This window comes from Pygocentrus nattereri, chromosome 26 (assembly GCF_015220715.1).
Source record: "Pygocentrus nattereri isolate fPygNat1 chromosome 26, fPygNat1.pri, whole genome shotgun sequence".
NCBI lineage: Eukaryota > Metazoa > Chordata > Actinopteri > Characiformes > Serrasalmidae > Pygocentrus > Pygocentrus nattereri.
In genome coordinates, this window is record NC_051236.1 from 14106975 (window position 1) to 14176578 (window position 69604).

The 69604-nt window shown below is 38.1% G+C and overlaps 7 protein-coding genes across 10 annotated transcripts in view; 4 read left to right on the forward strand and 3 right to left on the reverse strand.

Moving 5' to 3' along the window:
- The first annotated feature begins 2005 nt into the window (after positions 1-2005).
- On the forward strand, positions 2006-15252 carry LOC108427596 (monocarboxylate transporter 1-like). 2 transcript variants are annotated; one of them, XM_017697855.2, is made up of 5 exons: positions 2006-2164; positions 4365-4613; positions 12534-12677; positions 12795-13580; positions 13961-15252. In XM_017697855.2, exons 2-5 carry the CDS (start codon positions 4397-4399, stop codon positions 14227-14229), a joined length of 1416 nt encoding a protein of 471 aa, XP_017553344.1. In that variant the 5' UTR covers positions 2006-2164; positions 4365-4396; the 3' UTR covers positions 14230-15252. The 2 variants fall into 2 exon arrangements, with proteins under 2 accessions (XP_017553344.1, XP_017553345.1); XM_017697856.2 differs by having other exon boundaries at positions 2010-2164; positions 4368-4613.
- A 296-nt stretch (positions 15253-15548) lies between these two features.
- On the forward strand, positions 15549-27608 carry sycp1 (synaptonemal complex protein 1). Its single transcript, XM_037534881.1, has 34 exons — positions 15549-16540; positions 16635-16719; positions 16845-16888; positions 16983-17147; positions 17237-17304; positions 17397-17470; positions 17553-17611; positions 17948-18014; positions 18298-18371; positions 19100-19208; positions 19300-19394; positions 19494-19678; positions 19824-19891; positions 19969-20030; positions 20112-20228; positions 21976-22080; positions 22161-22264; positions 23141-23258; positions 23358-23428; positions 23514-23595; positions 24591-24653; positions 24745-24807; positions 24895-24957; positions 25062-25178; positions 25297-25407; positions 25529-25621; positions 25852-25926; positions 26001-26075; positions 26198-26269; positions 26367-26483; positions 26568-26642; positions 26711-26818; positions 26981-27058; positions 27170-27608. Exons 1-34 carry the CDS (start codon positions 16400-16402, stop codon positions 27302-27304), a joined length of 3138 nt encoding a protein of 1045 aa, XP_037390778.1. The 5' UTR covers positions 15549-16399; the 3' UTR covers positions 27305-27608.
- si:ch211-105j21.9 (sialomucin core protein 24-like) lies at positions 27359-29993 on the reverse strand. 2 transcript variants are annotated; one of them, XM_037534884.1, is made up of 4 exons: positions 29571-29993; positions 28371-28923; positions 28114-28275; positions 27359-27963 (listed from the first exon to the last, which is right to left on the reverse strand). In XM_037534884.1, the coding sequence occupies exons 2-4, from the start codon at positions 28897-28899 to the stop codon at positions 27743-27745; spliced, it is 912 nt and encodes a 303-aa protein (XP_037390781.1). In that variant the 5' UTR covers positions 28900-28923; positions 29571-29993; the 3' UTR covers positions 27359-27742. The 2 variants fall into 2 exon arrangements, with proteins under 2 accessions (XP_037390781.1, XP_037390779.1); XM_037534882.1 differs by having other exon boundaries at positions 28114-28278.
- Positions 29994-30105: 112 nt separating this feature from the next.
- slc5a8l (solute carrier family 5 member 8, like) lies at positions 30106-39207 on the reverse strand. The gene is made up of 15 exons (XM_017697853.2): positions 38407-39207; positions 37694-37759; positions 37426-37477; positions 37066-37133; positions 36630-36784; positions 36080-36220; positions 35192-35321; positions 35023-35111; positions 34762-34874; positions 31762-31829; positions 31436-31522; positions 31081-31268; positions 30788-30900; positions 30610-30695; positions 30106-30478 (listed from the first exon to the last, which is right to left on the reverse strand). Exons 1-15 carry the CDS (start codon positions 38758-38760, stop codon positions 30353-30355), a joined length of 1836 nt encoding a protein of 611 aa, XP_017553342.1. The 5' UTR covers positions 38761-39207; the 3' UTR covers positions 30106-30352.
- A 7175-nt stretch (positions 39208-46382) lies between these two features.
- tshba (thyroid stimulating hormone subunit beta a) lies at positions 46383-49917 on the forward strand. The gene is made up of 3 exons (XM_017697768.2): positions 46383-46493; positions 46768-46972; positions 49498-49917. The coding sequence occupies exons 2-3, from the start codon at positions 46811-46813 to the stop codon at positions 49792-49794; spliced, it is 459 nt and encodes a 152-aa protein (XP_017553257.1). The 5' UTR covers positions 46383-46493; positions 46768-46810; the 3' UTR covers positions 49795-49917.
- A 3832-nt stretch (positions 49918-53749) lies between these two features.
- On the forward strand, positions 53750-59510 carry slc25a55a (solute carrier family 25 member 55a). Of its 2 annotated transcripts, XM_017697858.2 has the most exons (10): positions 53750-53858; positions 54972-55089; positions 55239-55364; positions 55765-55820; positions 57026-57116; positions 57214-57332; positions 57469-57661; positions 57782-57936; positions 58079-58154; positions 58294-59510. In XM_017697858.2, exons 2-10 carry the CDS (start codon positions 55070-55072, stop codon positions 58451-58453), a joined length of 996 nt encoding a protein of 331 aa, XP_017553347.1. In that variant the 5' UTR covers positions 53750-53858; positions 54972-55069; the 3' UTR covers positions 58454-59510. The 2 variants fall into 2 exon arrangements, with proteins under 2 accessions (XP_017553347.1, XP_037390833.1); XM_037534936.1 differs by lacking the exons at positions 53750-53858; positions 54972-55089 and having other exon boundaries at positions 55279-55364; positions 56264-57116.
- A 766-nt stretch (positions 59511-60276) lies between these two features.
- The window catches only part of tspan2a (tetraspanin 2a), a 15083-nt gene continuing 5755 nt past the window's right edge, over positions 60277-69604 (reverse strand). Inside the window, exons 3-8 of the mRNA XM_017697859.2 lie at positions 63360-63457; positions 63095-63169; positions 62905-62991; positions 62724-62780; positions 61881-61964; positions 60277-60833 (exon numbers count right to left, since the gene is read on the reverse strand). Coding sequence (XP_017553348.1) covers positions 60768-60833; positions 61881-61964; positions 62724-62780; positions 62905-62991; positions 63095-63169; positions 63360-63457 — 467 coding nt within the window. The 3' untranslated portion in view covers positions 60277-60767. The remainder of the gene's footprint in view (positions 60834-61880; positions 61965-62723; positions 62781-62904; positions 62992-63094; positions 63170-63359; positions 63458-69604) is intronic.

Consider the following 69604-nt stretch of genomic DNA (forward strand, 5'->3'; position numbering starts at 1 on the left):
GGTATTATAACAAAGTGGAAGCAATTAGGAACAACAGCAACTCACAAACTGGTAGGCTACGCATAATGACAGAGGGGGGTCAGCGGATGGTGAGGCGCATAGAGTGCAGAGGTCGTCAACTGTCTGCAGAGTCAATTGCTACAGATCTCCAAACTTCATGTGGCCTTCAGATTAGCTCAAGAATAGTGTGTAGAGAGATTTGAGTCTGGGTTTGGCGGTTGCCCGGAGAACGGTACTTGTCTGACTGCATTGTGATCATCATCTTTAACTGCTTAGTGCAGATAGGGTCGCAACAGCAGTTGGGAGTGCAGAGAATCCCAGACGACCATGTCCCTCGCGACTTCCTCCAGCTCATTCCTGGGGACCCCAGGCCAACTTGGAGATATAATCCCTCCAGCGAGTCCTAGGACAACCCTGGGGTCTTGTCTTGGTAGGCCGTGCCTGGATTGTGCTGTGTGAAGTTTGGTGGAGGGGGGATTATGGTGTGGGGTTGTTTTCAGGAGTTGGGCTCAGCCCCTTAGTTCCAGTGAAAGGAACTCTTAATGCTTCAGGAGATCAAGAGATTTTGGTCAATTTCATACTCCCACCTTTGTGGGAAAAGTTTGGGGATGGCCCCTTCCTGTTCCATCATGAATATGTACCAATGCACAAAGTCCATAAAGACATGGATGAGCGAGTTCGGTTTGGAAGAACTTTACTGGCCTGCACAGAATCCTGACCTCAACCCAATAGAACACATTTGGGATGAATTAGAGTGGTGACTGCGAGCCAGGCCTTCTCGTCCAACATCAGTGTCTGACCTCACAAATGTGCTTCTGGAAGAATGGTCAAAAATTCCCATAAACATGCTCCTAAACCTTGTGGAAGGGATTCCCAGAAAAGTATAAGCTGTTATACTGGCAAAGGGTGGGCCGATATCATATTAAACCCCATGGATTAAGAATGGGATGTCCCTCAAGTTCATATGTGTGTGAAGGCAGACGAGCAAATACTTTTGGAAACATAGTGTATATCTTCCCACTACTGCCTCTGAAACACTTGGGAGGTGTAGCCATGCCAAGGGCCATGTGAGGAGGCACGCAACCTCCGAAACAGTGACGTTTTATGTTGTTTATGTTGTTTGTTCTTTAGTTAGAGGTGTGTGTGTTTTATGTGTTTTATTGTGTCTTGGGGTGTGGGTAGTTTTGTGTGCGGTTGGTCACGACAGGGTGAAAGCTTTGAGCTAATACTGACCTCCCCCATTGTTTCCAAGCATGTTCTTTGCCTTTTCTCACAACAAAATCAAGGCCTTCCTGTGTTGTACTCTAAACCAGTGCCACAATATATATTAAATTCTGTTCTGTTCCGTATTTCACTAAAATGTAATTACTTGCTATAATATGAACATGGAAGCTTCAGAGCCTTGGTGACCTTCAATAACAAGCTCTCAGCAATCATTCAGCAATAACAATATGTGTGCTTTTGGAGAACCTAATTGGCAGGCCTGTGAACAAGTAAGCTCACAAAAGGTGTTCAATACAGCTGCTCAAATCTAATCACCAGTGATTCAGATGATGCTGCCTCATTTTCTGTCCCACCTTGAGGCTTGAATGTGGCCTCTCCTCAACTTTTATTCAACTTTCTTTGATTACATCTCCTTTAGGAATAACATGAACAATACAGAGCTTCACAGCAATATAGGCAGTTAAATTACCTAAACGCCTTAATAAAATACAAATTTGGTGCAGCATTAAGTATTAGTTAATGTTGTCTCTGACACTTCCTTTGTGATCCTACTGAAAGAGAGCTGAAGGAATTCTTAATGTGGATTTGGAACAAAGTACAAGGAGGCGGGGAGAGGTAGACCCAAGTGGGCTTGACAGTCGAATTTGTGAAGCCAATAGGACTCTGTCTTTTGCTCTTTGTTGACTTCAGGAGCCAATGAGAGCTACTGTTGCCTCAATCTAGCACCGGAGGTTGAAACTGTCCAGTTGGACCCAGCCTGCTACTTTATAAAGTGATGTAAACTTTTGTCCCAAAGGCCTGTGATTGTTTTGGTCTTTGCCCTAGTTCAGGTCTTTTCCTTCAGTGTGCAGGCCACCGTCTGACAGGAAAATCCTTTCCAGCCTGTATTGAGGAGTAGGAGTGTGCTTTGGGCTGCTTTCTGCTGAGTTTGTTCAGAAAGGTAGGAGCACTGTCTGTGAAACTGTCTGTGGCTTCTGAGAGTGAATATGCTATCTATTTAAGTCTGCCTGTGTGAGATGAAACCATTTAATCTGTAAATCCATTTTGTTTTTGAGTTTGCATTATAAACCAAGCAATTGTTGCTTCCAGCTTTCTCATTGTAATTAAAAATATGCAATATACACAACTGATGTCAGAGAGAAGGTATAGGAAATCATCACCCCCTGAAGTAGACTGAAAAAGAAAACAATGTGGAAGTATGGGGAGGGTTGTAATTTCTGCCTCTCTAAGTCTACTCATATCTTGAACCGTATATATGGTTTCAAGCCAGATATTGCATTTAGGAGCTATTGAAAATGTGGCAATATCTTAAAAACATATTAGGATGAATGAGAGAGAGAGAGAGAGAGAGAGAGAGAGAGAGAGAGGATTCAATGATCAGGCATCAATGGCAGTGGTGTCATGCTGAGACTTCTGGAATAAAAACACAACAGGGAGCATAATGTGACATGATTCACTGATCCCTCTCAGTTCTCCCTGAGCCTACAACACAAATCCAAGTGGGCACATAGAGTGGTTTAAAATGCCAATTCAGAAAATAACCTGATATTGGTAGAACTCTGGTAAAACTCTCTGAGACAAACCCCTGATCCTTCTAAAATAGCATGCATCACATTTGGAGGGCATGTTGGCATCCAACATATATAACTCTTGCTTTTGTAGCTTATGGATATTTTATATGCTGAGGCCGGCTCAGAAGCTGAGCCAATAAAATAAGGTGCATTTCCTTTGAATGGTGCATTTTCTGCTGTGAGTGCTTCTAAGAAGCAATTGATGTTAAAACACTTCATGGAAAAGCCTTTGGGCCATTTGATCAGACTGTTACAAATATAATTGTATGCAAAGGTTTTAACACTCATGGTCAAATTACATGTTTTGTTGATTTTCTAAGTGAAAATACACTATATTGCCAAAAGTATTTGCTTGTTTGCCTTCACACACATATGAACTTGAGTGGTATCCCATTCTCAATCCATAGGGTTTAATATGATGTCCGCCCACCCTTTGCAGATATAACAGCTTCAGCTCTTCTGGGAAGGCTTTCCCCAAGGTTTAGGAGTATGTTTATGGGAATTTTGAGCATGAAATTGTCCAAAACCTCTTTGTCTGCTGAAGCATTAAGAATTCCTTTCCCTGGAACTAAGGGGCTGAGCCCAACTCCTGAAAAACAACCCCAAACATAATACCCCTTCCATCAAACTTTACTCTTGGTACAATGTACTCAGACAAGTACCATTCTCCTGGCAACCGCCAAACCCAGACTCATCCATCGGATTGCCAGATGGAGAAGTGTGATTCATCACTCCAGAGAACACGTCTCCACTGTTCTAGAGTCCAGTGGCGGCGCTTTACACTACTGCATTCGATGCTTTCCATTACGCTTGGTGATGTAAGGCATGGATGCAGCTGCTCGGCCATGTAAACCCATTCCAAGAAGTTCTCTACATACTGTTCTTGAGCTAATCTGAAGTCCACTTGAAGTTTGGAGTCTGTGGCAATTGACTCTGCAGAAAGTTGGTGACCTCTGCACACTATTTCATTTTACAGGACCTACCACTTCAAGGCTGAGTTGCTGTTGCTCCCATTCGCTTCCATTTTGGTATAATACCACTGACAGTTGACTGTGGAATATTTAGGAATATTATATTTAAATTAAATCATATTTATTATAATATTTATTTTTATTTAGGAAATTTCACGACTGGACTTGTGGAGGCAGCCTATCACGGTACCACTGAGAATTCACTGAGCTCCTGAGAGCAACACATTGTTGCACAAATGATTGTAGAAGCAGTCTGCATGTCTAGGTGCTTGGTTTTATACACCTGTGGCCATGAAAGTGATTGGAACACCTGAATTCAGTGATTTGGATGGTTGAGTGAATGCTTTTGGCAATATAGTGTAAGTTAAGACATAGTCTACACAGAACTTTTTATGCCATAATTTTTGCATTGGCTATATTTTATGAAGTATTTTTTCAATATATTAAATTCCATAATTTAAAATAGTAAAATATGTTGGACACGAGTTTGAAAAAGCAAATGTTTCTTGGTGTTTTTCTTGATGTTGATGTTGTAATTTAAAGTAATTTAACTTGATGTTACATAGCCTTTTTAAATAGCATTGCTCTCTGTTTGCAGAAGATCAGCTCTCCTTTTGTGTGAATATCACAATGGCACCTGCTGTTGGAGGTCCTGTGGGATACACTCCCCCAGAAGGAGGTTGGGGTTGGGCAGTGGTAGTTGGTGCCTTCATATCTATTGGTTTCTCCTATGCCTTCCCAAAGTCCATCACTGTGTTCTTCAAAGAGATCGAAGTGATCTTCAATGCCACCAGTAGCCAAGTGTCCTGGATCTCCTCCATCATGTTAGCTGTCATGTATGCAGGAGGTGAGACAAGATGTTTGTAGAAGTTTAACTTTCCTGCTTATCTGAATCAGAAATTATTTCTGGTTTTCTCTTAATGTAGTTCTCAGGCTGAGCTGTGTTGCATATTTTTAGCACACTTGATTCAGCCTATATCTTATATAGCTTATGCTATCTTAATGGTTCAGATTTATAACTTCGTCAGTGAGGGGTAGAGTAGCTTACTCTAGTTATAGTACTCTAGTTAGCTTAGTTGTGGATTAAGGTGATCAGAGGCCTCTAGGATAAACTAATTCACCTTCTTACTGTGTAAGTAGTAATATTAAGCTGAATCTGTAGTAAATTAACTTTAAGAATATAATAAAATGTTTGAAACATTAGGTTACTATGAGACTATGATATGTTCATGCTCAGTAGGACCACTCGATGGGTAGAAGTAATTGTTAGAACTCCAGCAAATTCATAAACAGTCTAAGAAAAACCACTAACTTTAAATGGTGAAAAAAGCAGCCATTCTCTTGATACATGCCTTCCTTCTGTGAGTATTCTTTTATGTAGTGTTTTAGAGAAGAACCTCTTCTGGTGTTTATGTTTACAATTGTGCAACATTCACAACTTTGTTCTGACACTATTCCGAGCCCATTTTAACTCCCTTTGCCCACATCTTTTCATGAATTTTAGTCCAGCATGCTCTTCTGCAGCTTCAGTTATCGTTAGCTTCACAGCAACAGTTGGTGTTCTGGAGGCCATGACAGCTGTTAGGTGTATTGCAAGTGACTCAGTGGCAATTTGAGCTAGTGGCACCTAACTCTCTTAGCATTTAGACAGTATGCATTTAATAGACCTTTCCAACACATATACTTGTAAAAGCAAACGAACAGTGCCACAGAGTCCACAAAAAATTAAAAATGACCTACAAGCCTTTCCAAACTAAACAAACATACTTATTGCCATGGTTTATGGTAAAACCATGTCATAGGCATCAAGCAGCGTATTCACAACCATTTAAGCCATCAAACTGTAGAATTGTAAAATTGGTGGAGTTCACCTTGAAAAATGTATAACTAGTTACTATGCACTGTTGGAACATTTCATGCTTTTGCATAGCAGTATATAGGATATATGCAGTGAGTTCCTTTGCCTTGTCTGAAAGCAGCGATATAAGAGTGAATCTAGTACTTTGAGAATCCACAAGCCTTGCTAGTTCCCAGGTTTCATTAAGCAGTAACATTTCTGCATAATTGACTATGCATTTAAATCTTTGAAGGCCACCCCCCACCTTTATATTCAGCAGATTAAGAATTCCCAATACAAAATTTCACTCAATTTTGTCTTACAACACGAGTCTGTTTGATATTGTAATCCTCTGCCCATGTCTTTTACTGGCTTACTTAATCTTCTTGGTCCCAGATGGGACAAGGCTGTTCCCATGTCTTTTAGTGAGCCTTATATCAGCACATTTCTCAGTCTTTTGATATGAGCAGTGAGATCATGACACAGATGATGAAGATCTCAGTACACTCTATTAGCGTAAATGGACTAAATAAAAAGGCTGTCACTCGTTTGAATAGAAGGAGCCAGTTGAGTGCAGGACAAGCTTTAGACGCTGTAACTCTGTGAGAGCAAGCTCTGAATGGGCAACTCTATCTGCCTTTGGAGCCTGTCTTCTCAGTCAGCCTTTTATTCTGTGAGCAAGGGGTGTCAGATGTTTTCCTTGGAGAGAGATGAGGAGATGAGATGCTTCAGTCTGGAGTCACACAGACTTGTGATGACTACTGTCAATACACAGCCCTGTCTCAGGAACTGGAGCACTGCTGAATGATGTCAGATCAGCTATGTACTCTCCTATACTGCATCCACTTTCACATTCACATTGCAGAAACTGAATATATAAACATGCATTATGGAATGTAGTAAGGTAAATTCTACTTAAATTTCACAAGGTTTGAACACCCCTGGTCAAATTACATGTCTGCAGAAAACGTGGACTTATTCACTCCATAAAACGTAATGTTGACAAGAGGTGCAAAATATTTTGCATACAAGTGTATACAGAAAGTGCAACAAAATATAAACATGTACAACATGGATAAAATTCCATATTGCAGTTAGATTACAATGTCATGCAAGTACAGTATAAGCTGTAACATATAGTGAAGGAAGACATTACTGAATCATTGATGTGACGTGGTGAAAGATTTAAATGATTTATGTTTGATCATGTAAATGTCTTGACTCATCAGCCCATCGATAGAAATTCATCTGGAATGCCTGAGGTCAATCAAGACACTGACAGCTCACGATAAAACATTTAGTGTTTTCTTAGCGGGCTTATTAGCATATTTCAACCTACTGAGATATCAACAAAGCAATTGCCAATTTTCAACAAACAGTATGTTGTGCAGCCCTAGACCACAGGGTGTTTTGTGTCAAAGATAGTCAAGGAATAAGCATTTATAAAATGTAGAAATTGGTAATAAATCAAAATGGTTAGCATTACAGAGAGATATAACATTTATTTTTTATTGCAATACATTGCCACACTCTAGTGCAACTTCTCTTATATATGTACTCTTCCAGAGTACAATAAATACATCAAATGTTAGTTTCAAATATCAGTCAAATCTAACCATTTGTTTGATGCCAATGTATATGATGTGATTCCAATATAATTGTGCGTCCCTCATGTTCATCCCCAATTCATAAACTATACAGGAATCACAGCACATTTTCTACAAAGGCACATATGTGTCAAAAACTGTCAGAAATAAATGCATGACCTGAATTTACCACAAGTTGCAAACCACTCAGGAACAGAAAGGTCAGTCTACAGATGGCTGAAAAGATCTTTAAAAAGCTTTGGACAAAGTCTTAAGGACACAGGAGACAACATTTAACCTGAATGAGAGTGATGAAATGTGTGGAAAATAACAGAACCGCTAGTAATCGAAAAGTACACCAAATTATCTGTGAAACATGTTGGCATGGACATGTTGGCTGCCAGTGGAACGACCTTACTTGTCTTTACTAATGATGCAACTGTTGACAGCAGTAGCAGGATTGATTTTGAAGTTTACAGAATTTACTCAGATCCAACCAAATGTCTCAAAATTCAGAGTGTGGTGCTTTACTCTGAAGCAGAACAATGACCTGAAAGAAATTCTAGATATTCTAAGGACAAAATGTGGTGTGTTCTTGACTAGTCATTCACCTTACTTGAACTCCACTGAGCATGTTTCCCTTACTGAAGACAAGATGGATCAAAAAAACAAACAGGGGCTGAAAAATGGCTGCGTTACAGACTGGGCAGAACTTCACCAGGGGCTATAGCCAGTAACAAAGTGTTAAACAACATTTTGTTAATTTGTCCAAGTATGTATGGAAATAAATAGTCTAGCCAATACACATTCTCAGAAATAAAGGTACAAAACTGGCACTGGGGCAATACCCCACTTTTACCTCAGCAACTTTAGAGAACATAGTTGGACCATAATTCACTGAAATTCTATTTTATATTCAAGTTGTATTGACTTCACACACCCTGTCTCGTCTTCAGGCTTCTTTTTTTATTGTTCTGTTTTAAAACATTAGGCTATGAAAAGTATATATGGTACGTTTCACCTGGGGAAAACCTATTTAAGGTACATAAATGGACCTGAAAACCACTGTTGTAATGTTTGAGGGAACATTTATATTGTTTGTACCATCCACCCATCCATCCATTTTCTAAGCCGCTTCTCCGTCAGGGTCGCGGGGGAATGCTGGAGCCTATCCCAGCAGTCTTCGGGCGGAAGGCAGGATACACCCTGGACAGGTCGCCAGTCCATCGCAGATTGTTTGTACCTTGATGAATATAAATATACCTGCACAGCACCTTTATTTCTAACAGAACAGATATATATTAAAGCTAACATTCCTCAGCAGCATCCTCATCCTCAGTACTTCAAGTTTTCATTTTAAATCCTTTGAGATGGAATACAGAGCCAAAGCAACAAGAACAGTACCACTCTCCAATTACTTACATGCTGCACTCTATGTTACAGCTTAAAGAGAGTTTTAAAAGGTGGTTGGGATAGTGTAGTGGGTAACACCTCTGCCTTCTACGCTGTAGACTGGGGTTCAATCCCTACCTGGGTAAACACCCTACACTATACCAATAAGAGTCCTTGGGCAAGATTCCTAACACTGCCTTCACCTACCTGTGAAAAATGATCAAACTGTCAAAAAGTCGCTCTGGATAAGAGCGTCAGCCAAATGCTGTAAATGTAAAAGCAGGGACTTTACACTGGATTTGCTATACAGTAGTGCATATATATTTGATAGGTTAAGCTCTTCTGATTAGAGTGAACGCATCTGAACCTTCATTTCAGAATTCCTGAGAGAGTGCCATCACTTAACTTTTCGCCTTGTACTATTTTAGCTCAGTTCTAGCTAGGAAGGTACAGGTCCAGTTTAAGAGGAAATCAGACACACAGTGAATTAAATGTCATAAAGGCCCATTTCAAATAATTCCCATACCTTCAACCTTTCAGGGATTTCACAAGACAAAAGTATTTCACAGAGGATTTTATCAGTTTTCAACAAAATCGCAGATATACTACCCTGGCAATCAAGCAGCATGCTGCAGTTAATGTAAATATCTTTCCAAGCCTTTCAAATTAAAAAAATGTATGTGTAAAAGAGAGGTCACTGGCAATTTAGACAAAGATACTATTCTTCTTCCAAAAGCCTAGTATAACATGTTAGATATGATCTCGTGAGGAGTGGAATGTAGGGAGCACATGACTGCAGATCTGACCTCTATACTCCCACACTGCAACTGTTAGCCCAAAGGAGCCCAAACTCCCGTAAAAAAAATGGAGCACATGATCATAATGAATGCAAACCCACACATGCAATGCAAAACCAGCTCAGTTTCTGAAAAGCGCTGTGACTATACATTTTCTGCATAGCACTATGATTTTGTTTAAGAAAAGATTTTTCTTTATTTTTTTCTGCATCACTCAAACACAACAGTTGTCCTTAATTCGTGTGAAAATCGCATGAGTGATGGACCAATAGAAATCCTCCAAAACTACTTATAGAATAAAATCTTTTTACATTGACTTACATAAAAAAGTTAAGAATGCTTTCCTTCTCCTGATACTATTTTGGAGAAACCCACTGTTTTCTTTTAACAGCAATGTGAAATATTTGAGGACTAACTGTTTTCTCTATTTTCCTCTCTAATCAATCTCCAGTGGGTAAGTTCCTTTATCACAGTTCAGTTATACCCATATCTATGATGCATATGATGCAATATCTATGATTAACTGCTGCCTGTCCTTTCAATATACCCAGAGAGAAAAGCTGGGCAGTTGACTTTATCCCAGTGAGGACACTGCCAGCTGAATCTCAGATGCAGAGCTTACTTCTGCACCACCAAGCAGTGATTTCCCCAAATGTGCCATTTGGGCTTTTGGGTTGTCTAATTAGCAGCTGACATTTTGTTGTAATCATTTACTGACATGAAGTTTAATGTTAATTAGCCCAACATGGAACTTCTTTCAGTGACGTGACTGCCTAGTGCTTTGACCACAAGTCCTTGTGTTATTCTTTACTGCCATCCTCTCTCTAGGTTTGTAAATATCTGTGCTCTTTGACTTTTTTGCTGTTTGTCTGGGCAGCCTCTTAGCAAAACCTGTCAGATTGTGTTTGTGTCTTTTCAACGCTGTAGTGTTTTGGCACAACAAGCTGAGGCATCTTTCAAGTTCTTTCTCTTTTACGTTCTCACCAGTTGTTGATGGCTCAGACAGCCCAGAGGTAGCTCGCTAGGAGCAAAAGACCCCCTGATGTGTAGACACACAAATACAGTATGGTATAATGGTAGTTTTTAGCAGCTAAGTTTTCTTACCAAGAATATGTTTTCATATTGGATCAAAAAAGTGTCTATGGGCAAATAAAAAAATAAGAATATAGAAGTTCTTTATGTAAATTATAAAAGCTAATGATTAGCCAGTTTGTCTGAATGAATTTCTTATTAGAAATAATGCTTTGATTGATGGGTCTTGCCATATACATACCATAAGTGATATATTAAGTGTATACCAGATATATTAAGTGTGCTAATAGATAATACAATAATAATGTATTCCAAAATGATACATTGAGGTTGGCTCTTCTCATTTTTAGCATTACAAACATTCAAACTGCCTAATTATTGGCCACTGTTAAAATGGCCTTACGTGTTGACTTGAAGATAAACAGTGTAACAAAGCAAACTTGTTATAAGGCAGCGCAATTCCCGATTAGATTAGCGTAAGCGTGTACTCTCTCAAATGTTTTATGTCTAAAGTGGTTGCCTCTACTAGCTGTATGAAGTGGATTACAGAATGGACAAATAAGACAGACCATTGTGTGAGGCCTAGGAGGACGTGCACACTCTTACCATTGGCCCCTTTTCTTGCATGGCCAAGCTTCCTCTCAACACAGGATTTGTATGTGCAAGAATTAGCCTACTTAAAAGTGAGCACGTAGCTACGTAGCTGCAAATGAACTGCTACAGCTCTTAGTAGGGATAATCCAAGAATATCTTCCAGAAGTATCATTATAAAAATCTCAATAATAACTGCACTGTGTGAGCATCGTATGAGGATTACCTGTCTGAGTGAAGTCTGCTAGGTTTTTTAGTACTAAAAAAAGAATCAAGCCACAATATACATTAGATAGGACTAAAATGCCAAAAAAATATTCTAACAATGTAATTGAGAGTTTTGTTTATTTTTGCCTTAGAAAAAAAAAAAAAAATATATATATATATATATATATATATATATATATATATATATATATATATATATATATATATGTATGTATGTATGTATGTATGTATATATATATATATATATATATATATATATATATATATATATATATATATATATATATATATATATATAATTAATATATATTAAACATCACAAATCACCAGTGAGAGTGATGGGATGTCAGTTTCCACAGTATGAAAGATGTTACAAAGGCAGAAAATTTGAACATTATGCTTTTTATTATTTTTAGTTACTGTATATCTTTATTCTAAAGCCTAAATATTTGTAACACTGATTTATTGTAATAATTTGTTTAGCTTGTAAATCCTTGTGCCACTACTCTAACTACACTTGAAAATTTGCCTAGAGATTGGCACAATGAACAATATATAGATATCAAAGCATCTCTGGTATTAACAGCTTTAACAAAATTGGTAGCTTTAATTACATATAAGTTTGCATTTGATGTATGTTTCATATTACTGGACACATGATCATGATACTGACTTGAATTGCAGCCTTAGCCACAGAAGAAAAGAGGAGTGTTCTTTCAGCTCACAACCTGCCTGGAGCCATCACATACCACTACAATGTGTCTTACCTCCATGTCTTAATAAGCTTCCTTTGTCTGCCAAAATGTAATTAAGTCTCATGCACCTTTAAACCTAGATTCAGGTTACTGTATCTGAAATGTAATGCTACAAAAGTGAGGCCTTATCCAGCATTCCACCTAGTGATGTTTCTGTCTGAAGCTGTCAGGAGAAACAGCAAAGGTGCAGGTTAATGATGGCCACAGGAACAACAGGAGATTTAAAATTCCTCTGCTGTAACTGGTGATAACCTTAAAGCAACAGTGCCCTCTAACGTCCAAATGATGCTCTACTATGTCAGACTTTGTTCTTTTTCAATTCAGTTCAATCTTTCATTTGCAATTCCATTTCAGAAAAAGATGAAACTTCACTAGAAAATATCCTGACATTATATAAATAAGACTAAGGAACAATAGCATTATTAACCAAAAACATCCGCATTAAATATTTCCATAGTATTTTATAGAGTCTGCAGTGAGTGCACATCTATTTTCTAGTGTAACTATGTAATTGGTCTCTCTGTTTTTTGCTGTCTTTCTTATCCAAAGGTCCAATCAGCAGTATCCTGGTAAACAGGTATGGCAGTCGACCAATCATGATAGTGGGTGGCTGTCTTTCGGGGTGTGGACTCATTGCTGCCTCTTTCTGCAACACAGTGGAAGGCTTGTATTTCTGTGTCGGTGTGGTAGGAGGTAGGTTAAGATATTTGATGAAAGGGAAACATGGTCCATGTTGACCATAATCTAGGCTGGTTTAAATATGGGGAAACCACTAATCTATTTTTTTTTTTTTTTTGCTTTAAATTACAGGTCTTGGCCTTGCATTCAATCTCAACCCATCCCTTACTATGATTGGCAAATACTTTTACAAGCGGAGGCCCATTGCTAACGGAATTGCCATGGCTGGCAGCCCAGTGTTTCTGTCCACTTTAGCTCCTTTGAACAGCTGGTTTTTTGACCAGTTTGGCTGGAGGGGAAGCTTTCTTATCCTGGGTGGGCTTCTGTTCAACTGTTGTGTAGCTGGATCTCTCATGAGGCCCATTGGGCCAAAGTTTAAGCCTGCTATAAAGGATTCTGCCACTTCAACAGAGAGGAAAACAGTGATGGAGATGGTTAACAGTTTTATTGATCTGTCTCTCTTCAAACACCGTGGCTTTCTCCTGTACCTACTGGGCAACATAGTCATGTTCTTTGGCCTTTTCACCCCACTTGTCTTTCTCAGCAATTATGCCAAGAGTAAACATATTTCAAAAGAGAAAGCTGCTTTTTTGCTCTCAATTTTGGCTTTTGTGGACATGGTAGCTCGACCCTCCATGGGAACCGTGGCCAACACCAAATGGGTGCGGCCAAGGGTACAATATTTCTTTGCAGCTTCTGTTATGTTAAACGGCGTGTGCCACCTGCTTGCACCTCTGTCAGTGGACTATTTAGGCTTTGTGATCTATGCAATTTTTTTCGGCTTTGCATTCGGGTGGCTGAGTGCTGTGCTGTTTGAGACTCTGATGGATCTGGTTGGAGCAGTGCGCTTCTCCAGTGCTGTGGGGCTGGTGACCATTGTGGAGTGTGGGCCAGTGTTACTTAGTCCTCCCTTGCTGGGTGAGTCTAAAAAAGCAGTTTCTGATTATTTCAAATATGTTTTTTTAAATGAGTTTATAACCTGCCATTTTCTCTTTCCCATGTTATTGTTGAAAGGCTAAGCCACTAATCATGAACCCTGGTTCTGGAGATCTGGCTTCCTGCAGGGTGTAAGCTCTACCGCAGTTCACTTCATTTGCTCCAGCTACTTAACTTCTTCTTGATCAACTGGATCAGAAGTGTTAGTATTACGTAAGGCACAGCAACACATTAGATACAGTTTGGAACTGAACTCTGCAGGAAAGTAGATCTCCATGAGAAGGGCTCATGCCTGGCCTAAGCAAACTAATCACATTTCATATGGGTATTCCTATCTGTAATCATTTTGTTTGCATTCACAGGAAAGTTTAATGACATCTATAAAGACTACAAGTACACTTATATGAGCTGTGGAATACTCCTGTTGGTTGGAAGCCTGTTCCTCTTTGTCGGCATGGGCATTAACTACAGGCTGCTGGAAAAGGAAGCAAAGGAGGAAGCTAAAAGAGCCCAGCTAAGAGCAAAGGAAGATGAAACCACCATGGACATTGCAGACAAGGACACTGGCAATGAGGCAGCTGCATCACTGCGAGTTGGGGATAATTCCAAAACTGCAGAAGATGCTGTGTGAAGTCATCTACACTCTTAAAAATTAAGCTTCTTTGGGAGTTCTTTAGTAAACAAACACTCAATTAACCCTTTGCATGATTAAAGGGTACTTTACATCATTAAATGGTCCTTCCGAGGAAAGGAGAATGTGCTGTAGATGGTTATATATAGAACCTTTGAAAAGGGTTCTATTTAGCACTAAAACGGGCTCTTCTAGAGTTACAGTGTCAAGCCTATAACAATAGAAAAACCCCTTTTGGTTCAGTAGAGAACTCTTCTCAAAAAGGTTCCCTATAAACCACACACTCTTCATCAATTATGGAACAATTTCTTTACTAAAGAGCCCCTGAACAACCATCTTTTTAAGCATGTATTCTTTGACTGATTCAGCTGTTTAGTTGCAGTCGTTCTGTTAAGCATTACTGTGTATCTCTGTACTCTCTGTATTGCAGACTTGAATGCAACATTTCCACTCAGGTGCTGTAGTTGGTTTGCAAATTAGGCTAATTCCATTGCCACGCCTAGAACAGACTTTACTGAGAGGGCAATTCAGTATCTAATGAGGAGATTTAGTATCTAAAAACATAAGCTAGAAATGGGCATCCCATAATGCAATCTAATGGATCTTTTCTGTAAACACTGTTTTCCTTGGTGTTAGTAACTGCATCTAGGTGTAACTTGCTGTTTAACAGAATATTTTAAAGTGATTCAAAGAGAATCATCTTTCATCTTTAAGTTAAATATATATTTTTATCTCACAGTTATCTGATAATTTGTCAACACAGGGTATTGATTAGAAATTTATGAACAGCCTGAACATGAATATACTAACAAACACATTCAATACTTTTAAAAAAACCAACTTTTTTTCAATAATGTCTTTTTTTATTATTATTATTGTCCATTTTTACATTGTGTATCAATCTGTTAGTCACTGTCTTAGGACACTTTTCAACAATGCAATGTTTTAGAGACTGTATCAAATGGTTGTCGAATCCAGATTTGTAATGGCTTGTAATTCTGTAATAAAACTCAATTGACTGAAGTGATAACTGCTAATACAAGGACACGAACACAAGGACACAATCCTATCCGGCCAGCAAAAGCATTTTAGTTGTCGATTAACAATAGCCTGTTTTACACTGTGCTGCACTACAGTCCCCAGCATGCACTGCAACTCTCCTACCCCAACAACCGTCTAAGGAACGGCGATTCCTGTAATATTTAAAGGGTTACTACAAGTGCCTATATTAAACTGCTGATGTTATTGTCGTTGTTTTTTGTTTTGTTTTTTTTTTTTTTTTGCATATTTTGAAAGAACAATTGCCAGTTTGCATTATAATACAACATTAATTAAAAATGAAATTTTCACTGGCCCAAGGATTTGTTGGGACTTTTTTTTAATATGTCCCCTTTAGTGGTTGAGTTTGAGACCCCTGCAGTAAAGTAGTTATAATCCTAGCAGTTTGTTGTTATAGCCTGCAGAATACGGCAGGTTATCTGCACATGTGTTTCTGCAGTGAGACCCTGTGGGTAAAACTGGGGGATTACTTCTTTATTTCTACACAGTAATTGCCTGCGTTACATTCCAAAGCTATTTTGTCACCGAAGGCTGCCATTAGTGACTTAAACAGGTTTGAACAGGACCGCGTAGAACCCCACTTCTAATGAGCTCGCGGTTATTTCAAAACAACTCGCGCGCACCAGAGTTAGAGTCCGTTAAAAACCGTTAGTATCGTGGCTCAGACGGTAGAGCAGGTAGCGTTAAAGTTGGCCTTAAAAAGCCAAATAGCGAAAAAACTGGCAAACTGTCGATAGATAGCTAAGTTAAGTTAACGCTCTTTTTCTATAAGGCCACCCTTTTCTTTGTTTCCCTAACACCACAAGCAACTAACCAACTAGATTAATGAAACAACAGCGTAGTTAGCTAACGCTAGCTAACACTATCTTTGGAACTGACGTTAGCTAGTTACGTTATTGTTGTAGGTCATTTTCGCAAGTCTAAAGGTAGGGAAAAGTCGCCATTTGTTGGCGTTAAATTGTGTTAAAGTTAACTTACCAAGCTAGCTAGCAAACGTAGTCCAAGCATAACGTTACTAGCTAGCTAGGTTAGTTAACTAAATAACATTAACAAATTCTACATGATAAACCTAGCTAACGTTAGCTAGGTGAAATAATTATTCATCTTTATTATGTTATGTTGCAGTATGGAGAGAGCCTTTAACTTCAAGCTGTTAGTGCCTCCAAGAGCCAGCTTAGCTCAGGTGTCAGCCGTGAAGCCTCAAGATTCTGGCCTGTTTGAGGAGAGTAACAGCTTTATGACACCAATACAGGTATGCAGGCAGTTAATGTCTAGCTGCATTTAAGTTAGCTACAATAGAAATATATCTTCATGTAACCCAACGTGGCTTTATTTTGTTTCCTTAGGGTTATAATAAGTGTTTTGATAAAGAGACAAGTTTGCCATTTTCCAACACCAACATGGTGTTGCCCACAAAGTCCCCAAAAATAGGTAAGAAAGTGCATGAGTTGATTTTAACTCATGAAATACTTATGTTACAGTGTAATGTTACTACAAAACCTTAACATAATTAGGTTGCAACATTTCAAAACAACTTTTTGACTGTTTTCTTAAAGAGGTTGCTAAGAAGATTGCTGTGTTGCCAATGGAAAAAGAAGAGGTTGGATTTGTTTTTGGTTTTTAATAATATTTTTCATGCTGCTGATTTCATTGGTTCAAGCAAGTAGGCTGATTTCTTTACATTATTTTGACAGACATCATTAAGATGCAGCCAGCTGTATTCCAAACTCTTTGAAGAGGCAGAAAAAATAAAATCCTGGAAACTGAAAATGGACTCTGAAATTTTACAAAAAGATAGGACACTTCAGGAGAATAGAAGAACAATCGAGACTCAGCGTAAAGCCATACAGGAACTTCAGGTATGTAAGATTAGTTTTGTTATTCAGAAACCAGTAGTACATAGTAACTATTTGTAAAACAAAATGTTTCCATTGTGCATCTGTTACAGTTTGGAAATGAAAGCCTTAGCATGAAGTTAGAAGAACAACTCAGTGAAAATGAAGATCTGAGGAACAAGTGTGTATAGCAGGCGTTTTAAATATAGCAGGAAACTGTTTAAAGTTTGTTTTTAATTTTTTATTTATTAATTTTTTCTTCTTCATTTTCAGGAATAATGCAACAAGGAATTTATGCAATATTCTGAAGGACACGTTTGAAAGGTCTACTGAGAAAATGAGTCTGTGTAAGTAATGCTGAAAAATGTTATGGAAGTCATTTGAGTAATGTTTATAATTGTTAAGCTCTAATATGTTTTGTTTCTTTAGTTGAGGCTGAAAGAGAAGAAACACATGGTCTCCTCATGCAGAATCATGAAAATATTCAGGTACCTATTGCTTTTTAAGGCATAAATATACTGATGAAAATAATGTTGATGTGGATTTTACTTTAATGCAGAAGACATATAATTCTGTTAAAATCTGCATAGGAAACAATGATAGTGAAATGATAGTGAAAACATTATAGGGTTTCTCGGTGGCTAAATTACTTTCTGCTTTAGTTTACAGTCTGCTTTAATTTATAATGACCCTTCACCATTAAGGCACCATTAAGGCAGGTTTCTGGATTCAGATTAAGTCTTGCCTTGATGTAAATTGCTGGACATTTTGATACACTTTCCTTTATTTGCATTTCAAGTCATGATTGCTTTTGGTTCTTGCAGAGGATGGTTTCTGCATTTGAAAATCTTCGCATGCAAGCAGAAGCTGACCACTTAGAAATGTTGAAGGGTAAACAATAAAAGCACTCAAAGTTTTATGATGAAATGCAGTACTACCAGGATAATGTAAGGGTCTTGCCCACAGTTTCTCATTCCTGCTCCTGATGACCCACAGCACTGCAAAATTTCAACTATTTTGTTTGAACCATCATTTGATTATCAAACCCTTCATAAGTTAGATCTTGTGTGCTGGGACAGGACATAGTTGAAACTGTGGCCCCAGAAGCAGGATTAGGAACCACTGCTCTGTTTGTTTATGATTATTTTGTATTTGTTTTGCATATGTCATACAGTTAGAGAAGGCCTTAAACAGGTCGAGGACATTAAGTTGAGGTTTGAGAATGAGTATCACATGAAGGAAGCGGAGGTATGTAGTATTGCTTATTAAATCTACATGTATATCACTCTACACACTCTAGAGGTCAGTATTGTGACCACAATAAACTTTCTAATATTGCAATCAATCTGGGGTTTATAAATACACTTATTAGACACTTCTTTACACACTTTACTGGAATCTACAGTTGTCCATTTTATCAAGTCCATCTATGATATTAGTGCACTTTGTAGTTCTTCAGTTGCAGATTGCATAATTCTCTGCATAGTTAATTAGCCTTGTTTCCATGTTCATCAATGGTCAGGACCACCATAGGACCACTACAGTTGGCTGTAGGTTTTCTCGTAATTTCACTTCTTTAATTGGTTGGTCTCAGCCTTGAAATCACACTGGCCTGAAAATCTACAACTTTATTTAAAAACTTGAGCAGTACTTCTGTGTGTGATCTAATCTATGTAACACAAGCACTCACTAACATGCCACTACCATCACTTTGGCCCTGTGGGGATCCTAACAATTGATAAATGGCAGAAAAGGCAGGCTAACAAAGTATGCAGAGAAACTGATGGACTACAATCTGTAATTGTAGAACGTCACATTGCACCTATATGATAATTGGACCAGATAAAAAAGACAGTAAGTGTAGATACAAGGTACGTCTAATAAAGTGGCCAGTGACTTATTACAACAGTATGTAGGTATGTAATGACTTTTTATGATACTGTTACATTTTACCAGCTATATGTTTTCTTTTTAAGGTTTCCATGCTACAAGGAAAGCTAACAGAAAAAGAGAGTGACCTTAAAGAAATTATACTTAGTCTCCAAGAGACCCAACAGAGCTACAGTGAACTTAAAAAATCTGAAAGTATGATTACAGTGTAAAAAAAACATCCTGCTACACAGGTTTTTAAATGTGATCCTTTAAGCAAATTGTCATGTAATATTTTTTTTTTTAGAACGGCACCAGGAATTACTTCACATCTCTAAACAAGAACAGGATAAACTTGAGGAGAAATTGAAAAGGACAGAACAACTCAGACAGGAAACTGAGGTTTCTGCTATGTAACTTGAAGAATGAACTTGTTTACTTGTGGACTTTAGACTATTCTATTGATAAACATTAGTTCCACATTACTTGATGTTTCCATAGGAACGCCAGAAGATATTAGCAAGCATACTTGAGGAAACCAAAGAAAATTATGCAAAGAGCCTTCAAGAGACTGATGCCAAACTTGAGGGAGTGAATACTCTCAAAGAACAACTGGCCGACAAACTGAAAGAGACAGGAATTACTGTGGAGTCTTTGCAATGTTCACTAACATCTGAGAAACAGAGGTAAGTTGACAGAGAAGACCTTTTTAAACACCAATTGGCTTTATGCCAATAATAAGGATTGTGCAAGAAAATTACACCACAATGAATGACGATATGTAAATAACAATTTCTCATGCCCATTTACTGAATTGCCTTATTTCCACAGGGCCCAAGAACTGGAATCGAAGCTTAGCTCAATATCTGAGGAACTCAATGAGAGGGATGCAGAACTAGGTATGCAAATATGGTGCTTATAATTCGCTTTACACTGTTAGCTTCTTTCTGAAACTAAAGAAATTGTAATCACACAGGAAAAATAAAGGAAGAAAAAAAGGAGTATAATAATGAAATACAACTGCTAAAAAACAAACTGGTATGTAGTCTCCTCAACAAACCATTTGCATTTTCATTTCGGTTGCTCATTAAGCTAATGCATGTCAATATTCTTATGAAGGACATGATGTCAGATGCCCTTAAGTGTTCAGAAGAAAAGTTAAAGGTGGAAGGGGGGAAGATTCTTCAGCTCGCTGTAGAACATTACGACAAACAAATGGAAATAAATGAATTGAAGGTAAAACAAAAACCTCATGTCAGTATGAATATTTGTAAAATGCAAAACAAAAAATGTTTCCATACCAAAAATAAAACCAACTCCCAGGGAAGTAATACGTAGGCTTACAGTTGTTTGCAAAAGTCTGGGTGCCTTTGGTCATGTTAATTGTTTTGTAGATTTCTTAAGTGAAAATAATCATAATGATTATAATGTTAATAATTATAATGTTTTTTTTTAAATTTATTTAATTTGACCTGTGCACATTATGGCACCTTATATATTATATATATGTAGACATGGGGTACATAGTAGATTGTAATTTTTTGAGCTTTTGTGTTGTGTTTGTGACAGTGCATTGATATATACACATTATATTTCCAAAAGCATTTGCTTGTCTGCCTTTACACAAATATGATCTTGAGTGACATCCCATACTTAATCCATGGGGTTTATTATGATATCGGCCCACCCTTTGCCAGTATAACAGCTTATACTTTTCTGGGAATCCCTTCCAGAAGGTTTAGGAGCATGTTTATGGGAATTTTTGACCATTCTTCCAGAAGCACATTTGTGAGGTCAGACACTGATGTTGGACGAGAAGGCCTGGCTCGCAGTCTCCACTCTAATTCATCCCAAAGGTGTTCTTTTGGGTTGAGGTCAGGATTCTGTGCAGGCCAGTAAAGTTCTTCCAAACCAAACTCGCTCATCCATGTCTTTATGGACTTTGTGCATTGGTACACATTCATGATGGAACAGGAAGGGGCCATCCCCAAACTGCTCCCACAAAATTGGGAGCATGAAATTGTCCAAAATCTCTTGGTCTGCTGAAGCATTAAGAGTTCCTTTCACTGGAACTAACGGGCCGAGCCCAACTCCTGAAAAACAACCCCACACCATAATCCCTCCTCCACCAAACTTTACACTTGGCACAATGCAGTCAGACGAGTACCGTTCCCCTGGCGACTGCCAAACTCAAACTCATCCATCAGATTGCCAGATGGAGAAGTGTCACTCCAGAGAACACGTCTCCACTGCTCTAGAGTCCAGTGACGGCATGCTTTACACCACTGCATTCGATGCTTTGCATTGTGCTTGGTGATGTAAGGCTTGGATGCAGCTGGTCGGCCATGGAAACCCATTCAATGAAGCTCTCTACGCTATTCTTGAGCTAATCTGAAGGCTACATGAAGTTTGGAGGTCTGTAGTGATTGACTCTGCAGAAGGTTGGTGACACTATGCACCTCAGCATTCGCTGACCCCCCTCTGTCGTTTTACTTGGCCTACCGCTTCTTTGCTGAGTAACTGTCATTCCCAGTCGTTTCCACTTTGTTATAATACCACTGACAGTTGACTGTGGAGTATTTAGTAGCGAGGAAATTTCACGACTGGACTTGATGCATACGTAGCATCCTATCTCAGTACCATGCTGGAATTCACTGAGGTCCTGAGAGCGACCCATTCTTTCACAAATTTTTGTAGAAGCAGTCTGTGTGCCTAGGTACTTAGTATACATCTGTGGCCATGGAAGTGATTGGAACACCTGAATTCAATGATTTTGATGGGTGAGTGAATACTGTTGGAAATATAGTGTGTGCGCGTGCGTGCGTGTGTGTTCGTGCATGCGTGTGTGTGTGTATATATGTAAAGGACAGCTGGTGTTGTGAAATGATGTAGAAAACTAAAAATCAACAAAAATAGTGGTGATGGTGAAAATGCTTAAATAGTATATACTGTTCATCATTTGTTTTAACAATCCATCTTACAGGAAAAACTGAAAATTGCTTCTACTGAAAATAAAAATATTATGGAGACCCTGGAACAGGCTATAAATGAGCAAAAACAGATAAAAGAACATCTTCTTTTGAAACAGGTAAGACTACTTTATCCATGACTAGAGTTACAGTTAAAAATAAACAAATAAATTGTTATATATTGTAATTTTTCATCTAGATGAAACTGAAAGATTCTGAGGAGAAATTATCTGAAGCATTGAAGAATGAAACGGAAGCATCCACTTACATTAAAAGATTGAAAAAGGATCTGGATCAACACAAGTAACAGCAGTCACTTCTTTTTCAGTTACATTTGCTTTTTACATTGTTGTAATGTAGAACTCTAGTACTCAATGTATTTTTTCTTTAAATGTATTTGTCATTTGTGGCAGACTGTATTATTGTTATGACAGCTACTGAGTATGAGTAAAGGATGATAATTAAGTAAAGATGATGAAGCACTTTGTAGTATGGCATGTGCTACCCTGGGCTCAAGGAGGACGCTGGAGGCAGGGTTTAGGGTTGCAGCAGCCATCACTTTAATTCACAGAACATAAACCAAACACAAAGACGGCCACTTTTCAGTGGCTCAAGTTGGCTTTTCAGTCTCTGGTTGCCACTGCTTGTCCCTCTCTCGCTCTGTTCCCTCTCGGCTAATTTTAAAGGCGCCCACCATAGCTGAGAGGGAACGAGAGCTCGCTGCTCCACCTCCTCGTTGTCGCCCCAGCTGGCAGCTCAGCTGCCTGGGTCGAATGTAGCGGCCTCGCTGTGTAACAGGGGGCGGGGCCCGGGCGGCGGAGCTCAGGACTCGCTCCTCCCTCTGGTGCCTCCCGTAGCCGGCACCAGCGTCATCCTCCTCCTCCCACTGTTACTCTCGTGACTCGCATCCGTTCGGGGAGCTCGGGCTCTGTGCTCCACCCCCTCCGCACTCGCGGCTCTCTCCCTGGCGTCCCCCCCGAAGTGTGTCGTGGCTGAGCGATCACGCCTTTCTGCTGGCTCTCTTGGCCGCCATCGTTGGGGCCCGGGGGGCGGGGACGTGCCACACACTTATTTCCCACCAATACACCACAGAAGGGTGACTTTGTACTAAGATTTCCAGTTTATGGGCAAGTTATGTTTCACATTTTGTTTCATGGTGCCCTCCTGCCTTTTGTTTAGAGAGAAATATGAAGATCTGCTGGATAGGTTTCATCAGCTTCAACTTCAGAAAAACACTATGCAACAGCAAGCTGAAGGAGGTGCTTCCGAGACCAAGGTTCTTGAGTCCTGTCTCAAGGTATTGTGCCTACAGGGAAGGAAGTATGATGAAAAAGTTAGCCAGTGATTCTTTCACTATGTTAAAAGTAATGTGTAATTGTATCTAATTTTTTTTCAGGAAACCAAAGAAAATGAGGAAAAGATGAAGATGAAAGTAGAGAGACTACAGGTGGAAAAACAACAACTACAGTAAGATGGATGTTTTTTATAGTATATTTTGAATATATGAGACTATTTAAATTTGTCCCACTTAATGGGACACTTAATGTTACAGAATGCAGTTAGAGGTGCTAAGTGCAAAAAATGAGGAGCAACGTCAAGACTGCGAGAATATTGAAGAACAGTTGAAAGATTCTGTAAGTTTCACATTCCTGTGCTAACATAAGAGAAAATCAAGGATAAATATCAATATGTTGTGTGGATCATTAATAATAGGGCTGGCTCAAATAGCATTTCACAGTGAGTACTCGTTTGTGTTTCAGTATTTGAGTACTTATTCTCAATGACACCTCTAAAGCCAATATTTACAGTTTAGAATTAGCCTTACTTTAAACATGTTTGTTTATATAGTTCATTTTTACTCAAAATATTCTAGTTTTAAATTTGTAAAAAAAAATTATAAATTTGGATGTGTGTACCAAAGATGCTGAAAGACAGGTGTGTTGTAACATTATAATGTCAGACAGTTGATTATTATTATTAACGTTATAGTCAGTATTATATTCATTATTAATCTTGTTCAAGATTGACAATTTGGCAAGTTATTTTAATGTTTTGTATTAAATTTGTATTTAGTGTAAAACATTAAAATATATGATTTATTGCCATTCATGTCGTATAGAAATCAGCTAACCCAATTAGCTAGTCTGCCATCTCTGCCTCTGCCTCTTGGTTATGCAGCTTGCTGCTGCTAAACGAGTGACTAAGCATACTCTCAGCTTCATCACCTGAATGTCATTCAATTACCAGAACCATAGCCAAGAGAAAAATTATGTTAATCTTTGTGCAAGAGGTGACTACATAAGTGGGAGCCTGACAGTGTTCAGCCTTTAGCTAACTGTGCATGGGTATGACATTTTTATAGCCTGTCTTAACCAACATTAAATAATTGGTAAGTCTTCTGGTTTTATGCTAAAATATTTTGTTTTAAACAGTGATAAATAATCAACAAACTCTGATAAACTAAGCTTCCAAATACTAAAGAACAAAATTAAAACCAACATAGCAAAACAATACTTGAGTATTCTAATTATTTGGACCAGCCCTAGTTATTAATTAGTATTTTAGTTATGAGTGATTCACAAAACTATGGTTATGTGGATGTGTGCATGATTATCACTTAATCGCATAGAACAAGAGCTCCCAGAGTGAACTGATGAAAAAGGAAAGACATATCAAAGCACAGGAACTAAAGGTAAAAATTCTTATTGACTTTGCATATGGGCTTCCTATTTAAAAAGAGTAGCTTTTATGTTCTAATTTTCAAACTCTGTGGTTCTGTTTAGCTGGCAAACCTAAAAACTAAACTGGAAACCAAAACCAAGGCACTGGATGAACACCTGAAAGAAGTATGTCATGCATCCTAATTTGCTTAAAATGAGGAGTATGAAGCATGTTATTTTTCTGTTAAATGTAAGTGTACTGATGCATTTCAGAATAAAGCTCTGAAGAAGCAGATATCACTGGAGAATGAGAAATATCTTCAGTTTGAAAATGAGGTTTGTTTTTTATATATAGCATTTTTTTTCCATTCTGACCATTCTGAGTATACATTGCTTTTTGTGCCAGTGCTGATGCTGTTGTCTTTTATGTTCTAATGTAGATAACTAAATTGAAAGAAGAGTCACAGAACTTGAAAGAGCACCATGAAGAAGAGCTTAAGGGAGTGTGTTCTGAGCTCAAAAACAAAATGACATCAGAGGCTCAACTTACACTGGAGGTGGCATCTTTTGTTTTTCTACTATATTCATAATGTCAGGTTCTAACTGTTCTGTTTCTGTTTTTTTAAACGTTATACCATTCTTTTTGGCAAACTCAATCCAGTTTGATTTCTGTAGGTGCAGAAACTGAAACAAACAGCAGTGGAAGCTGTTAAGAGCAAAGAGGACACAGAAATCAAATGCCAGCAAAAAATATCTGATATGGTTGCCTTAATGGAGAGACATAAAGTAAATTCTTCTATGATTAACATTCACAATAGTAATTGTGATCATAAAGTAATTGCTTTGCTGTTCTGTCTTTTTATTTAATTAAAAAAAATGTTTTTAGATCTATTTGCTTTTTCGCTAGCATGAGTATGACAAGATGGTGGAAGAGAAGAATGCAGAACTGAATGAGAAAAGAATGCGAGAAGCTGAAGTTAATGCCAATAAAACATCACTGGTAATAATTTTTCAAAGTGTACCATTGAACTGTCTAGGTAGAGGAGGTAGGATGTCTTTAAAAATTAAAAAAAAAACTTTTTTAAAAAAGTCTCCAAGGAATTTTCAAAAAAAAAATTGAAAAAGCTATGAATGAATATGTATGGGTCTAGGTTTAAGGAAAGTTGTCTGCCATTCCTACCCAGTACACGTTTATGAGAATAATTGCATTTGAAATGAACTTCTTTCCAGGAACTGGAGCTTTCTCACCTCCAAGTTGAAAATGGACAATTGAAACAACAACTTGAAAAACTCACAAGGGAAAAGGTAAAATTTTGTTTCTGCATTGTCATTAGGGAAATGTTTGTAGACAAAACCATAACTTAAGTGTGGATATACAGGAAAATCTGGGACAGAAAGTGGAGGAACTGACCAAGATGCAAACATCTCAGAAGGACAGTTATATGGAAAAAGAGGTTTTTGTCATCTGCTGAATGTAGTAAAAAAAATGTCACATTAATGTGACATCACTGTGATTTTATTATACAGATACTTTAATAGAGATAAAAAATTCACTTGCTTATTTTCCTTGTTTCAGGGATATCTGGAACAAGAAATTCTGGCTTTGAAGAAGCAAATAAAATTCCTTGAAAAAGACAAAATTAAAAAGGTGCCATTTTAATGTTAATTTAAAGCATAAATGGAATCCCTCGTATACCCTGTTGACTTGTTGAAGTAATGCACATTGATAAAATGTTTGATTATAGATTTGTGAAAGAACACCCCAAAGTGGCAAGTCCTTTGAAACTCCAGATGTTGCCTCCACCAAGATTTTAGCACATGCTCTTCCAAAGGAAGCAGAAACTGCCTCAGCAACACCTCTTGTACATTTTTACTCATTGTTTACATGTTGATTAATCTAGTAGCACATACTTGAGTTTGCATAAATAACTGTTTCTTGATAACAGAAATTGGGTGACAACTTCCTTAAAAAATCAACCTGGACCTTGGAAACAAATATAGGAACAACACCTCAAATAAGGGTATGTAATTCTGCTTTGTTTGGCTCTAATCAAAGGATGTGTGAGTGACGATGTATAATCTGCTACAGTCTTTCAGAATACGCACACCGCCCTCAACAGAGAAATCAGCCCCATGGAGAAAAAACACTCTGGAGCTGGACCCAAAATCTGACAGCTCCGGGCAAAATGATACACTGGTAAGTTCTGAAATGCTACTTCATGCACTTGTTCTGTTAGACCATAACTATTACTTTTTCACAATTCTGGTCAAAATTTACTTAAAAGAGGTAGATGCATTGCATTGTACATTTTCGGGGGTTTTTTTGTTTTGTTTTGTTTTTTTTGCCTTGTGTTTGCAGAGTTTTTCTTCAGTACCTTTAAAATCAAGAAAGCAAGCAAAGGAGTGTGGAACAGAGTGTCTGAACCTACTGAAGAAGGTATGGAATATAAGAGAACAACTATTTAAGATCTTACATATTTTCTTAGATTGACAGTGATTGTGTTGAATTTTTCATTTGTAAAATAAAAGCCTTTAATTACAAGTGCAGAGTTCTACTGTGTGTAAGTCTCCAGGAGCAGCCCTAAAACTGGCAGCAATGAAGAGGATGCGGGATGCTGGGTGGACTACCATTACCAGTTCAGACAAGAAAAAGAAAAAAGTAACTGATAAGATCTTTGCTTGACGGTCTTTGTACAGTCTAACTGTTCTACATTAATAAGTTAGATACCAAGGTTGCTGTTGATTCCACAGTTTATTTCAGTTTGAGGCTTAATTACATATTATATGTATAGAGATTAGATACCACAATATTCTAATGTCAATGTAGAATAAGTTGAATCTTTAATTTTTGAGTGTTTTTGTGTGTGTGCACGAGCTTTAGCAACAGTTATTTATTGCGTTAAAATTTTAAGAAATATTTGCTGTTACTGTTCAGTGTTTCATGTCTTGCCCTTTCAATGAAATAAAAATGCTTAAATCAATTGAAATCAGTATAAAAGTCCAGATTCTATGCTCTCCATCTACATGAATGGTGTTTCCTGCTTAGTAGTCCTTTTCAGGGAAGTCTTTTCTCACAGCCAATGCATTTCTTTTGGAGTACAGCATTGAATTTTTAAGGCTTTTACTCATTTGTCTTGAAGGTTTCAAAGCTGGTAGCCTCGTAATCTCGGTCTGTCCCCTGCTCTTCACGCAGAAACTCCAAGCGGAGCTGTGTGGGCGTGTAAGCAAACGTGGGCTGGTCTTCATCATTCAGTGTAGTCACTGTGGGGTTGTAGATCTGAGGGCCATCATAGAGTCCTCCAGAAATCACTAGTGTGTCATCTGGCACCACAAACTGTTCACCTGTGAGAGTATATATGAAAATGTAGATTATTACAAGTTGTTGTTGTTATTGTTGTTATTATTATTATTATTAGCAATTATAGAATGAATGTGTAGCTTGCACAAATGCATGCTAGTTTGAACAGTAAGGTGACAGAAAGTTACTCTAACCTGTGTCTTCGTTATAGAGAGGACGATGAGAATACTGAACCATTCTGTGTTTGTTCCTGCTAACTTTGTACACAATCTGCCCCAGAACCATCAGAACTATCACACCAAGTACCACACTGAACAAAATGGTCATGGACATTTCTGAAAAATTCAAGCCAGCCCCTGCTTAGGAAAGAAAAAAAAACAATGTACAGTGATTATGAAATCTTAATATTCATACAATTTTATTGCTTTGTAGTGAAGTATTTCACTTTTACCTGCAGTTTCATTGTTTGTTTTGTTCCCAGGAGTCGTTTCAGTGGTTAGGTCTTCTGCTGTGGTGCTGTCATTGTTCCCGTGTAGTGTGACTGCTGGAGAATTGAGCCTTGTAGAGACAGTGCTCATTGAAGTTATTGTGGGTTTAGATGCAGGCTGTGTTGCAAGACTTGTGGGAGTTATGTTTGTTGTAGTCTGAGTTATTTGTTCTGTTGTAATATTGGTCTGACCTGTTGGGCTTGGCACCGATGAGTTGCTCTGCATGTTAGCAGTTGTGCTGTTAGTACTGTTTTGGGTGCTTGGGATTGTCGAGTTCCCCGAATTGCCATTTGAAGGAGTTGTGTTACCAGTAGTGTCTTGGGTTGAATTGTTTGAGTTTGAAGTATAACTTTCTATAAGGTTTCCTGTTGTAGTGTGACTGCTTGGACCTGATGTAGTGGGGGTCACTGGTGGAGTGGTAGCATTTGGTAGAGCAAAGGAAAGTGTAATCAGGAGACCACATAGCATAAACAGATGATCGAACTTCTCCATGGCTATTCAGATGTCCGTCGTGCCCTTTAAAATGTTACATGAAAAATATGAAGTTTTACAAAGATCTTACATGATAGATGTTTGCTTCCATAGAACATGAGCATGGTTTTATTTCATACTACTGAGTTATACTGTTTTTCACTGTTTATTAGGTATGCTCAGATTTGGCATATTCTGTACATAATTTATTTGGCAAGAACATAAAAGAATTGAATTTTGTTCTTTGTATTGATCTGTTGGATAAGATCATAGATAAATGAACTGTTATAAGGTTCCTTGTTTAGCATTGAATCTATATCTTAATAATATTCTGTTGTCTGGTGTAGTTAGTTAAATGGTTGGTAATTGAATTAAGAAGACCTCTGAGAGCCTAATACCCCTCAGGCTACATTACTGTGCCTGCCTACTGTTATACTCAAAATGGCGATGAGATGAAACTGAATCCATCTCATTTCAGAGCCACATGGTACAGCTAAACAAAGATCTTTATGTGGTCTTTCCACATATAGTGCCAATACGCTTACACACAATCGACACACGAAATACCACACGAAATTTGTAAGACTGCCAACATGGGTGTTTATAATTGTCTCAACAGCTACAAGATGTGCATTGTTCCTTTTCTCTTCTTTAGATTACTAGAAGTAGTAAGCAGTAATGTTTTAACTCACCTTCTAGAAAGAAGAAAGCCTATGTCATAAAACCAGGAACTGACTGTATCTGAAGGCTATTGTTTTCCTTGTTCCGAGAGCTCTATTCATTTTCCACTCCCAGAAGAAAGGAGAGCTTAACAGTTGGCCCTACGTCACAGGCAGGTAAGAGGGAGGGCCTCCCTGTGCTACTTCCTCGTCAGGTTGGCAAGGAAACAGGATCTGTAAGTTACAGTATGTTTAACTCTTTGTGTGTGCTTGCAATGCACTAGTGTGTGTTTTTGAAATGATTTCTCACTTTAGACTCAGAGCTCAACACGTCACTTCTCCCATATAACCAGCACATGAAAGAAAAGGTTTTTAAACAAATATAAAAATGATTTGCTGTTTGTAAATACTGCACACTAAAGTGGCGCACAATGCAAAATACCAAATGATAAAGAAAAAACTCTTTTTGCATAGTTTTAAAAATAGCAACTTTTTAAAAAAATGTTTTTAAAATATACTTGCCATTACTTTGTCAGCAGCATTTGTTTGAAATCAAATAGTTTGTGACTGCAACAAACCTCTCCAAGACTTTATTTACAATATTATGAAAGAATGAAAAACTAGGATCAGCAAGATAGCTCTTGGAGATCTACTTTCCTACAAAGTTCCAACACTAATCAACCACATTTGCTCCAAATAATGTTTTCTGCATAGGGACTGTATGAGCTAGCTGAAGTGTGTTGTGGCGTTCAGAGTCTTTGAAATAAATTTCACAGGAAATACAGCTCCAGGAGGGAGGGTTGGTGACCCCTGCGTTACAACTTGGTGATGAAGTCTCTATCCTTTTCCGTCGGTTTCAGCTCTAAATCAGTGAAGTATGGATTGTCCAATCCATAGTGTTGGTCTGGCCCAACCTTCTGTATCAAGTCTGGTGCAGAGTTCTGTTAACAAGAAAATCAGAAAAATAATTTATTACTTTGTAACTTCTTAATAAAGTTAAACACATCAGAATTACAAAGAATCACTAGTTTCTAGATTTCTTTATTTAGAATCACAGAATGAGAAGCTGTACCTCGTCCTTTCTACAGCAGCTAAAGCAGATGAAGTCTTCCTTTCTGATTAGTAGTTCTGGCCTTATCTTCTCCTGTTTACAGCCGCCTAAGATGAGACAGCAGAATCCATAGAAATGCTCAGATCCCACTTCACTGTTGGCCTCACATTGTGAAGCATAATACAGGAGTATTTCTCACCTGAAATGGCACTAATGATAAGGCCACTGATCAGGGTCACCAATGTTCCAAGAGGACAAAAGTACAGGTAAGACAGAGAGTACCAAGAGTCTGCTAAAGCTGGTCTCTCATTGCTGAATTGGAAAAAAATACATGTTGAGATTAACAACACACAAAACACCTAACACCAAGATATTTCTGTTCTACTTATATCAAATGTTATACATTTTTCTGGCAACTAGTATTAGGCACAAGCGGGTAACTTTTGTCAAAGTGAAGCAAATGGATTATTTATAGAAATGAATCATTCTTGCTTTGGTGGTAACGGTGTGACTGCACTGGACCATGTCGCCACTGTAGTGGTAATGTTCATGTTGGAAAGACATCCATCCACGGTAAGGGGAAGTGGCCTTGTCTTAGCAGAATGAGGAGGATACAGCTGCGCACCAATGCCCACCCACAGTGTCAGACAAAGGCTAATGATCAAACCAGCCACACCGCCCTGGAAGACACCCATTGAAATACTGCTCAGTTTATGTAGCATATGAATTCTGTGTATTTAGTGTTGATAATTCTTAACGTGTAAAATTACTTTTAAGAAGAATACAGAATTAAAATTTGAAATATATTGTCTCAGTAAATCATAGCAAAGTACAGTTTGACTCTTACTGTGGAATTAGCGCAGCGGAAGAACATGCCAAGCAGGAAAAGGCCCAGGAGCGGTCCACTGATCATACCAAATATGGACAAGGCTGTCTATTTGGCGGAGTAGAATAAGACGTGCATGTCATTACAATTACTATCCAGCAGGAGGAGCTGTTACATCTTTAACTGAGAGGCCTTAATTCACAGCATACTTATTTACGCCGTTATGTGTAATACCAAATGTGGCCTCTAGATGGCTATAGCTTAAGAAACGTACGAATTTGAGGTATTTAGTGTTTTTTTTTTTTTTTTATCACAAGCAAAGAAAAAAAAGTCTGTTAAAAATTTACCTGTAGTACACTTCCCATCAAGGAGGCGACCGCTGCCATAGCAATGCACACGGCCCCGAAGAATACACCTATAAAATGTACCATACAAGCATTTGAAAATATGAAGACCCCTTTTAATGACACTCATTTAGCCACTGAATAGGTGGTAAAAGCAAGGCTAAACAACTACAGATCCTGTGTGTGAAGAAAATATGGCTTATACGCATGCGCGGTTTCAAGTGTTCCTGTTCTGTTCAGAGTGATTGCTATGAGTCCGCTGATAAAGTTAAATTGTGAGGAAATACTTAAACACTTGTAATGAAGCTGCCATGTAGCATTTATACCCGCCTATTTTCAGCTTTCAACGGAGAAGAGCAATCTTGTGCAGCGGTTGTTTACCTCTGACCCTGACCACATGCCCCAACCCTGAACCAGAATCCTCTACTGATCCCAGAGGGAAATTGCATGTTCACACAGGCTCCAAGCGTGAACACACTCTCCTAACCTGACCACAGGCTCCAACCCTGAACACATGCATCAACACTGAACGCATACTCCGACCCTGAACACATGCGTCAACCCTGTCCACACACTCCAACCCTGAACACACTCTCCTACCCTGAATACACACTCCAACCCTGACTACACTCTCCTACCCTGAATACACACTCCAACCCTGACCACAGGCTCCGACCTTGAACACACACTCCAACCCTGAACGAACGCACAAACCCTGTACACACGATCTGACCTTGAACACACGCTCCAACCCTGACCACAGGCTACAGCCCTGAACGCACTCTCCTGTCCTTAACACGCTCTCCGACCCTGAACACGCTCTCCGAAAACAAAAGAAGTGCAAAGCAAGAACACCAGTCAGGGCACAGAGGTCACTTTGTTCTGAGCTTGTTTTGACCTGTTGGTCATACCAACCCAGTGCAAGTACGCGGTTCAACATCAGTGCAGCAGTTTAAACATTTGGGAGCACATACGTCACCTAAATGATGAACTAACCTAACTTTGTGTAAATAGACCACAATGTAGAAATAGGTACACATATGCAGTCGTGACTGACATGTTTCTTTTTTTCTGAATTCATACAAACACTTTAATTTTATAGTAAATTAGTTTCGGTTAGTTTATATTTATGAACAGAGACCTACAGATCAATACAGTAAAAGAAAACTTATTTGTGATCCTGAGTTTAAAGCCAGTTTTTATTCAGCTTGTAACTAATTTACAAAGTAATCTGAAACTGAAACTTTGCTTGTTTGTAAAAGTGATTTCAGAGCCATTCGTTCTACCTGAAACTGTTTGCCTTCAGTGTTTTGTGCTTATGATTATTTTAATAGACGTCAGCATCACTAATTAATGACAGTCTATTAAAAGACTGGTTTACCAAGATAGAGGATTTTCACCCAAAATGAGTTCAAAAAGCAAGTCTTATTACAAAAATGAAGACAGGACATCAGCCATAATTACTCTTTTAGTACTTTTACTTTTGATACTTAAGTACATTTGAAGGCAAATTCTTTTGTACTTTTACTCAAGATGAGGTCTAGAGTTCATCCACCACTGCTTTCTGTCTAACCTATTGGTAACTAGCAAAGATACTTTCCCTAGATAGACAAAGCACTTCTTGTAAGTTGCTCTGGATAAGAGCATCTGCTAAATGCTGTAAATGTAAAAGTACTAAATAATTATTACAAGTTTATATATTGAATAATTTATTTTTAATAATGGGTTGATTACTAAATGATTTGATCATTAGAGGAAATCTACTTCAAGTTCAATGTCAAAGTCAGTACTCTAGAGGGTGCTCTATTTTGCTTACTGAACTTTACCATATGCAAGGTAGCAACAGAAAGGGACCATCCCCGAACTGCTCCCACAATTGTTAGGAGCATGAAATTGTCCAAAATCTCTTGGTCTGCTGAAGCACTAAGAGTTCCTTTCACTGGAACTAAGGGGCTCAACTCCTGAAAAACAACCCCATACCATAATCCCCCCTCCACCAAACTTTACACTTGCCACAATGCAGTCAGACAAGAACCATTCTCCTGGCAACTACCAAACCCAGACTCATCAATCGGATTGCCAGATGGAGAAGTGTGATTCATCACTCCAAAGAATCCATCTCCACTGCTCTAGAGTCCAGTGGTGGCACTTTACACCACTGCATTTGACCCTTTGCATTGTGCTTGGTGATGTAAGGCTTGGATGCAACTGCTTGACCATGTAAACTCATTCCATGAAGCTCTCTACACCGTTCTTGAGCTAATCTGAAGGCCACATGAAGTTTGGAGGTCTGTAGCAATTGACTCTGCAGAAAGTTGGTGACCTCTGTGCATTCTGCACGTCAGCGTCCACTGACACCACTCATTTTATGTGGCCTACCACTTCATGGCTGAGTTACTGTCATTCCTAATTGCTTCCACTTTGTTATAATACCACTGACAGTTGACTGTTGAATATTTAGTAGGGAGGAAATTTCATGACTGGACTTGTTGCACAGGTGGCATCCTATCACGGTACCATGCTGGAATTCACTGAGCTCCTGAGAGCGACCCATTATTTCATTCATATGTTTGTAGAAGCAGCCTGCATGCCTCAGTGCTTGGTTGTACACACCTGTGGCCATGGAAGTGATTAGAATACCTAAATTCAATGATTTGGATGGGTAAGTGAATACTTTTGGAAATATAGTGTATTATCATTTCATATTGGGTCCAAGAGCCTTTGAGGTCAACTGAAGACAGATAGATGGAAAGGTTTGGCTTATAATTTTGTCATTGTGAAACAACAAAAAGTCACTAGAACTCAATGTTTCTGAAACTCTGCAGTGTTTCTGGAAGAATGACACAGCTCATCACTTGGTTAGCAAGTACTATTTGGAGCTGGAATGTCAATGTTCAGTGTCATAAGCTTAATTAATGCAAGATCTGTTCTGTCCTCAACTCTGGTAATGTTTAAAATCAATGCATGCAACTGTCAGTGAGAACTGGTTGCACTGAAACTTACTCATGCCCATATTAATCCAGGACACCTGTTTCTCAGTCATGCTGGGCCACAAAGGCTTCACAAAGTCCTCCACCGTGACTGCCACCAGAGCATTAATGCTGGATGATACCGTACTGAGACACAAAAACATATGAGTGACTCAATGACCAAATGAAGGCAGTCAGATTTATGCAAAACAACACAAGCTGCTTATGTCAAATGTTTGACCATTACTATGACGCAACATTCTCTTTTAGTGAATGGAAATTGTTCACCCCTCACCTCAAAGTGCCGCTGTAGGCAGCTGCTACAAACAAGCCCGGAACCCCTGGATATTTTGCCAGCATGTCCATTACCAGGTACGGAAGGAGCTGCACACATACACACATATAAAATTACTTCGCCAGTAACAAGTAAAATAATATGGTAACATTAGTGTAGTGAGCTTTACCTGGTCTGAAGATGCCACATCTTTGTTAGTGAGGGGGTCACAGTTTTTGTAGACGGAGTACATAGTGAGGCCTGAAAATACAGCCAGGCTCACAGTGATCCACAGTCCCACCATATTCACATACAGAGACCTACATGAGTAAACAGAGAGTAAGTCATAAGTGCTGACATGTGTCCTTGTCCAGTTTTTAAAATTGGGGTATACAATGCAATGCACTTCAGAGACCACCCTTCATTTAGTATAAATTGTTTATTTTTTAGTGACAGCAAAATAAGCAGAAAGCATTTATTTAACAAAGAATTACACATGAGCCTCAATAACTGAATATACTATGAATTATTATTTAGTGTGACCACAGCTTCCATTCTTTTTTTAGATGACCTGCTTTGATGTGGAGGTCTTGACTCCACTGACTGGGTGACCAGTCCAGTTCTCAGAACACCAGCAGCTTCTTTGTTTAATTGGCAAATGTGGTTATTTTTGTTTATTTCCTTTTCTCAGTAACTGATTCTTGACCGCTACACATAATTTCAGACCTATAGCACTGAGTTGTCTTCTCACAGTGAAAATATGGACAGACACACCTGGATTTTTCAGATGTGAAGCAAATGTGGAGCTTGATATTCTCCTCTCTCTCAACAATGTAAGTACTGTTTATCTGATGGAGATTATTTTGGCTCATGCATGGTTGTTAGGAGTCCCCTTTTCTCTGTATGTTTTAATAATATTTGAAACATAGTTTTGGAAACTACTGTTTGTTTCATTTAGTGTTTCATTTTGTCCTTTGATAGTCTCCTCTTAAATATCTTCTAAAAAATTGACTTGAAAATAAATGAAGGGTGGTCTTTGACTGGGATTGTAGATCTGTTGTTTTGATTACATACTCACATTTTGGCATGAGTCATTGTTCGACAGGAGACATAGCGCTGCACCTGTGACTGGTTAATGGAGTAAATTGACACCCACATCAAACTGCCCCCAACAACAATGGTCCAAAAGGTGTGACGCCTCAGAGGATCTGGATCGAAACTGAAGAGACATTTGAATACTATATAATAATAATAATAATAATAATAATAATTGGACACCCTTGTAAAAAGATAATTTCATGGCTGTGGTAGCTAAACCTCATTTCTCTGAGACAGTAACTTTACAGCAGAAAGAAAAGAGCATTCTTGACTTAATGTGCATAAATGCAATAAGACTTTATTCAAAGTGATTTTGTACCAATTCTACTGGAACCTAAAAGGCAACAAATGGTGTAAAGATAATAACAATAAACTATCAAAATCTATTTCTGAGGTCTCAATATGACACCAAAGATTTGTAGAATGATATGTCAATACTTATTTCATGTAACTCGAACCAAAAAGTCGTTATGTAACATCCAGGACTTTTCCTCAGGTAATTAACAACATACCCCAAAACAGTGACTTACTCAAATGTGTTTAGGCGTCCAGTTTTGTAGTTATCTTCCCAGATTTTTCCTAAGCCACCCTGGAGCACAGCCCCACGAGCGATGACTGCCACAAACCCACTCAGCATAATGACCATCTGGAACACATCTGTCCATATCACTGCCTTCAGGCCTCCCTATGGGGAAAAGCATAGGGCTGCATTTTACTGAGTTGCTCACGCCAAACAGTACTGAAACCGTTCAGCAGACACTGCACATTCACAGATTCAACTGTGTCAGGATTTGTTTCAGTCCAACCAATTCAAGAAATAGAGAAAAATGTATATGTTTGCATAGAAATAATAATGTTATTAGTGGCCTGGATTGAATTTCAGTCAAATAAAATTGGATTCAACCAGAAATCTAACTCACACTCAGCAACTTATTACATTATGGTATTCTGAAAGTTGGTACTGACCAATGTGCAATAGATGATGCAGACAACTCCTGTGGCCACCAGTACTCCCCAAAGGTCCAGACCAGTGACTGCAAAGCAACCACAGAGTACTTCAGGAAAATTTGAATCATAACATCAAAGCTTGTTTATGATGCCTTTTAATTTGTCACACGCAGCTGCGTAGTTGTAAAACGGACTTTGTGTGCATTATTGATGCTTTTTATGTTGATAATCACCGTTCTTAGGACTAGTGCGAAGATATTTATTTCTTTGGCACAGTAATGGTCATTACTGACAGCTGTGTAAGTTTACTTGTTTGTTGTTATACAATCATAAAGAATTTGGACAGTGATATGAGTTCACTTTTAAAGGAGGACTTACTTTGATTGAGGGCGAGTGCAGGTGCATAGATGACCACGCCTGTGTACAAAGCCTGGCAGAAACAATAACAACCATTAGATGATTTACTGTGAACCAACTGGCTCTTCATTTATGACTATATTCAGTACACTGTAGCAGGACACCAGTGCATCAGCTAATTACATTATGTAAATCTAATGGATTCTCTCTTTCCATTAAGATATACTTTTAATTAGCTCATAATGCACGAATGTATATTAATCATGAATGTCGTGGAAACTGAACTTACTGTCTGAAATATGTACATAGATGTTCCGATCATTCGTGTAAGCTTGTTGAAGCGCATCTCCAAGTACTGCAAAAACAAAATGGTTGGAAAATCGTTTGTGAGATCAAATGAAATGGAATATTTTCACCTTTCTAGTTCCACCAGACAACAGTGTGAGCACTGCATAATTTCGAGTGCTGTAACGTGAGCCTATTTATATCCAAACTATAAATAACATTTAAAGCTATGAATAGACTCCAACCATTGAAATCAAACTGTTTTCATTTCGTTTTTTTTCTGTATGGAGAGACCTTGGATTACTTTCAGTGGCAAACCAGCACAAACTGTACTTAACCATACAAATCATTCAGCATAAATTGATCATGTAGGATGCTGTCTGGTCTAGATAGAGATCCTGAGGCTGTGATGAAACAGCTTGATGATGCATTCGATCTACTGTATCCAATAAACCTACCACTAGCACATAATATTGTAGAATCATAGACATAACACTGTCTGAGAATCATTTCTCTCAAAATAACAGAAAAAAAGCAATGTAATAAATTTTATTTCCATCCATTTCCTTACCAAAAGTTCACCCACATGGAAGTATCTGAAGACAGATCAATGGAGCTTATGACCCTGTTATCGACACCCAGTCAGCCTTTAAGGGACTTGGTTGTCTGATGGCTCTTTCCTATCCTCAATTTCCCCTGCCTGGACAGATCTCTTACCTCATATGTACTGGTGATGCCCAAACGGTAGAAAAGAGGCACAAAAATCTCTGCACTGATGGTGGACATAATGGCATAAGAGAAGGCGAAGAGCCAGAATGGTGTGCCGTAGACATATGCCTCCGCAGGGGTGCCAATCACCGTTACCCCAGACATGAAACTCGCTGTGAGCGACATGGCAACTGGCACTGCTGTCATTTGACGTCCCCCCAGCAGAAACTCATCACTGCTGCTGTCCTTACGCCCTCGAAAGGCCTGAACCAGCCCGATACCGGCTGCCCCCACGACCAGCCCAGCAAATACCACATAGTCCCAGACTGAAAATTTATCCACTGGACCTCCTGTACCAACCATGATTTGTTCCAACAGAGCAAATGTAACCTTTCAAGTACAATTCCTTTTTACGCTTATAAATACAGTTTTGGTCTTTCTTTCGTTGGAGATTTTCCACAGGTATGTTTTTCTTCTTTGGCTTGTTGTAAATGCTTGAAGGTCCTCAAAAGAGTCCACTCAAAGACATCCTCAACTTAAATGAAATGTAATCTTAAGTCTCTTGGAGATATCTGCAAGAAAAAGGGATCCTCACACAGTTGCACTGAGTGCAAGTGGTAGTCCAGAGAAATGGTCTATACGCTTATATATTATAGTTACACATGCTCAAGTGGTGGAAGGAGCCAGGTAGCAGCCCAACCCGCCAATAGCTGATAGCAAATGGAATACTCAGCTGTCCACAAAGAAACTTGTGTTAATGATCTCTCAAAGGTAGTAGATACCCCTATCATATGCTGCACTGTTTGAGTGTTAAAGAGAGGCATTATAACCAAGTTCATAAAGTGGGCTTGGCTGATCTGGTGGTAGGAGTGTAAGTAATGTTTCAGCAGAGCAGTCAGCAAAACGCTAAAACAACAAAACATTCTGGGTGAGGAGATATATGATACGTGACCAGGCTGCTCTCTTCTAAGCCAAAAAAAGGCCAGTAAAATGCTTTTTGAAATGATCTGTTCTGATGTAAGAATAAATCAGCACAACTAAGGTCAACCACAGTAACCGTAAGGTTGTTTTTATAACATGCTCCCGTAAATCTTGATTGCAGCTTGTTGGAAGCATTCTTAAGATTGTGTACATGTGACTTTGATGCTAACGTCAATTACTAAACAACATTCTCATAAACGCCCATAAACCTCCCTCCCCTTTTCCAAGATAAAATTGTGACATGGTGCTTCATTGTGTGTCTTCATGATAAGCAGCCACTGAAAAAGTTCAGTAACATACAGATTGTACTGAAGGAGCTAAGAAAAAATTAAACAAATACAGGCTGCTCCCCAGAACATCTCCTTCTAGCAAGCATGCATTATGTACCCATTCAGTTTTTCTGCTTTAGTCCATGAAATGAGCTCAAGGCCTTGACCCTGTTTGCAGCAACAAATAACAAGAGGCATCGTTTAGACTCAAAAGTAAGAAAGGAAAGCAAGTTCATATACAACCAATGTCGTTTTATTTATCTTTATTTGAGGCACTGGAATTGCCAGACAGTTCCTCAGTGGCTTCACTTGAAATCCTAAAGATTAAAACACTAGTAAATGCTTTATCTTTTTCTTCAGTAACAGTAATAAAATAAGGTTCAATAGAAATGTTTGTAATTTACAAAGCAGGAAGCCAATTGGATTTCCGTGTCTGTAGGTGAACAAGCAAGCCAACATTCATTCATAAAAGAGTTTTTCCTGTGTTTAAATGATGAGTTTTATAATTGATTAAATGAATTAAATGTAACAGCTGAGGAGCATGCAGAAAGAGGTTTCAGCATTTACAGATGATTTCCTACATATGAATAAAGTCTGATCTTGGACTGAATTCTGAATCTGAGAAACCAAGTGATGAACACATGCTACGTCCAGAGGCAAAGCTGGGAACAGTGGGAGAGGTGCAAATAACTGGTCCACCATACTAGTTTTACAAATTACTGCTTCTCACACTGGTGCACAGAGATGTCTAATAGTTGGCTATTACAGTTCTGAACACTACACCTTCAGTATGTAGGCTGCATTGTTTATTAGTTTAATAGCTAGATATTTTGGCACTTTAGGAAAGCAAAATGTATATAGCTAATGCAAAAAAACTAATGATTAAATACTTAATCTCGAGTTCTGAGTTTGTTAGCCCCAAAATGTTTTGCCTTGAAATTAGCAAGGCGCCTAGATTCACTTACATATAATTATGTAAATGTTTTCAAGTGCTATGTCCATCAAAACTTATGTACTTAAATCCTAATGCTTGACTGTATTTAATCATTTAAACCTGCTCTGTTTAACAGATGATCAAAGACAGCTCTGCATTTCCTGTTTTATATCAAGTTATTTTTACAATTTTACTATAAATGCTCATTTTCACATCAGGCCTGACATTCAGTCACAGCTCATGTTTATTTAAAGGGGAAATGTCATCGTTCTTTTCAGAGTGTATGTATAATTCCATGGTTAAGATGTAAACAGTCATTCAGAGTGGTTTGGTGTGAAATGGTTGATTGTAGAGACTCAGATTTCTTTATAGTGTTGGAGATAGGAACCAGGAGTCACAATGTCTACAATACAAATATAGTCATTTTATTTCCTATCCAAACACACAAGTGAACCTGCATGTAAGATAGTAGTAAATCCGGAAGAGTGAGTTTTACTTGGGTACTGTTTTGTCTTATAATGCCCTGCAATGTACCTCTATATCATGCTAGTGTGCATCAGACATCAGGAAGAATCAAACCTGTACTGTGATGGGTAGCACTGTTCTCTGTAGCCTGCTCACTAAACTAATGTTAAAGTAGCCTATCAGGTTATCCATGCAAACACCACAGAACAGGTTTCATTTCACCTTTCAGTCTTTTTGTGTGTGGGAAGCAGTAAGTAAAGCGGTTATTGAGAAATTAAAATGAAATTAATTGAACATTCCCAAGAAATTATTGAAAGTGACTATCAGAGCACAGAGGACAAAACTTTGCAGGACATTTGATTTTCACCGCTAGATGTCCACTTTGTGTATATACCCACCATTGACCTTATCCACTTACAGTTTTTCATCAAAGAATTCTAATTCCTGACTTATTCCCCAGAATATATATACAACAAAAAAGAAGGACAAGAAGCACAAAGTAGAGGAAGATTCCACTGGTTGTGTTCAGATGTCAAATGTAACTAATTTTTCATACTTACAGGCTATAAACTGTGGTTGTACTGATGTATGTGTCCTGTAGTATCTGAAGGAGAAGAGAAGTGGTGAGTCTGAGAAGAGATTCTCACTGTGAACTGTTGGCTTTCACTGTTAGCTAAACTTGCAGTGTTGTAGAAATGTATGGTATGCAGTATCATGTAAAATGTTAACATTCAATAAAGTATGTATTCATTGTGTGGCCAAAATAAATTCTAAAATAAACATGAATAGTTCATTAATAGTTTGTTGTCTTGTCCAAAATGCTAGCACAAAAACCTGGAGAGTTAGAATATTCAGATACCTCTAAAGGTCATCACAAGGTGATCAGCTGTTGATGGTTGATCTATGGTTGAAGCTAAACTGAGTGGTCAAACACCAGGACCAAGATTGCCCCCTCCCAATATAGATAATGTTATATATCCCATACAGTCAATATGCTGTATGGTTTGGGTGTTTTAGTGGGATGTCAATAAGGAAGACATAAACAACAGCTGTGTCCTGATAACCAGAAGATTATATGGATGAAACAGCAGAGAGGGTATAAGTTCCTTGCATGACTGTTTTCAGACAGTTTAATCAGCTTTCTGGTGCTAATGGGTGTTTTACAGAATGGACTTTGGACACATAGGTAAATGAGTGTGCGGGGGTTAGGGGTGTAGGACATAAACGATGCATTTATGTGCACACCAGAGCTTTTATGTTTGTCCTAAATTTATTTTACTTTTTTTTTTTTGCTTTGTAAGTCTTTAGTTCTGAGAGTGAGCTATTTTTTTAATATTTTTTTTAATAAATATAAAGTGCTGCCTCTCAGGCGCATTTTATAAAGTGCTCAGTCTAGATTTTGTGTAAAGCACAGTGTCATGTGTACTTGGATATTTGCATAAGATGAAAACTCATTTCAGAAGTTGTCAGTATGTACAGTGTAATACACAGATTTTTCACTTTTTTGACCTACAAAGTTTTTTCTTTTCTTTTTGTTTTTCATCTGTATTGAGTTATTTAAATACTATAGAGAGCTGAGTTTACTTAATCTAATTTACATTAGTTGTATTGTATGAAAATTGTAAGTAATAGTAATTGTAAATTGTAAGTTTACCTAAAACAGGAGCAACACTATTGACTCGCTTATTTTTACCATGTAACATTTAACACTAAGTAAAAAGAAAATTTTACTTAAAATTACTGCAAATTATTGGGAAAAATTTTTTTAAATTACCACATCACTTTGCTCCTTATTTGCATAAAGTTAAACTCCACATAACCTTGTCTCATCACCGCTTCGCAACGCCAACGTTCAAGCCGCTTTCTGTCACCAGAAATCGCCAGCTTTCACTGTGAATGCAGGGTTAGTCATTTTTTCAGTTTCATTTCGGTTTCATTTTTTAGTATTTCCTGACACATTTTTCTGTTTATGGAATGACTCTTTTGCTGGCTACTTGTGTCTTTTAGTAAAGATTTTAAAGTTGTGCTACTAGTTTTTAAAGCTGTAAAAGGCCTTAAAGCAGTTGCATACCTCACAGAGTGTCTGATTATTTCATTCATTGTTTTTCGCATATATTGCTGTTACTGAACAGTGACTATGATAGAAGAAACTTTAATTTCTTCTGTTAATATCAAGCTTTATTGCCTGTCTGTAAAGCACTTTGAGTTGATATTGGTATGAATTACTATTATTATTATTATTATTATTACATTAATAAGCTGACACTTAAGCTTTTTATGTTTAGTTTATATTGTTTTGCCCTCTTACAGAGAAATTCTTTTAAATCCTGAATAACTGATTTAAACAAAACTAAACAGGGTTTGATGTGAGATGGTTCATTGGAGATGAACTAACCAACTTAGATTTCTTTGCAGTGGTGGTGATAAAGAACCAGTACATGCAGGGAGTTGTGTCATGTAAACCTTCACAATGAACAAGTTTTTAAAAGTTTTTAAAGTACATTTAAGGCAAAAGGCTTACATCAAAACTGTCATAAAACAGATGTCTCAAGCTCATGATCATTCCCTGCAATACCTTTTTGTGAGGGAGCTTTTAGAGGCATTAAACTATTCATACGTCTGGCTCTTATCACCACCACTGTGGACAGTTCCAACCATGAAAGTTTCTCTGAAACAGAGAATTTGACACCAGTCCACTCTGAATGACTCTTGACCATTTCATTATGCAGGAGGTTTGAAAAATGAAGTACTGTTTATTGTTTTTATTTATATAACAGCTTGTTTAATTGCCTCTGTATATGAAATGTGCTATATAAATAAACCATTTTGATTTAAACTTCATCTTGCTGAAAAAATGTGGTTAAGCTGTTATCTAGTAACTCAGTTAAGCTAGTTATTCAGCAGCCCACCAAATATTGTTCAGAGGTCCCAGAAGAGAAGCTTATGTTTGCTTTTGCTAGAATTAAGAAGTTACTCCTGTGCGCTAACTTCATGTTGACATTTCTTGCTGCCTTGAGTAAATCAGAAACATTCTCAAGGATTCCAGGGAGTTAAAACTTGACAGACATGTCAAAGAAGATAATAAAAGAGAATAATTATTAACTTCCTGTAAAAACAGACAGGAGATAGGCCTGATAGGAGATGTAGATTATATAGCCATAAAAAAAAAAATCTCTCTGCAAAGACCGGTATGAGTTAGAAATGTGTGTTGATATCAATATCTTCATTAGGAATTCAGATATTAGTCATAAAACCTGTGATAATGTCAATCCAAACAGCGCCATAAGGAAATAGAGAGCTTCAGTTTGTTGTTCACTTCTTGTTAACTTCAAAGCTTCCAAGGGTGTTTCTTTGTGTCATGTACTCATGTACTCATCATAAAACACTTGATAGGTTTGCAGAAATGATGTGTGAAATTCATGTCTTTTATATCGCCGGTCTATGAATGGAGTTTAGATTTGGAGTTTGTCCAACGGCTCAAATATTTCTGTAATAACGCTTTCAAAGAAACGTTCTCGCAATAACACATTGACCAAAGCCCAACTACATTAACAAGACTGAACAGTTAAACAGTTACATGGTCAAAGCATCTTTTTTAGACTAGAAAATGCAGAAACTGTCTTAAAATCCCTAGTACAACTTATTATTCAGCAATTATATGGATTACAATGCATATGTGTAACCACATTTATTTATTTACCATTAATATATTTTAGGTGAAGCTTTTATCTCAAATCTATCTTACACCAATATCTCAGACATCAGCTTTTGTGACAGAGCTTTTAGAGGCATTAACCACTTCAGACGTCTGGGTCCTATTAGAATCAATATTCACCATGCAACAGACACACATGACATTTCTTTTGGTGCAGGCGTCATTGTAAAATTAAATACACTAAAATACATATGGAAAGAGATATACATGTATTACATGCATTAAACATATAATTTTATAATCTGCACATAATACAAAGGAGGTACAATTCAAGTATACAGTATGTACAACTAAGGGAGTGAGTAGCTAATATAAATGTAAATATTTTTATGTACTAAGTATATTTCCAATATACAGGTTTTTATTCAGAAGGATTGCAGCACAGTATATGCACCACCACTGTAGGGGTTTAAGGCTCTAAAAGGAGAATTGCACACATTTTTCTGCATAAATACATGGTTCACATGTAAGCAAAGTCACTCAGAATGGTTTGGTGTGAAATCTTCAGAACTGTTCTGAGTGATGATAGTAGGAACCAGGTGTCCTTAGCACTGAATGCCTCTAAAAGCTTCATCACAAGGAAACATTACATGAAAAGGTTACGAATACCATTGCTGTCCAAAGAAAAACAAGCATCTCCAAAATTATAGCTTCACAGGAAAGAGCAAAGACATTCTTTTCTTTTAATGTAAGTTCATGCAAAGAGATTGGATTGCAAGCAATTTTGTATTTATCTATTCATCTTGAAATTTTCAGGCAAAATAAAGACATAAAAGCAAACTGTACAGCAACGGTATGCGATCTGATGCCCGAGAAATGGTTATGAATAGTTTTGCAAATAGTTGGACTTTTTATCCATTCATGGTCGAGCGATACCTGCACATGTAGGTTTACTGGTTGTTTAGTTGTGACCTCTGGTTCCTAACACTACCATTGCTATGAAATCTGACTCTGAGTTTCTGTACAATGCACCATTTCACACCAACAAAAACTCTGACTTGTTTATTCATCAGTGATTAAACAGAAATGTTGAAAGAACCTCTTTTCTGATTTCTGATGCTCAGTTCTATTGTGTAGGTTCATTGGCCCCATGTTAAGTTTACAACTGCCTGTTTTGTTTGACCTTTTCATTTGTAAATTAACACAACATTATGGCCAAAATATGTGAGCCCATGGCATGACAGAATTGCTGACCTTTATAGCATTTCATGGAAACGCGAAAAACAAACAAGGCTTATAAGGTCTCATATCTATGACTACTTACATTTCATCTATATTGCCAACTTGTATAATTTCTACATAGCCATAACTTGGTGGTGTGATTACAGAGTATTAATTTCTTATAAATCTATGTTATAAAAGGCCATCACACACTCCTGGAGTGTGGGCTTATGTGAAGCAGTGACAACATAGCCAGGATAATCAACTGATCATTGGCCTAATTAAACTACATCAAGATGACTCGTAAAGCAGATCTATAGAGCAGAGCTGATCTGGAACCAAGAAACTTGAGTTTAGTCACCTTTTATATGAGCACAAGTAGCTCAAGCAGGCCCTTTAGCATGACCTAGTGGCAGTAAGAGCACAGCTGTCTGGTCAGAGGGAGCAGTTTTATGAATATGCTGTTGTTGAGATTGTAGATATGGAGACGGTGGGATTAGATGGGATTAGAGAGCCTGTATAAAAGAAATCGCTCTCATCTCCAGCAGGTGTTTGGCTGCTGGTCAACCAGGTAAGGCAAAAAGCTTATGGTTTTGTCTAGTATAAGAATATTGTGTCATGTTGTATTACTGCATCTTTTTTTAGGTTTCTAGTTTTGGATACTATTTGAAAACTCCAGCTACCATTTACACTGTGTGAAATGTTAGTTTAGAACATAAAATAAAAAAGACGAATCAGCTTTTGTTTTCTGCATGCAGAATTAGTTTAAGTAAAAGCTCCACAAAAGCCATGTGACATTTTATTTTACAGCATCGAACCCATATAAGAAGCTTGCTTCATTTCAGGTCTGCAGACTTCTTGGATTTTTGATTGTCTGCCAGAGCCACCATGTCTGCTGCTGTATTAGTGGCTGGCATATTGGGCCTTCTGCTGGGGTCGGCCATGCCTATGTGCACACCCACTGAATATACCCTCTACATTGAGAAGCAAGAGTGTGACTACTGTGTGGCTATCAACACCACCATATGCATGGGCTTCTGTTTTTCCAGGGTAAGATGCCTGCTAGTAGAGAGAGAAAAAAGAACATGAGAGAGAGAGAGAGAGAGAGAGAGAGAGAGAGAGAGAGAGAGAGAGAGAGAGAGAGAGAGAGAGAGAGAGAGAGAGACTAGGTCTGCAGAGCAAAAATAGCTTATCAGTCAGATGCCACTCATGTCTTACACAAGCACAGGCTTACAGAATTCTCTAGAAAAGTCAAAGATGTGACATAAGATATGCTTTTCTTCCTGCAGCTGCTACCTCTGAAGCAAATAATGCACAATTTAACACTTAGAAGAACGGAGTCATGACTGTCATTTTGCTATGCTTTAATTTAAATGTAAATACATAATCAGTTATTAATGAGACACATAAATAATTACACTTACAGATGATTTGCAGTTGTGTGTAACAACCAGTTTGAAAACTTCTGGTCAAAAATTGTTGTCAATTATCTAAAGGATATAAGTCATCTAGTGAAGATGAAAAAACTTAAATATGTAATTTTTGTACACTAAGTTTTAGTACACTATTTCTGTTTATTTGCTTTTTTTGCATTTAATATATTGGAAAAAAAGTAAATATACAGTATAAAATGTGACAACTTGCACAGGCTGCATTTTATGTTTTAGTAGTTTTTTTTTTTGAATATGTTAAATTGGGGAAATAAATTATAAACTCATTTTTACTTAGAAAAGTGAAATGAAAACTAAATGTTTTTGAAATTTAATTTTACATGTAATTTTACAATGTAATTTTATACAGTGGGGCAAAAAAGTATTTAGTCAGCCTTGTTTGTGCAAGTTCTCCTACTTAGAAAGATGAGAGAGGTCTGTAATTTTCATCATAGGTACACCTCAACTATGAGAGACAAAATGAGAAAAAAAATCCAGGAAGCCACACTGTAGGATTTTTAAAGAATTTATTTGTAAATTATGGTGGAAAATAAGTATTTGGTCAATAAAAAAAGTTCAACTCAATACTCTGTAACATAACCTTTGTTGGCAATGACAGAGGTCAAACGTTTCCTGTAAGTCTAAGTACAATGTAGCTGGTATTTTGGCCCATTCCTCCTGCAGATCTCCTCTAGAGCAGTGATGTTTTGGGGCTGTCGCTGGGCAACACAGACTTTTAACTCCCTCCACAAATTTTCTATGGGGTTGAGGTCTGGAGACTGGCTAGGCCACTCCAGGACCTTGAAATGCTTTTTACGGAGCCACTCTTTCATTGCCCCAGCGGTGTGTTGATGGAATGCTGGAAGACCCAGCCACGTTCCATCTTCAATGCTCTCACTGATGGAAGGAGGTTATGGCTTAAAATCTCATGATACATGGCCCCGTTCATTCTTCCCTTAACACGGATCAGTCATCCTGTCCCCTTTGCAGAAAAACAGCTCCAAAGCATGATGTTTCCACCTCCATGCTTCATAGTAGGTATGGTGGTCTTGGGATGCAACTCAGCATTCTTCTTCCTCCAAAAACGACGAGTTGAGTTTTTACCATAAAGTTCTATTTTGATTTCATCGGACCACATGATATTCTCCCAATCCTCTTCTGGCTCATCCATATGCTCTCTGGCAAACCTCAGATGGGCCTGGATATGTACTGGCTTAAGCAGGGGACATGCCTGGCACTGCAGGATTTGAGTCCCTCTTGGCTTAGTGTGTTACTGAGGGTAGCCTTTGTTACTTTGGTCCCAGCTCTCTGCAGGTCATTCATCAGTCTGTGTAGTTCTGGGATTTTTGTTCACCGTTTTCATGATCATTTTGACCCCACGGGATGAGATCTTGTATGGACCCCAGATCAAGGGAGATTATCAATGGTCTTGTATATCTTCCATTTTCTTACAATTGCTCCCACCGTTGATTTATTCATACCAACCTGCTTGCCTATTGTAGATTCACTCTCCCCAGCCTGGTGCAGGTCTACAACTTTCTTCCTGGTGTCCTTCGACAGCTCTTTGGTCTTGGCCATGGTTGAGTTTGGAGTCTGTTTGAGGCTGTGGACAGGTGTCTTTTATACAGGTAACAAGTGGAGGACAGAAGAGCTTCTTAAAGAAGAAGTTACAGGTCTGTGAGAACCAGAAATCTTGCTTGTTTGTGGGTGACCAAATACTTATTTTCCACCATAATTTACAAATAAATTCTTTAAAAATCCAACAATGAGATTTCCTGGATTTTTTTCTCATATGGTCTCAAATACTTGAAGTGTACCTATGATGAAAATTACAGACCTCTCTCATCTTTCTAAGTAGGAGAACTTGCACAATCAGTGGCTGACTAAATACTTTTTTACCCCACTGTATATGACTGGACACTGAATATTAGCAGGTTGGAGCCTGCATTTATGTTTTCCCCTCCAGACAAAAACATTCACACATGTGAAGTGTCTAATAAAACGTGATCACAAAAAAATGTGTATATGTAATATAATGTGTTTTTTACTGTAAGGGTTGCTATAATGCATGCATTAAATTGTTTTTGTTCGAGAAGCCATTTCCGTTCTTTGAGGACATACATTTTACTGTTATGTAACCCTCAGGACAGCAATATGAAGGAGCTGGTGGGGCCTCGCTTTCTGATCCAGAGGAGCTGTACTTATCAAGAGGTGGAGTACCGTACAGCTGCTCTCCCCGGCTGCCCCCCACACGCTGATCCTAACTTTACCTACCCTGTGGCTCTCAGCTGCCACTGCAGCATGTGTAACACACGCAGTGATGAGTGTTCCCACAAAAGCAGCAGATCCGCCGTTAAGTGTTCCAGACCGGTCAGACATTTGTACCCCTATCCAATAGAGAGTGACCTTATCCAGCCTGGGTGGCTTCAGATGTTGGAGTGACACTTTTTAGTGCAGTTCATGCTGTAAATTCTGTCAGACTAGACACTCAAAGTATTGATTTGTGTTTTGACCTGATCTGTTCATGTAATAAAGCCACATATATAGTAAAAACATGACACACTGCCATGAGTGAAGGAGTTGTTTTGCTGGGCCTGGAGCTACTGGGCATTTATGTACTCTAATGTACTCTAATGTTATATACAATATGGAATCATGGCATCTGAAAAAAATACCTGAAGCTTACAGCTTACTGTTCTTACATATACCAATTTAATTATGCTACAGTTGCGTCCACATGGTTCTTCAAGTAGTCTTATTTTATAATAAAGGTGATATTAAAAAAAAAACAACAAAAAAAATCAATTTAGACAAAACAAAAATTAAGAAAACTTGATTCTTGTTTTACAGAGTTCAATCTAAGATATTGGTTGCATTTTTTGCTTCTCATGAGCCAAACAATCCCAAACACATTCAATGATGTTGAGGGCTGGACTCTGGGTGGCCAGAGTAATGGCTTCTTGACAGCTACATATCATTTCAGACCCATAGCGCTAACCTATCTTCTTACAGTGGAACAATAGACAGAAACACCTGTGGATTTTTTCAGATCTGAAGCAAGAGTGGAGCTTGATTTTCTCCTCTCTCTCAGAGATGAAAGCTTTAAGTGCTGTTTATCTCATGGTGACAGGTTTGGTCTGCCTGGACTTGCGAGGTCGTTCTCTACATGTTTCAATCATTTTTAAGGCCTCTTTTTCACATGAACTTCAATGTGCAAGCATCTTATATCTGATCTCTAAAAATATCTCCTAAAAAATGAATAACTTATACTTAATGATTGTTTTTGGCTGTAAATAAATGAAGGATGACTTTTGCACAGTACTGTACAGTTCTTAAAACAACCTTTAAAAATTTGTGGAGTACTGTAATATTATACCGCACAATTTGTTTAACAACATGGATTTATGAGTACTATAAAACAATGGCATTTTTGCAAGACATTTGTGACAAATTATTTACTTGTATCTGCAGGACAGAGTTAAAATTCCACAATAATAAATACATCAAAGGCAAGTATTTAAATACTATTGCCAAAACACATCTTTGAGCTCTTCATATTAGTATTAGCTTAAGGGAAATTGTAAATTATGGTTGTATGTTTCCATAATAATAATACATGTCTGTTTGTGAAAAAGGAGCGGCTGTAGTTTATTTTTATACCACTGGCTCATTGAGAGCACTGTGTGAAAAGACTCAGTGTCTTGCGGAACGTCATTCTTGTGTCAGATCACGGGTTATCCCTCTTGCAAAAGTACAATCGTAAATATGTGTCATGTGTGTGCGTGTTTTAGGCATGTACTAACTCCACAGTGAGTCACAGAGCAGCGAGTGTAGTGACAGGGTCTCATGCTACATGGTCAGGAGGGGTGAAGGGCAGATAAAACTGGGGAGTACAGTGATATGGAATCCCGCCCATCACTGTGAGTGATGGGTGAGGATGTTTCTCCATGACAACAACCCCCCTCCCCCATTCTAGACTTCCTAGAAACTAAACAGAAACCAGCCTTAACAAAAACAAACATTATGCAAAGTGTCAGCTCCCTCTGATACTCCTAATTTTCCTTGAAGGGCGAGTCTGCTTGATTTTGTGTTTTGTAATGCTGGCCTTGGAAATGTTCAGCAATTCAGATATGTTTGAGGTTAATCATAAGTATATTTAGTATTTCTAGTATTAGCATTTTTTGGTAATCATAAGTATTTTTATTTTAGGTTAGATACATTTTTAAAATAATCTGCTCAGACATAATATGGCTTTTTTGTGCCATTAGCGTAAATGTCTCTGCATTCACATCACAATAATAAATGTTTTTCAAAGGTCAAAGAGGATAAAAACGGAAAAAAAGTAATCAATATATGCCTTTTCTTTTCTTTTTTATTAAAATACCAAATGCTATGGAAGTTGGTCTATGGAAGTTAACCTAAAAGATATAGTTGCAAAAATTATTAAAGTAGATTAATCAGTAATTATGTGTTTGAAAAAATAACAATTTAAAAAAGTAATAGTTTCAATGAAGAAAATGACCTAGGCTTACTGTACTGTCACAATACTTTACAGCTAAATGTCCAAACAATGCACCTAAAACTGCTCCAGGTGAAGAATTATAAAAAGTCTAAAAGCTTCTAAGTAAGCGTTATGAAAGGCCTTTGAAATACTCAAACTGACAGTGTTGACAGCTTGGCAGAAGTTACTTAACCTCAAAAATGTATGCTATGTTTAAGAAGCCTTACCTTTGTGATACTTCTGTCAAGCAGACAAATGTCTACATGTTCATTTACTTCTATAAGAGAGGGGAAACTGGCAACCATCCAACCAGTTTTTTTCCCCCATTTATCTTGTATAAGCCATTACCTTCTATAAGAAACAATGTTCTACGAAATCAAGTACACTCCATATTGCAAGCATAATGAATGTGAAAGCATGTAATTCTCATTTATCACAGATCTGTTTATGTCCAAATTCCAGTCACAGTTCTTTTTCTCCCAGCCTTCAGTTTTAATATCTGTACCTCTCTAAAGAGGTAGCCATGCCACAATAATCCACCATTCATAACTCTGTGATCCCCACATGCTTGGGCACAATCTGACCAATCGTATCAGAATGCTATGACTAGCCCCCTAACAATAGCACATGGGCCCGCAGTTTGAAAAGCCAAAGCTCTGATAACATAATAGATCAAACAATATACTTGCTGGAATGTGATCACTCAGCACTCTGTGAAGGGGGGCTGCAGGCCATGCATACCTACAGCCATGTGTCTGGTGTCCACTGGCATTTTTCAGCCACATTCCTAATAGAAAAATAGACAGACGTCCAACACAACACTGGATTCTCAAAAAAAGGTTTGCGTGTAGCAGCTGAAGTCCAAAACACTGGCAATTCTGGCTTGTTCATGTTTTTCTAAACTGTACATTCTTATGCTCAAAACATAAAGCCTGTGTCAAGACCTGCTTGTGATGCCTGTAGGGTTTAATCTGACCTCCAAGAGGTCTTTCTGAATGTTTGGCTCTATTTCATCTGCACCACATAGATCATTCAGACATCAGGTTCTGACTCGTATTTATCTTACATGGCTGTGTGAAGAAAAATGAGGGGTGTGTCTAACAAGTGACAACATGCAAATATTGCAGTATCAGAATGCCATTCAGCAATGACCTAAATCCACAGACTAAATTCGAGCTTATATGTTCAACCTAATTAAAAGACTTTCCTAGAATACTGTTTGCTTTTTGTAGCCTGTACATTGTGATGTTGAGTCAGTGCTATTTCAGGCCTCTGACTCTGCCAGTGAGTTGAAGTATTCCGGTTTGTCTTGTCTAAGGAACAGATTAGCTTGATCATGGTCTTTCCTGAAGCTTCTTTTAATCTAATGGGAGCTGCACGCAATAGTAGTAATCTCCAAGTCTTAATGGCTTTCTATTTGAAGAAAGTGACGTAGTATTATTACTTAACAAATCTTCAGGTTGCTGCATCTTGAAGACACTTTGACCTAACGAGCATAGCTGTGCTCAATATTTACCTTACAATCGCCCGAAGTATAGGACCAGAGAAGCACAGGAGGTGAATTTGGTACTTTTAGCTCTTTTGTCCAAATTGTTACCCCACCCACACGAGGTATCTACTTTTCAATGAAACGCTGTTTTAAAGCAGCATCATGAGCACCTTTGTGCTCTTGTACGGTTTTAGTAAATACACCCAGACCTTTGCGTCGTGTTCATATTGTACGCCAGCGTTGTTTTATATATAAAAAAGAAAACGTATGGCGTCAATGTCATTTGACACCACAGCCTCATGAAACGAGCTCTATGACTGGAGTCAACGAATGAAGCGCCGACATGCAAATATCAATATGCTGATAGGATGATTCGTTTTACACCGACGCCGCGGCTCCGCCTTCGGATTTAAATTCGAATGGAATTTTCCACCGAACCATTCATTCAAATTCCACTGTCGGTTACGGGCCTGTTCCGCGTTTCGGCGCTAATAAATATTTACTGCTATTGCAAGGGTGAGTGATTATATTCATTATTAGGTATGGATGTTTTGTAGTTGTTTCTTCCGAATAGTGTAGTAAACATCGTAGCGGCTGATATTTAAATGAGCAAGTTACCGGTCCTTGCAAAGTTAGCCAGCCGGTTAGCTCAAGCCTTTGCCATTTAGTTTTCTAGCTACGCTAAGCTAGCTTAGCTAGACGCGAAAAGTGCCTAAATATTCTACTGCTTGTCCTATTCTCTTTATGTTGTAGATTCCTGTAATTTTCTTCGCCTGGAAGCATAGTTTTCCTGAATAAAGGAAGTCAGTTGAGCCAGCTAGCTATAAGCTCAGTTTATCATTTTAGTCATTTAAGCGTGTACTAGCCACTGAATGAAACCGTACCTCGCTAAGCTAATTGCCCGCTAACCTTGCTAGCTAATAGTGCAGATAAGGTTTAGCATGATTTTGCCTATCAGCCAGTGAGTGTCACCTGAACGTTTATGGTTATTCAAATATCTTTTTGCATGTGTCGTTTTCCCGGGTGTTCTTTAATAATTGCTGTCGAATGGAGCTCAGCGTTGTAGCTTGTTGGCTCATTTCCGCGGACTCTTCACTCCTTAAAAATGTATGGTAACGTCAGCTAACGGTTGACTAACAATCACTAGGGGTGTGTTAGTAGTAAAAATGTTGTTGTTGTTGTTATAAATAATAGTATTAGGATTGTTTGACTTGTTTTGAGTGAAAAGGCAAAGTAAAGCGTATTAGATGAATATAGTGGCAACTTTTTTTTTTCTTTTTTTTTAATTCTTCAAAAAATGTAAATTATCTCGGTGAAAATGTAGGTTTGATATTTGCCGAACAATTCATATTCATTTAGGTACCGTTAGTTGGCTGAGTCAGGGAAATGTATTGAACACGTGATCACTGCCTCATCAATATGAAACATATCCAGTTATGGCAGGCTGGGGCTGGGCTTAGGTCTATGTGTGCCTGCGGGTAGCCGGAACTGGGCTGGGCTGGCCTTATTTAGTGTATGAGTAGTAGCTGGTTACAGTCTGTGTGTGGGGCTGTTAACTGTTATGTTCAGGAAGTGTGTGTAGGTGATGCATAGGCTTACTGATAAATCATTCGCACTCTTGCCTTTCAGGTCATCACTCCAATAGCTGAGTTCTGCATCAACTGCCTAAGACACTTAAAGCGTTTGACATCAGTTCTTTACTTCCCTCACCTCTCTGATTTCTCATAATGTCTCAGCAGCAGATCAGGTTTGTAACTTTTAATGGTCTCATAACCCCCTTCTGGTTATTGGGTTACAATAACTGTAATCTTCAGAATTTTGTGTAATTCAGAAATCATTTTGTGTATTTTATAATAATCCCACTGTTTGACTTTCTTCTTTTTGCTTTTCACTCAGCCTCCCAGCCAAGCTAATCAATGGTGGCATTGCTGGTATTGTTGGGGTCACTTGCGTCTTCCCCATTGATCTAGCCAAGACCCGACTACAAAACCAGAGAAAAGGACAACAAGTCTACAAGAATTTGTAAGTAACCCCTTCCCTCTCCTCTTCCTATATGTTTCAGATATAATGGTTCACTTTTGAATACTGATCATGTAAACAGTACTAGTTATCTTAATATGAAATCCAGGTACTAATTGCCATGAATAGTACTAGTGTGTGTCATTGACAACTTATTTGGTTTGACATTGGCTCTAAGTGGGCCTATTCTATCATATCCCTGTCAAATCTTATTGGAATCTCATCTCATGTTTAGACATGGTTTATTTCTGTGTCTGTGGATTGCTGGATGCAGTCCTAGTGTTGCATGAGAGTCTAAATTGTTCTGTTTCTATAGGAGTAAATGTGCATAATTGGCCACATGATGTGCAATGGTGAGCAAATGTGAGCAATGCAGTAATTCAACATGTGTCTGTTTCTTTAGGATGGATTGTCTGATCAAAACAGTACGATCAGAGGGCTACTTTGGCATGTACAGAGGTAAGATTCACCTCACAATGTATTCTTTGAACATGTTGAGTGTCATAGATTTAATTAATAGTAGAACATCACTTTCTCTGAGTAGTAAGTAAAGTATAAATGGCTGGTGCTCAAACAGCTAGAATTGGTAAACTGGTTTTATGCTTCACCACAGTACAGCATTTTTTTTAATCACAGTGCTTAAAAGTGATAAAATGGCATACCTTTTTTTATTTAAGTCTTGCCTGTAAAATGATCAAAAATAGTCTACAAAGAGTTTGCAATAATAAGTGTTTCGTATACACGAGATCTTAAGGGGGGAAAAAAAAACATTATTGGGTGAACTGATTCAAGTTAGCAGATAGTATGGGAGACGAAGTTATGTAGCTTTTGGAGGAAACGAGCCCATGCTCCATTCTTGTGAGGAATGCTGTTTGTTTGCATCTGTGTTTTTCATGTTACAGACGTGGGTCCCCCCCTGGGATAGTGAAGGCTAGCCGATTTAAGGCGCAGCCACGCTGGAGGCAAATCATTTATCATGGTTCTTACCACTCCGCTCTATTTTGATTAGGCACAAAGTGTTTTTATTTGTTGAAAATATTTATTTGCTCCTTGTTTTCTTCATAGCCTCTGAAGTTTGTGGACTATCATCTTCTTGCACTGTCCTTTCTTACTAACTCTTAGCCATGTCCTGCAAAACTAAGCTCCACTCTAACAGTCTTTCACTGTTACTTACAATTATCATTTTCTATCTGTCTGTACTCCATTCTATTCTGCATCTGTAACTGTGCCTTGCTGTGGAAGGCCATGGGATCTTGAACTAGACATAGTCATTGGGTGTTTTTTTTTTATTTTTTTATTTTTATTTATAAATATGCCTGCCTTCTTGGTTTACCTTCTCACCATTTTCCTTATTCTTTCGTCTAATGTAATGTGTTTTTTTTTTTTTTTTTTTTTTTTTTTTCTTTTTTTTTTTCTCCCTTCTAAGTTCAGTGTTTTCATTATGCCAGATCCCCCGCCATTATCATTCCTTAATTTTCACTTGAACTTTGCTCACATTCAAATACTGACTGTTTATTGTTAGTTTCTGTCTTTATTTGATATGGTCCTCTATTGTTTTGTTTGATGGTGGTGGGGAATGGGTGGTATTTTTGTTTCTGAAAGCCTGTGTGGCTGTGGTTTTGTTCCTTCAGTGTTGAGTAACCCTCTCTGTTTTTGTTTTTTAGGTGCTGCAGTCAATCTTACTCTGGTCACACCTGAAAAGGCCATTAAGCTGGCAGCGAATGACTTGTTTCGACACCACCTTGCCAAAGATGGGTATGTCACATTTCAGCAATTTTTATTTGATTTTTTTTTTTACATATAAATATTTTTGATAAGTCATAGAGCTAATCACCCATGCTGTGTGTTACAGGAAGGGGTTAACAGTGTTTAAAGAGATGTTGGCAGGATGTGGAGCAGGCATGTGCCAAGTCATAATCACTACTCCCATGGAGATGCTGAAAATTCAGCTACAGGACGCTGGAAGATTAGGTAAACCTACTTTCTTCTTTTAGTTCATGCAGAATTATTTTGCTTGAGTTTGTCTTGTATACTTATGCTTTTATATACTATTGTATCATGTATAACAGTTATACCTGAAAAATAAAACCAATATTATTTCTTATAGCTGCCCAGCAGAGAATGCCTGGTATCCTGGCTTCCAATAAATTGGCACCAACAAATGCTGTGCTGAGCCGGTCCTATAATGTGGTGCCTAGCTCATCTGCCCGGGCTGTATCTGCCACCCAGATTGCAAAAGAGCTGCTGCACACTAAGGGTATTCAGGGCCTTTACAAAGGCTTGGGAGCTACTCTCATGAGGTGAGCACATAAGCTACTCGGACTTGCAAAATGAAGTGCATTTTTGGATCCGTGTTGAAGGTGTGTGGGCTTTAATGTATGTTACTGGTCTGCATTAAGTGTTTGCTTCTTACTTTTCAGAGATGTGCCTTTCTCCATTGTCTACTTCCCTCTTTTTGCTAATCTAAACCGATTGGGGAAGCAGTCAGAAGATGATGTGGCGCCATTCTATTGGTCGTTTGTGTCTGGCTGCGTAGCTGGCTCCACTGCTGCAGTGGCGGTTAACCCCTGTGATGGTGAGTAAGCGGCTTGCTGCTTTTTTTTATCTCTTTTTTTTTTTTTTTTTGTTTCCCGCCTTTTTTTTTTGTCTTCCTTTACTCCTCCTCCCCACCCTTTGCTTCACTCACTTTCCTGTTCGTTTTTTTTTTCTCCCCTCAGTGGTGAAAACTAGACTGCAGTCTCTGAGCAAAGGAGCAAATGAGGAGACATACAGTGGTGTACTTGACTGTGTGAAGTAAGTGTGCAAACCACTGAAAGCTTTTCTGTTTTAACTCATTAATATTTTATTTTGAAGGTTTTGGAACACGAATGAGCATTGGTTAAATGAGCTGTTGCTGACCCTTGCTATATTTTTGTTTTCTGTACTTTTATAGTAAAATCATGAAGAGAGAAGGGCCATCCGCATTCCTGAAGGGAGCAGGCTGCAGGGCACTAGTCATTGCCCCCCTGTTTGGCATTGCACAAGTTATGTACTTTGTTGGAGTTGGAGAATTCCTTTTAGGCCAAAGCCCCTTTAACATTCTTTCTCCTTAAGTAGTCTCCAGGACTTCCTCCAGTCTACTTACTGTTCTGATGAAGACACAAAATACACTCAAGTATAAAGATCAAGTTATCAAGACTTTTGACAGCTCTGCTGTCTGTAGCTTCTTGAGCAGTCTTCTGGCCTTACTGCACTTTCTGTTTGGTGTACTGGCTTATTTATGGGCTGTGGCCAACATTTTGCACTTGTTGGTAAGGGCTTTTTCCAGAAGTGGGTGCTTGAGTTGGTGCTCTACATCCTTTCAGAAGGATCCAGCATTTCCCCTCAGTGAGGGTGAATGGTGTCAGCATGAGGGCACCCTGTTAAAACACAATGACTGAAGATATTTGTACTCAGTTTCTTCTTCTGTACAATGTGTGTGTTGTCTGTTATTTCTCTGTGTTCCTGACAGATGTGTGTTTGACTTCATAATGCAATTTCTTTTTGTAAGAAATAGCTTTTGATTTTTTTTGTAATGGTATTATTTTTACATGGTCACTAAAAGTCAAAAGCTTGTTTCATTACACAGAAAGGTTTCTGCTTTTGTTAAGTGTCACAGGGGGTACAGGGATGTTTTTGGTGAAATTTCATTGGTCTTATATCTTCAATTTCCATACCATGCATCTGAAGTGCGTGGACCAGCTTTAGCAAAATTTTTTGCTAGAAGGCTCCTGTAGCCATTTTAGGACTTCATCCTGTTTTCTTCTGCTGTTAAATTTCCTTGCATTGCAAGCCTTTTAAAAATAGAACAGCAGTGACTAAAACTGACACAATGGAACACGTTCATGTAAGAAATTTTAGTTACAAAGATGAAGTGGTGCTTTTGAGTGGTTTACATCTACTATAGGAGAAACACATAGCTGTTTATATTACATCAGAATAGACCATGTGTGCATAAACATTTACATTCTAGCTACCAGTGGCCTACCACTCAGATTGCTGTAAGGTTTTCCCATTGTTACCATTCAGCATTTTCAATCTATGCATCATTAAAAGGTAGCAGTCTTAAACTATTAGTTCATTTTGTACTGTGATATGCATTTGCAAAACAATAAATGCATAAGAATTGTGGGGAAAGTGTTTTTTTTTTCTCAAAGCAGTTTATTTAGAGACTAATACAAAACTCATGCTATGAAAACTGTAGGTCACTTTCATTTTAAAGAATTCACAAACACCATCTATTCCTACTGCTTTGCTTCAAGTAGAGTATGATCCAAACAAATGCAAAACATGTTCTATGAGAAATCCCAACCTCACAAAATATACAAGTACATATTTGTTTATAATTACAGTTCACATTCACAGCATGCTTAGGCAGGAGAGCCCAGACAATAGGCTTGTGCCCTTCTGAAGGTGTGGTCAAAGGCACAGAGACGTATAAGTCAACCCCAAAGTTGTGCTCATGTGAGTATTAGTAAGAGGACAGTACTGTCAGGAAGCTGTGATACAGGAGGTGTACTGATATTCCCATCAATCATTGGGCACACTTTTTAGATTATTACAGTGATGTGCACCAGTGAACCTTTCCTTGCAGAAGAAATACACCTTAATATTAAATGAATTTTTCCTCACTCAAACTGCTATCACTCAGGGCACCAGGAAAGGTAGGAAGAGGTCTTCTACAGGTTAACGTCATTAAGCAAAAGCTCTGACAGTTAAAAGATTTACACACTACTGCAAGTGACAGATGGTAGATCTGCATGTCAGTGGACAAAATATGGTCACATAAGTAAATACTGTACCCTTGGTTTCTTTTTAGAACAGAGATCTTAGAATACATCATCTTGGACTCGTGGTTCCTGACAGGGGTCACCATCAATCACATGCAAACAGTTTAAACGTTTATAGAGCTTTACTCACTAAAATCAACATATTACCAAAGCAGACATAGACAGAATTTATGCAATAAATAAGATTACAAATAGTTGATAAACAGAAAGGCATGAGTAGATTTACTTTACATACAGTATTTACAATAGCAGCCCCATGGACTGCATAGAGGGCTGACGGGAAACAAAGATGATAACATTTTTGCTGAATATTCTTTAGTTCAATAATTTATAGACTGCCCATAAAAATCAAGTTGTAATTAAACAAGGTCTCTCAGATAAGCAAGGTACAGCAAAAGAAGGCCAAAGGTTAATGTGATTTCAGGGACAATCCATGCAGTGGTGGTCCAGCCCTAACAATGAATAGAATTATATATCAAAAATAAAATTAGAAAGTTGAAAACAGTATCTTATCACCCTTTCAAAATCACGTGTTGACTTGATGTGGTCAAAAGGTGGACTGGAGACGTCCAAGTTGAAGTGGAGGACCTACAAGCACTTAAATGACCTCCCTGTTGTTCCGAATAGCACAGCATAGAACCATACTGAAGATCATACCAATAATCTGCAATTAAAAAAAGCAGTAACACATTTAAAGTAGAAACACATTAAAAATAAATAAATACATTTCTAAAAATAATAAAAAAAAAAACACGTCATGTTTGCTCATTGACACCTTTGTTTTTGTTAGTTAATATACTTCCAGTACTTGTATTCCATTTTAAAATTTACACGTTTTAAATACCACCACCACAAACCAATAACAGTATTTTCTTGTAAAGCCACTTTTGGCAATTACAGCTTTGAGAAATCTATAGTAAGAAGTTGGCTTTTTGCAGAACTGTGGTTCAATTTTGGCCCACCTGTCCTGGCAAATAATCTTCCATCCCTCATACAAGGGTCCTTCTGCTGGACTTCAAATTTCAAAATTCTCCATAAATTTTCAATGGGATTCATATCAGAAGACCGTCTTGGCCATGTGAGCACCTTCACCTTCTCAGGAAGAGTTATTTTGCCTGCATGTTCAGGATCATTGTCTTATTAAAACCTCAATATTCTCTCACTCTTCTTGGCTGAGAAGATGAAATTCTTCTCCAATATCTAGTAAACTGCTCCATTCATGTTTCATGTAATGCACAAATCCTTTCTGAAAATGAGAGGAGCTGATTTATCGGTTAATTAAAAAGTTCCAATTTTGTTTTGTCTGAACAGAGTACAGTGTTCCAAAAGAGATCTGATTTGTCTAAATGCTTGTGTGCAAATATCAGATGTGCATCGCTTTGCTGGTTTTTGAGCAGATGAGGTATACATGGAGCATACAAACGAAGATGATGCAAATCTATTCAAGTGACTGCTGGCTTCTCCTTTACCCTCTTTATTATTAGTCTCACAGAAATCTTGTCTGGCACACCTGTTGTAATCGAACCAACTAAAGTCCTATCAATTTAGCTTTTTAAACATCTCAACAAAAAACATTTCAACAAAAGTGAAAAATACACACAAAGTATATTAAATAATAAATAAATAAAAATAAATAAAATAAATAAATAAAATCACTGGTCCCAGCATCAATTTTATATTACATATTAAGTAAACAGCCTCATCTACATACCATAACACCTGCAATGCCAAGACCCACATATCCAATGATGAAGAGTTTTTCATTGAAGAAGTCATTTATAGCTGTGATACAGTCCTACAAAAAAAAGAAAAATGTTCATGGAGTTCAAGTAACTGATTGGTAAGTTACTAGCAAGTTGTACATATCAGATTAATATGTTCCTCCATCCTAACCGTGTTCTAATACTTTGTGTAATGGTGCTACTGATGAAGAACTGAGGATTCAGGCATGTTGACATCTTTAGTGGCCGATCAATGTCTCTGCCCAGCTGCTATAAACAAAACTCTGGCGCCTCTGTGTCCCTCTAGGTTTAGAGGATCAAGTGACAGATGAAACACCTCCCTACTGTTTGTTTCCTCTCCCTCTGATCCCCACTGCTGTTTATATGCTACTGTTCTCTCTGCCCTCCTCTCTAGTAACCTCTCCCTTTCAGCCTTTTCCATGTCTCATCACTCAACTCTGAACATATGTCCACCACTGCCATCTACTGGACTGAGCAAGACATCAAGGTAGATACTCAAATGAAACACAGTGGGATTTGCACTGCTTTTTTCCTTTTTATTCAAGTGTAATTAAATTGTTTACGCAAGGTCATTCAACCATAAATTCAGTCAACCATACAAGCACTTCTGGGTGAAGTATTCCAAGTGCATCCAGTAAGCATATAAGCTCAGATGCCATTAACCCATGACAAGACCTGAGCACTTAAAGGGACATATGTTACAGCAGCCAAACAAGCACAGTGTGGCAAATACGACATTTTAAAAAGCTTTGATGACTTGTGTTACTTGGAATAAATCAACAATAAAACCAAGAAAAATAACACAATTGTACCTTAGTTTCAGCATTCGGACATTCTGCGTTTGTATTGGGATCCCCACAGCACTCAAGCTGTAAACAGGAGAAAAGTAATATTTCTATGAATTAGACTGACAGACTGACCGACCTTTAGTCGGTACACTACCTTGTAGTGTAGTTTATGTTAGTAGATTATAAATCAAAATGAGGTACATACAATTTTGTGGTAAATGGTCACGATGGAGGTGCTGTTGCCAGACTCTGAAATGGAGGAACGGTAAAAATTTGTGACTTCCTCGATAACCTGAAATAAAAAAATAATCAGTATTAGTCAGACTAACACCAGCTAATTTTAGTATTTAGACTCTAAATAATACAACAGATGATTCACACAGTGAGTGGATTACCTTGTCCTTTTTCAAGAAGCCAAAAACTCCTGCAGCAACTTCTGCACCAAAAATTACCAGAAGACAGGCAAAAAACTGTAGATCAAAGAGAGAGGTTACCTTAAATCATTAGCATCTATGCAGTTACCCTCCAACAGTGAGAATAAGTTAACGAAACAAAAAAGACAGACAGACAAGGTTTCTCCAGCAATCAACATAACATTGTTTGAAAATAGTGTGTTTGCTGGCACAGAGGTCAGTGCAGCAGTACGCAGCTCTTACCCACCGATCCCAGAAGACATTGTGACTCTCTCACAGCCCCACAGCAACCGAAGAAGCCCACCAGCATCATAATGCCTCCAGCCCCAATCAAAATGTACACAGCTAGAAAGAAAGCAGAGAAACCTTAGAGTTCTGCCAAGTTCCTATTTAGCCAAGCACATAAAGTGAACAGAAATTCCCAAAACTATTCTCTCATACATGCATACATATGTATCTCCAAAACGGTAACTTTACAGGAGAAGGAAAAAACTGTCTTTGATAAGTTTGTATTGGTCTGTTTGTCAGGAAATTTTGACATAGCATAAGGGCAGATGGAATTCAACATTTCACCAGAAGTTGGCAGTATAAGGACATAAACCACTGTGATTAAGTCACAGAGATGTGTGCAATTCACTTCACTTGCTTTACTGACACTGAGATAAATGAGTCTTCAGAGTCAACAAAAACAGAAAGACAATATTATCCATTTATTCACACATAAACAGTTCACTTTTACTCTAGCAGCGATTTCTCAGGGTCAGTCCTTGAGGATAATTAGCATATTTGACTTACAGAAACAGAAAAGGGGAACAAAAGCCACCTGGCTACTTCTATTGGCAATGCAACATGTTCCATTACTTAACGTGCCAGGCCCAGGTGTTTGTGGTGAGCTGAATAAAAATGAAAACTTTTAGTACATGATTCCCAACAGTCAAAATGAGTTTCAGTGTGAGCATCAGGTACTTCCCCATGACAGATAAACCAACAAGACGTACAGATAACCTAAAGCAGTTGATCTGTTGGTTTAACGTTTATTTGCATTTTCCCAAAAGTGCTGTGGGTTTGAGAGAGTCTACTGCTGTATATATTGCCATTACAAAGAGTTAAAGGCCCTCACAGACACAGAGCGGCATAAACAAACCAGTCTTTGTGTACACATAACACACTCAACCTAATATGTCCAACACAACTGCATTGAGCTAAAATGCTAATCTTATTTACCCTAAACTTCCATGGCATAGTTTTATCAGCGACTAAGCAAGGCATTACAGTATGGAGCATATCAGCTCCCTGATATTCATCATACCATCATATTTTAGTTTAACTGAGGAAACAGGCTTTTTTTCAGAGGTCATGGAAACCCCCCCCCCCAGTAGTTTCATTCTTACTGCAATGTTCAAGTCTAAATTTATATTCACTATATATATTAATGCTCAGGAACTACACCTGTTCCATTTCCGCTACATTTCTTATCACAGAGCTATTATAAAACTAAACAAGTCGCCTGGACGACAACATGAGTGCAGCTGGGTTATATGCCTGTAATTTAGTCTCTCACTGAAGTCAAGCCTCAGGGACAAACAGTTATAGTCAGGTCTTTCCTCCCTCCCTACACTGTTAGTGATAGGATCCTCCACCATAGCAACTATTCCCCATGGCCAGAACAGGTCACAAAAGAGTCTGCTCTTCCACAGTCTCTCTTCACAAGGATGACTCTTTTGAGGAAACTCAAATGACTCTTTTGGCTCTTTCAAGGATGCTGTTGCTAGGATGGAATAATCTCCCTAGTGACAAACTCTATTCCCTTGCCACCATCTACACTGCATTAGAGTCAAACTAGAATCATAATAAGGGAGGAAAAAGACATGCTAATACTCACATAAGGAATAACAACAACAACACAGGATAAAGTTTAACTCTAGAAACATTTTCTACTAGAGCCAGAACAATAGATTGGTTAGCTGACAATTTCAAATCATTCTGCAGACCAACAGTTTAATCAGGATCAGTGAAAATGATCTGCCAGTAAGGCGGAAATAATTAACGTGTTTTTAGGTCACAGTGCTGACAAGCTCCTAACTCATGATCTCCAGATGACTAGGCAAAACCTCAGACCATTGTGCTACTGGAAAGCCTAACGAGACACAAAATAATAGAAACACTACAAGAAATACTCACTCATTCTCATTGGCCATGTAATCAGGTACACCTACCAAAGAGGTTCACTTTGCAGGCCTACTTTTGCTGCCTATAGAAGATGTGTTGCACTGTTTATCAGCCCTACTTATATCAATGGAAAGGGACCCTTATAGGACCACTACTAATCAGATGTGATTTGGGTGGTGGATCATTCATGGCACAGCAGTGATGCTGGCATATTACAGTGTGGTACCCCTTTAAGTCTTCACCATAAGACCACTGATAGCTGGTTGCTTTGGTTAGAGGACTACTCTCAACCCAGCAGTGACACTGAGGTGTTTATGAACCTCAGCAGTGCCTGATCCACTCATATCAATGCAACCCACATTACCACACCACAACCATGTCAGGCTGTGCCAAGAATGGTCCAGTACACAATATCCTTTGTAGTCCTTTGGTGGTCCGTTTTCTACTGACAAACAAGGTAGAGGGCAATGGATAAGTTAATAATGCAGAGTATATGGACCTGATATGACGGAGTATGGCGTTTCCATTATTTTATAATCCCTGTTTATATTACAGCAATACAGGCTGAGCTGGTAAAGCTGAACATAAAACAAACAATCATTATAACATCAGCTAATATGACAAAACCAAGTGAAATGCATCCAAACATAACTTTTGGAATAACACGTAACAAACCCCTAGACCCCTTGCCTATGAAAAGAACTAGTGTCAAAAAAAAGGTCACAATAAACAGAAACCACAACCACAAAGAATGCTATATAGCCTCACTCTTAGTGTAACATTTATATTATTCTAACTGTGAGTCTTGAAGTAATAAAGTATAAAAGTAAAATATAAAAATATAACAACCAACATTGATTGTTATTTAAAATTTTAGCACCTTAAAATGTGTGTTGGTACTGCAAAAAAAAAAAAAAAAAAAAAAAAAAAAATCATATCAAGCAGTCTCTGCTCAAGCCAAATAAGCCACGATATGGAGTACAAGACATTAGCATCATGATTATATTGCAACATATGTTGACCACCATATGTCTTAAATATATTAAAAACACACTGGAGAAACAAACATAACCTGAATAAAGACTAGCTTGCATTTTTTGAGCAAAATACTGTTTATCAAAAGACCCACAAAGATGCTAAATTGGTCAAAATGCTCATGATTCATTCATCATGAAGGGTTGTTTTCATTTTGCAGCCTTCTGCGATATCAGTATTTCAAAGATAACAATTAAGAGACGATAAATCGTGCAGCCCTATTTGGAATTATTAGCTCAGACAGAAGCCCCAACACGACAACACTGTCCATTCTTGCCCTCTGTTTTCCAACAAATCAAGCTCAGGCAGGAGAGCTTAGCTGGATGTGTGTGAAAAAGCAGCAAAGTCATTTTCTCCCCCAAGTTCCATTCAAGCTGAGGAAGAACTTCAGCCACTTCACACCCTAGTCTAATTAAAACCCAGGGGAGGCACTGTGCTGTTGTTTTCCTTCACACAGGACAAAAGAGACTAAAGCAGAAAACATGAGGCCCCTGCTCTTCTCTCTTCTCGCTGACTGCCACAGGGACAGAAAACATGCCAGTAGAAGCAGCCACCATTTTAGCCTATATAAACACTGATTTCAGATAAACAGCACCGCACTGCAAACATACAGAGCTGGTTCTGTTGACTCCCTTGGCAATAACCAAATGCAAAAGGTCTTTAACTGTGAAAATATATGGAAATAGATAGGTGTGTGTTCCACAGAAATGACCAACTCCCACGTGCCTTAATAACTGCATGAGGTCATGTGCCAACAAAAGTGACCAAAGAGAAAGACAGTGACCGGAGAGAAATTGTGCATCATTGCGGAAGAACTCTTGCTTGGCACAGTCCCTGACATTCTTTCAAATGGTAATACAACTTCTGGTAATATTTACACAGTAACCACAATATTTCAGTGGAACAGAACCACAGTTAGCAATCAGCAGGCCAACATGACTTCGCCAGCACATTTTTTGTAAATGATTACTGCCACACAGCCTGTGATATGCATTTTCATACATCATATTCCATACTTTTATTTAAGTGAAGTGATAATTACTCATGAGAGCAAGCAAGTACACTGATACAACAAACAGGATAAAGACATTAGTCTTTCCATAAAACTAAGCTTGAGTTGTAGATGCTACATTGTCATTTTTCTGGTTTGAACAGTAACACACAATGAATCTGATGACAAACAGGGCCTAATGTCCCATAAGATTCTTAGTTTTAAGATCATCTTAACTGGGAAAGACAGTGTTCAGTGTGATGCTTGCTCTGTCATTAAATGATTCACTATCAAGTGTAGAATAGTCAGAACACTGAGATTCAAATTGCATCACTGCAGTGAAGAAAACCTCCTACTCATACATCAGGTCAAGCTATGCCTAGGAAGCATGTGTGTTAGCATGATGCATTGATTTAAGAGGCAATCAATTAAAAAAAAATTTAGTTTGGGATTTGAGAGACAGAGGCAAGGTTATGAGATACAGGTTATGAAAAAAAAGCTATGATCATTATAGTCTGTAGCTGACAAAGCAAAATGTCTTGAGTCAGTAAGTGTTTCAGCTTCTTCTGTGCTAACAACAGAACAGTTAGAAGAAAAGTTGTTGCAGTCTTAATACACCAACAATGGATCAACAGTGTTTCAAAAAGTCAGCAATAATTTGAACAAATACTTTCTCTGTACACTGTCAAGATACACCAAATATGCAGCTAGCATGTTTTATTTACTCCTGTCCTCAGATACAGCATTGTGAAAAACTCAGAGACCGTGCTTCATTTATTTAATTTCTAGTCTAAATAAGCATCAGGTTCCTGTAATTTTTTTCATTGTCAGGAAAAAACAAAACAAATAAAAACAAAAAAAAAAAACATAAGCATATTTAATACACAGAAGACTCAACAAGTAAATATGATATACCATCTTTCAGTGTTTAGTGTGTCCACACTTTGATTTTATTATAGCTTCCATTCCTTTCATGAGACAGTTTTCAGATTTTCAGTTAAAATCTGCAGAGATATTTTTTTCACACCTCCAAGTTCAGTCTTAGAAGTTGGTTGCATTTTCTGCTTCTCACTATCCTGTCCTAATGAGTGGTCAGTCCATTGTTCTGACAACACCATCAGTTTCCTTGTTTAATTACATTTTTTTATCCGTTTTCTCTTCAGTAACAACTTCTTAATAGCTATGCCTCTTTTCAGACTCAGTGTTGTTTTCTCACAGTGGAAAGATGGACAGAAACATTTGTAGATGTATTTGTAGATGTAAAACTGTAGCTTGACTTTTTCCTCTCTCTCAAAGATAAAAGCTTTGAGTGCTGATGGTGACAGTTTTGGCAGTCCATCAGGTCTGACACAGTTCTTAAAAGTCCTATTTAACTCCTGTTTTTCACGTATTTTCCTTTGAACTTCTCCATCATAATGCAAAATTCCTTCATGTACTTTTACCTCCTCAGAAATATCCTTAACATGAATAAACTGTACTAATCAGCCATTCTGACTGAATATAAAATAAATTAAGTGTGGTCTCCAACTTTAATGTAAAAACCCTCACCCACCCAAAAAAACCCACCAACTCATACGAGAACACCTCCTGTTCCTCTGAAAGCTCCAGATGTTGCACACAAGTAAAATTCATGCTTACATTAGTTGAAGCAATATTCAAATAAACAAAGTTCCAGTATGATCTGTTCCAAAGTGCGACACCCTAAGGGTCCGATCTTACCAATGCCACTCACAAATTAACTAAAAGTTCATTCTAAATTAATTCTAAAAAAAAAAAAAAAAATTCCACCCCAGAATAAGGTGCAAAACAGGTAAAACTGTTCGTTTAGAGCAGGTCACCAATTTCCCCTTCCAAATTTCTTACCTTATCAATTCAAAATGTTATTGTAAAAGTGGTCTGTGATTAACAGATATATGCAGCTTGTAGGATAATGGATGTCAGATCAGGATTAATGAGGTGAGAGGACAGAAACCCGCTGCTCTGCTCACCAGGTCAGTCCTTAAAAGGAAGCAGACTGGGGTCGAAAAGAAAATAATCTCATTCTAACTCACAGGACACAGCTACATGCTCTCTCCTTTGAGAAATACCCTTTAGCCATTAGCAGGAGTTATCAGTGTCTCCCCTCATTCATCACGACCGAGCCCAGTATTGGTTCCCCATCCCCCATTACAGAGATCGCAGCCAGTTTTTATGAAATCTTGTGGATCAGGCAACGCTTTATATAGGCCTGATTCTTTATGATTCATCAGCAATTTATGTAGATACTGCCAAAAAATTTGTACTCTGCTGTTAAGAGT

Coding starts and splice junctions, on each gene's coding strand:
- slc25a55a (XM_017697858.2), top strand. CDS start 55,070: ATGTCTCAGCAGCAGATCAG. Junction 55,821..57,025: donor CTACTTTGGCATGTACAGAG/GTAAGATTCACC, acceptor TTTGTTTTTTAG/GTGCTGCAGTCAATCTTACT. Junction 57,662..57,781: donor TTGGGAGCTACTCTCATGAG/GTGAGCACATAA, acceptor CTTACTTTTCAG/AGATGTGCCTTTCTCCATTG.
- tshba (XM_017697768.2), top strand. CDS start 46,811: ATGTCTGCTGCTGTATTAGTGGCTGGCATATTGGGCCTTCTGCTGGGG. Junction 46,973..49,497: donor TGGGCTTCTGTTTTTCCAGG/GTAAGATGCCTG, acceptor TGTAACCCTCAG/GACAGCAATATGAAGGAGCT.
- LOC108427596 (XM_017697855.2), top strand. CDS start 4,397: ATGGCACCTGCTGTTGGAGGTCCTGTGGGATACACTCCCCCAGAAGGA. Junction 4,614..12,533: donor AGCTGTCATGTATGCAGGAG/GTGAGACAAGAT, acceptor TCTTATCCAAAG/GTCCAATCAGCAGTATCCTG. Junction 13,581..13,960: donor ACTTAGTCCTCCCTTGCTGG/GTGAGTCTAAAA, acceptor TTGCATTCACAG/GAAAGTTTAATGACATCTAT.
- slc5a8l (XM_017697853.2), bottom strand. CDS start 38,760: ATGGTTGGTACAGGAGGTCCAGTGGATAAATTTTCAGTCTGGGACTAT. Junction 37,134..37,425: donor TGCACTCGCCCTCAATCAAA/GTAAGTCCTCCT, acceptor GTTGCTTTGCAG/TCACTGGTCTGGACCTTTGG. Junction 30,901..31,080: donor GTCACACCGTTACCACCAAA/GCAAGAATGATT, acceptor TTTCCAATTCAG/CAATGAGAGACCAGCTTTAG.
- si:ch211-105j21.9 (XM_037534882.1), bottom strand. CDS start 28,899: ATGGAGAAGTTCGATCATCTGTTTATGCTATGTGGTCTCCTGATTACA. Junction 28,279..28,370: donor AACAAACAATGAAACTGCAG/GTAAAAGTGAAA, acceptor TTCTTTCCTAAG/CAGGGGCTGGCTTGAATTTT. Junction 27,964..28,113: donor TCTCTATAACGAAGACACAG/GTTAGAGTAACT, acceptor ATACTCTCACAG/GTGAACAGTTTGTGGTGCCA.
- sycp1 (XM_037534881.1), top strand. CDS start 16,400: ATGTTATGTTGCAGTATGGAGAGAGCCTTTAACTTCAAGCTGTTAGTG. Junction 18,372..19,099: donor ATCACATGAAGGAAGCGGAG/GTATGTAGTATT, acceptor TTTCTTTTTAAG/GTTTCCATGCTACAAGGAAA. Junction 24,958..25,061: donor ATCTTCAGTTTGAAAATGAG/GTTTGTTTTTTA, acceptor GTTCTAATGTAG/ATAACTAAATTGAAAGAAGA.